The 72,089-nt window shown below is 42.8% G+C and overlaps 3 protein-coding genes across 7 annotated transcripts in view; 2 read left to right on the forward strand and 1 right to left on the reverse strand.

Annotated features, from left to right (window-relative positions):
* The first annotated feature begins 21,832 nt into the window (after positions 1-21,832).
* On the forward strand, positions 21,833-47,585 carry ATP6AP2 (ATPase H+ transporting accessory protein 2). Its single transcript, XM_054472074.2, has 9 exons — positions 21,833-22,064; positions 29,958-30,088; positions 32,208-32,339; positions 38,231-38,326; positions 38,509-38,646; positions 39,653-39,706; positions 40,565-40,714; positions 41,742-41,861; positions 46,513-47,585. Exons 1-9 carry the CDS (start codon positions 22,028-22,030, stop codon positions 46,705-46,707), a joined length of 1,053 nt encoding a protein of 350 aa, XP_054328049.1. The 5' UTR covers positions 21,833-22,027; the 3' UTR covers positions 46,708-47,585.
* A 15,931-nt stretch (positions 47,586-63,516) lies between these two features.
* MPC1L (mitochondrial pyruvate carrier 1 like) lies at positions 63,517-64,613 on the forward strand. Its single transcript, XM_054471984.2, has one exon. It carries the CDS (start codon positions 64,031-64,033, stop codon positions 64,451-64,453), a length of 423 nt encoding a protein of 140 aa, XP_054327959.1. The 5' UTR covers positions 63,517-64,030; the 3' UTR covers positions 64,454-64,613.
* Positions 64,614-67,387: 2,774 nt separating this feature from the next.
* CXHXorf38 (chromosome X CXorf38 homolog) overlaps positions 67,388-72,089 on the reverse strand; it is a 20,262-nt gene continuing 15,560 nt past the window's right edge. For all 5 annotated transcript variants that reach the window (XM_054472517.2, XM_063660799.1, XM_054472518.2 and 2 more), the window contains 2 exons: positions 71,060-71,219; positions 67,388-70,616 (listed from right to left, as the gene is read on the reverse strand). In XM_054472517.2, the coding sequence (XP_054328492.1) occupies positions 71,061-71,219 (159 nt within the window). In that variant the 3' untranslated portion in view covers positions 67,388-70,616; position 71,060. The remainder of the gene's footprint in view (positions 70,617-71,059; positions 71,220-72,089) is intronic.

Here is a 72,089-nt window from a genome sequence, read left to right on the forward strand (position 1 = left end):
GTTGGCCAGGCTGGTCTCGAACTCCTGACCTCAGGTGATATGCCCGCCTCGGCCTCCCAAAGTGCTGGGATTACAGGCATGAGTCACCGTGCCCAGCCTATGTACACACTTTTTAAGAGTCAAAGAAATGCAAAATCTGTTGAAGTGCTCAGCCTAGGTGGGGCTTATAGATTTAAGTGAGGAGACTAAAGAAGTAGTTAATGTGGGCTTTGAACATCCCTTGGAGTTATAGAGTCATTGATTTAGCAACTTTCAATGTCAATGTATTCTTTTTGCCACTTCAAGCATGCTGATAAACCATTAGTTTCCTCGTGGGCAGGAGAGGAATTCCCCCACCCAGCTCTCTCTAGGTCCAGAGCTTATATGTGGCCAAAATTTCTGGTCAAAAGTAACTTCATTTCCCTGGAGTGATAACCATGTTCCTTAGTGGGTAACATCTTTCAACCCAGGTAAGATGTCTAATTAAGTTTAGAGATGTTTTAGAGTGGCCTATATTTTCTTATAAAGAATCTGAGGTGGCTGGGCACTGTGGCTCATGCCTGTAGTCCCAGCACTTTGGGAGGCTGAGGCAGGAGGACTGCTTGAGTCAGGGAGATAGAGGGTGCAGTGAGCCATGATTGTGCCACTGCACTCCAGCCTGGGTGACAGAGTGAGACTTTGTCTTTAAAAGAAAAAAAAAGGCTAGGCATGGTGGCTCACGCCTGTAATCCCAGCACTCTGGGAGGCCGAGGTGGGTGGATCACCTGAGGTCAGGAGTTCGAGACCAGCCTGGCCAACATGGTGAAACCCCGCCTCTACTAAAAACACAAAAAATTAGCCGGGCATTGTGGTGGATGCCTGTAATTCCAGCTACTTGGGAAGCTGAGGCAGGAAAATGTCTTGAACCCAGGAGGTGAAGGTTGCAGTGAGCCAAGATCACGTCATTGCACTCCAGCCTGGGCAACAAGAGCGAAACTCCGTCTCAAAAAAAAGGAAAAAAGAAAAAAATACAAAAACAAAGAAGAAAATTATTCTGAGCAAATTGAGCATGATATGTACTTGTAATGTTTAACAAATTTAGCCAGTTGGAGAAACAGCCATGTGACTCTAAACTTCAAATATGTGACTGATTGTAGTTTTAGGATTTAAAGTTTAATTTGTACTATTGAATTGTACCAGAATATTCAGGAGAACTTTAAGTTCACTGGATTTAAAAGGTTAACTTGTTAGATCAATGTTATTTAATATTTGAGAAAGTTTTGTTCATTCAGACTGAAGTATTTTCTTTTCGTATTTTGGTTGGGTTTTTTTGTTTTGTTTTGTTTTTTTTTTAAACAGGGTCTCGCTCTGTTGCCCAGGCTGGAATGCAGTGGCGCAATCACCGCAGCCTCAACCTCCTGGGCTCAAGCGGCCCTCCCACATCAGCCTTCCAAGTAGCTGGGACTACAGGTGAGCACCACCATGCCTGGCTAATTTTTGTTTTTTGTAGTGATCCTTCTGGTCTCCCAAAGCGCTGGCATCACACACGTGAGCCACCACACCTGACCCAGGTGAAGAATTTTGTTTTTCTTTTCTTTCTTTCTTTCCTTCTTTCTTTTCTTTTTCTTTTTTTCTTTCTTTCTTTTTTTTTTTTTTTTTCAGAATCTTGCCCTGTCACCCAGACTGGAGTGCAGTGACACGATCTCGGCTCACTGCAACCTCCACCTCCTGGGTTCAAATGATTCTCCTGCCTCAGCCTCCCGAGTAGCTGGGATTACAGGTGTGCTCCCCCATGCCCAGCTAATTTTGTATTTTTAGTAGAGATGGTGTTTCACCATGCTAGCCAGGCTGGTCTCGAACTCCTGACCTCAAATGGCCCACCCACCTCAGCCTCCCAAAGTGCTGGGATTACAGGTGTGAGCCAGCACACTCGGCCTCTTTGGTTATCATTAATCTTTCATTCTCCCTTTCCTGGATAAAACATTGTTTATTCTTGTTGTGTTTTTTAAAATGTTTTATTTATATAATAGAGACAGGGTCTTGCTCCGTTGCCCTGGCTAGTCTCCAACTCCTGGGCTCAAGTGATCCACCTGCCTTGACCTCCTAAAGTACTGGGATTACAGCCACTGTGCCCAGCTTTATTCTTGTTGATTTATGTGAGGGAAAGGATATTTTCAAATTTCCAAAAGGATAGAGTTATTTGAGTTATTCATTCTTGTTACACTCTAATTTTGTTGTATTAAGGTCTGATAATTGGTTTATATGATACCTCTTTTGGAATATATTCAGAGTTTCTTTGAAGGCTAAGACTTGGTTAATTTTTATAAATTTTCCACAACTGAATAGAATATGTATTCTCTGTTAAGCACAGCGTTTTATATATTTCCACTGAATTCTGGGCCTGGAGTCATCTCGAAGGCTTGCTCCCTTTATGTGTAGTGCCTGGGCTGGGAAGACTCGGCACAGCTGGGAGCTGATATAGCTGGGGCTCCTCCAGTTTCTGCTATCCCTCTGTGGTTTCTCTGCATGGTGGCATCAGGGAAACCAGACTTCTTATATTGTGGCTCAAAGCTCTGAAGACATTCCAAAACGGATAGTGCCAGGTAGAAGTCATATTGTTTGTAATGCCTTTTGTGGCCTAGCCTTGAAAATCACACGGCCTCACTTCCACTGTGTTCTATTAGAGGCGAAACTTTTTTTTTTTTTTTTTTTAAATCTTGCTCTGTCACCCAGACTGGAGTGCAGTGGTGCGATCTCGGCTCACTGCAACCTCCGCCTCCTGGGTTCAAGTTATTCTCGTGCCTCGGCCTCCCAAGTGGCTAGGATTACAGGTGTGTGCCATCATGCCTGCCTGTTTTTTTGTATTTTTAGTAGAGATGGGGTTTTGCCATGTTGCCCAGGGTGGTCTCAAACTCCTGGCCTCAAGTGATCATCCACCTGCCTTGGCCTCCCAAAGTGCTGGGATTACAAGCGTGAGCCACCTCACCCAGTCGCTTTTTTTTTTTTTTTTTTTTGAGACAGAGTCTCACTCTGTTGCCCAGGTTGGAGTGCAGTGGCACCATCATAGCTCACTGCAAACTCAACCTTCTGGGCTCAAGGGATCCACCCACCTCAGCCTCCTGAATAGCTGGGACTACAGGTGCACACCACCATGCCTGGCTGATTTTTAAAAAATTTTTAGTAGACATGAAGTCTCGCTATGTTGCCCAGGCTGGTCTCAAGCTCTTGGCATCAAGCAATTCTCTCACTTAAGCCTCCCAAAGTGCCAGGATCACAGGCGTGAGCCACTGTGCCTGGCAATAAACATTTTTCAGTCTTTTCTATATTAGGCACTATGCTATAAGCTTTATATATTATCTCATCTGATCCTTACAACAGCCTTTGGGGTACATTATCTTCTTTATAATGAGGAAACTGAGGCATAGAGAAGCTAAGGAACCTGTCCCATTACTCAGTGGCCGTGCTCAGATTTGAGTGGTGGTAAGCGTCCCGAACTCTTAATCACTATCTTCTACTGCCTCAGTGTGCCCAGCAACAAACTTGGGCACTGAGAGAGCAAAATGTTCAAGACAAGTTCTTCACTTCAGGGAGCTGACCTAGAGCTAGAGAGATAAAAAGATCAAAAGAGCTCAGGAACAAATAATACAGAAGAGTACTTGGTAGGACAGATTTTACCAGTTTGGGATTAAACAGGTTCATATGACTTTTGTTTTTTCAATACCGCACCCGGCCTCAACATTTAACATTTTTAAGCTTACACAAAAGGAGAGAAAGTAGCATAGTGAATCCTCATGAACCCGTCACCCAGAGTAACTAGCATCAATTTATGGCCAATCTGGTTTCATCTGTACCTCATTTTCTACTGGATTTTTTTGTTGTTTTGTTTGAGACAGGGTCTCACTCTGTCGCCCAGGCTGAAGTGCAGTGGTGCAATCTCTCAGCTCACTGCAGCCTCAACCTCCCGGGCTCAAGTGATCTTCCTGCCTCAGCCTCCTGAATGGCTGGGACAACAGGCACATGCCACCACGCCTGGCTAGCCTACTGGGTGTTTTGAAGCAAATTCCAGACATCATATTTTTTAACCCACAAATACTTCAGCATATATCTTTTAAAGAGAAAGAATCCTTAGGCCAGGTACGGTGGCTCATGCCTGTAATCCCAGCACTTTGGGAGGCCGAGGCGGGCGGATCACCTGAGGTTGGAGTTGAAGACCAGCCTGGCCAACATGGTGAAACCCTGTCTCTACTAAAAATACAAACATTAGCTGGGCATGGTGGTGCGCAACTGTAATCCCAGCTACTCGGGAGGCTGAGGGACGAGAATTGCTTGAACCGGTGAGGCAGAGGTTGCAGTGAGCTGAGATCGTGCCACTGCACCCCAGCCTGGGCGACAGAGCGAGACTCCATCTCAAAAAAAAGAATCCTTGTAAACATAACTGTAATATCAATATTGCCCCCAAAATCATTAACAATAATACTTTAATGGTTATTGTCACTTTTTTTTTTTTGGACGAGGTCTCACTCTGTCACCCAGGCTGGAGTGCAGTGATGTGATCATGGCTCACTGTAACCTTGAACTCTTGGGCATAAGTGATCCTCCTGCGTCAACCTCCTGAGTAGCTGGGACTACAGGCACGCTATTATGCCCAGTTAATTTTTTTATTTTTTGTAGAGACAAGGTCTTGCTATGTTGCCCAGGCTGGTCTTGAACTCCTGACCTCAAGCAATCCTCCTGCCTTGGCCTCCCAAAGTGCTGGAATTACAGGCCTGAGCCACAGCACCTGGACTGCCCCTGAGTTTTGTTGATATTGATAAAAACCAGTAGCCTTTTTCTGTCCAACCATCCTAATTCACTGCAGCCCAGCACCTGTCCAGGCCCCAAAGGCTCTCCAAGGAAGGCTGACCCCTCCCTTGGGGGACCCCCGGATGAGGCACCAACAGCTGGGATCCCAAGTGTATGGCTCCTTGCTTTTCCCTGAAACACTCAGCTCTTGTTTCCACAATACGTCTGAGGTGTTGCAGCAGCAGCCCCAACCGCACCCTCGATAAGAATCTGCCTTTCCTGGCCGGGCGCAGTGGCTCACGCCTGTAATACCAACACTTTGGGAGGCCGAGGTGGGTGGATCATCTGAGGACAGAAGTTTGAGACCACCCTGGCCAACAACGTGAAACCACGTCTCCACTAAAAATACAAAATTAGCCAGGCATGGTGGCGTACGTCTGTAGTCCCAGCTACTGGGGAGGCTGAGGCAGGAGAATCACCTGAACCCGGGAGGTGGAGGTTGCAGTGAGCCAAGACCACACCATTGCATTCCACTCCAGCCTGGGTGACAAGAGCGAAACTCTGTCTCAAAAAAATCTGCCTTTCCCAACAACAATCCGTACCCCGATGTTGAGCTTCGTCCAGCTTCTTCCTGCTTGATGAGTTCCCCAAGGGTTCCCATGTCCCCCGTCTGGCAGCCAAGCCCACCAAGACCTCTCTCCACCCATCAGAGAGGGACAGACCCTGAATTCTCTAATCTCAGGAATCTCTTTGACCCCTCACAAAAACTTGCTCTGGGATAGTCTTTGTGTACCAAGGGTTACTGGGAGAAACAGGTTATATCGAGACACGAAGAAAGATCTTGCTCTACCCCTCCCCGGGGCCAATGGTTATCTGTTGCCAATAAGATTTATAGCAGTAAGAGGGGTGGACCAAGGTCAGCTCCAAGGTGATCTGTTACCTCCTCCTAGACAGCCTGTGTTGTTGTTTTGCCTTCCTTTTGTTTGCTACTTAGTCTCACTCTATTGCCCAGGCTAGAGTGCAGTGGCACAATCTCGGCTCACTATAACCTCTGCCTCCCGGGTTCAAGCGATCCTCCTGCCTCAGCCTCCAGAATAGCTGGGACTACAGGTACGTGCCACCACGCCCAACTAATTTTTGTATTTTTGGTAGAGACAGGATTTCACCATGTTGCCCAGGCTGGTCTCAAACTCCTGGCCTCAAGTGATCCACCCCCCTTGGCCTCCCAAAGTGCTGGGATTACAGGTGTGAGCCACTGCGCCCAGCCATGTTCCTTTATTTTTTGAACTGGTAGTACATTTGCATGGTTCAAAATTCACAAAGTAACAAAAGATATATAGTATCCCCACTCCTGCCCTCAGCCACCCATATCTTCTCCCCAAAAGCAACCAATTTGATCAGTTTTTTGTGTGTTTCCTTCAGAGTTATTTTATGTATATACTAGCAAATATACATATATCTCTATATATTCCACTCCTTTTTACATAAATGGTGGTATGCAATACAAAATGTTCTGCTACCTTTTTTTTCACTTAACAATATATCTACAATTGATCCATAGAGCTTTCTGTTCTTATTACAGCTTCAGAGTACAGTGTATTCCGAAGTATAAATGTATTCTAAGCTATTTAACTGAAAGTATTTTGTTGGTGGACTCTGGTTGGTTTACATGCCACTTACAAATACAGTCATGCCTCACACAACAACAGGGATACTTTCTGAGAAATGCATGGTTAGGAGATTTTATCATTGTGCGAAATCATGGAGTGTGCTTACACAAACCTAGATAGCTTACTACAGACCTAGACTGTGTGGTGTGGCCTATTGCTTCGAGACTACTAACCTATACAGCTTGTGACTGTACTGAATATTGTAGGCAATTGTAACACAACGGTGAGTATTTGTGTATTTAAACATAGAAAAGACACAGTACCTGGTATGATTTTATGGGATCAGCTTCATATATGCGGTCTGGACTGTTGATTAAAACATCAATATATGGTGCATAACTGTAACTGTACTGAATAAACTTATAAACAGGACCCAGACAGCTTTTAACAAGTACATTCTTTTGCTTAGAAATAAATTAAAGTTCCAACTAAAGGAGACATCCTGCTGTGTAAGATAAAGAATGATAAAATATCCCAGAGGATCAGAAAAGATACAACTTACTTTTGGCTGGCTTGGGACGAGGGAGACGATATGTGTGGAGTGAAAAAGACTGAGTCTGGCCGGGCTCGGTGGCTCACGCCTGTAATCCCAGCACTTTGGGAGGCCGAGGCAGGTGGATCACCTGAGGTCAAGAGTTCAAGACCAGCCTGGCCAACATGGTAAAACCTCTTCTCTACTTAAAATACAAAACATTAGCTGGGCTTGGTGGTGGATGCCTGTAATCCCAGCTACTCGGGAGGCTGAGGCAGGAGAATTGCTTGAACCCAGGAGGCAGAGGTTGCAGTGAGCCAAGATTGCGCCATGGCACTTCAGCCTGGGCAACAAGAGCGAAACTCTGTCTCAAAACAAAAAAGAAAAGAAAAGAAAAAGACTGAGTCTGCAAGAGGGGAAATCACAGATGGATTCATTTAGAAAAAAAAATTAAGTTACATTGAACTATGTATAGAATGCACGGTATTGGGGGGTGCATTTAATTGAGTTGTTAGCTCAATTAAAAAAAAAACTCTAACTTAAAAACTCCAATATTAAAATGGCATTATACATACTGCTTGCCTAGGAATGTAAGTATCAGGCTGTTCAAATAAATCACAGACCTACTGCAAAATCTGACCCAGTTCTTAGGAATGCAGGCTATAAAACACCGTAATGGAGGCAAAAATCCACATCAAAATCTCCATTGTCTCAGAAGATTGGATTTAAAGAAGCCCTTCTCTATTCAGTGACACTATAACTGGTAAATTAGAATAATACTATTCTTGCCTTTTGTCATTAATATACGCTTGCCACTTCTTGTCAAATGTCTCTGGTTTCTTTTTGGTTGGTGGGTAGAAGGTAAGTGTAATGCAGTTAAGGTAGCAAATTTTCCCACAAACAGGCACTGCAGACATGACATCTTCCCACAATGCACTTGACGCTCTGAATTATTAATTAGGGCATTATATGTATTGCTCATGCATGAGGTTATATTTAACTCCATGTACTGAACAATCTAAGCTTTCTACCTTCCTGGGTTTGAAAATTAATTTGTAACAAGATTTCTTGTGTGTTTGTTCAGAAAGACATTCTTGTAACAAGGGTGGGAAATCATTTTAAGCTAACCCAGAGAGGTGAAAAGTCAGTTGAGGTCTGGGATAGAATCCCCAAATAGGAACATCCACTATTAACCCCTGGCATCCCCAGGTTCAATCTTCCAGAAAATTCTGTCTAGAAGTATTGGGAAAGACATCAATCAGATCTGAGTTAAAATCTACATTCTGCCAAAATCTAAAATACGGCCAGGTGCAGTGGCTCATGCCTGTAATCCCAGCACTTTGGCAGAGGTGGGTGGATCATTTCAGGTCAGGAGTTTGAGACCAGTCTGGCCAATATGGGGAACTCCTGCCTCTACTAAAAATACAAAAATCAGCCAGGCGTGGTGGCAGGCACCTGTAGTCCCAGCTACTCGAGAGGCTGAGGCAGGAGAATTGCTTGAACCTGGGAGGCAGAGGTTGCAGTGAGCCGAGATCGCGCCACTGCACTCCAGCCTGGGCGACAGGGTGAGACTCCATCTCAAAAAAAAAAAAAAAAAAAAAATTAAAAAAATTAAAATATAAAAATATTTTTCAATTATTAAAAAGATTTTTGCAGACATTTTGTGAAATGGATGGTACTGCAGCATTTTATGTAAAGACAAAACACTGGAAGCAATTTAAATGTCTGTTGGAATGGGTTTGGAAAAATAAGTTATGATATGCTGATTATGTTGTGAAGTGACTTAGGCCAATTTGGTCAGGCACACATGGAAGCTCTCTGTAGCCACCATTAGTCCAAAGTAAGTGGAGCCTACTTATTCCCCGCCTTGCTACTGGGTTAGAACAAAAGCAGGTCTCAGGCCCAAATTGGCCAAATATATTAACAAGCAGGCACAACAATTGTATAACCTCTTTGATGGACTCAAACCCAGCTCTTGGTCCTTCGTGCAAGGTTCATTTGTGGCGAAGGCTACAGTGTCCTGAAAACAGGATTCCTTTAGCCTTATAGGTGGAATCAGGCAACCAGAACGTTCAAATTCATGGCTGGACAAAGGGCTTACTGGACATCTAGCCTTAGGTGCTACTGAGCATGGGCCACATGCCCATCTAGATTCAATCACCTTGGTTGTGCAAGGGTGAGGAGGATCTCTAGCATAGCTCACAGCCAATCCATATACCTTGAATACTTCTTAATTCAACAATAAGAGCCTATTTCTAATAGCCATTGTGCAGATTGACTTGAACACTCATTATGCTCATTAGCAACATATCTGGCAACACCTGTAAAGGGCAACTTACTGTTCCAAGAGGGTAGCTTAAGGTAACTACAGTAACACACATTGCTAACACACTATCTGTATATTACAGACACCATAACACAGACAATAGAATACTATGCACCTATATACTTCCTGAAATGGCATGGTAGCTGAGATATTTTATCTTTTTTTTTAGAGAGAGACAGGATCTCACTATGTTGTCCAGGGTGGTCTTGAACTCCTGGCCTCAAGCAATCTTCCTGCCCTAGCCTCCCGAAGTGCTGGGATTACAGGCATGAGCCACCTTACCCAGTTGCTGAGACATTTTAAAGTAAAATAAGCAAGAATGTGTAATGTGATATTTTTCTAAAAAAAAATTAAAAATTATATATATGATTGAATAGGTATAGCAGAAAGTCTAGACCCATATAGAACTTATTTTTACCTCTAGAGAGGGAAGAGATGACAGAATCCCTCCATGTTTTTCTTTTTTCTTTCTTTCTTTTTTTTTTTTTTTTTTTGAGATGGAGTCTTGCTCTGCCACCCAGGCTGGAGTGCAGTGGCATGATCTCGGCTCACTGCCACCTCTGCCCACCTCCCAGGTTCAAGCAATTCTCCTGCCTCAGCCTCCCGAGTAGGTGGGATTACAAGCGCTTACCACCATGCCTGAATAATTTTTGTATTCTTAGTAGAGACAGGGTTTCACCATGTTGGCCAAGTGGTTCTTGAATTCCTGACCTCAAGAGAGCCACCCACCTTGGGCTCCCAAAGTTCTGGGATTACAGGCATGAGCCACTGCACCTGGCCCATGTTTTTCTTTATGCATTTCTGTATTTTGAGGTTTTTTCACAAGTATGCATTACTTTGGTAAAATAAATTTTTAAAATTAAACTTTTTATAAAGTGATGTTGCAGAATAATTACGTGATGAGATGCTGATAATATATTGTTGGGTAAAATGGTATTCTATCAGCTATGACAGCCATTGTCTCCTTACCTATATGCAAACCCCTATGGCAGATTGTATTTTCCAAAGATGGCCACACCAATAAATAGCCGAATCCACAGGCTCTTCTTACAATGTGACTTTGACTTTGACAAGCCTCTACTGATGGGTGGAGGGTCCATGTTCCCTCCCCTTGAAACTGGGCAGCCCCTTCTATCTGCCTTGACCAGTAGAATACAGAGGAAGTGATGCTCAGTGACTTTCTAAAGCGAGGTCATAAAAGGTGCTATGGCTTCCACCTGGTTTTCTCCTTTTGGGGACACACACCTTAGCCTTTGGAATCCAGAGTTTCCATGGAATCCATCTGGTTACCCTGAAGCCACCTCCTAGAATGTCCATGTGTGGAGAGGTCATGTAGAAATAGAGAGAGAGTTGCCCGATATGCCCCAACACTTCCAGCCCCAGATGTTTGAGTCTTTCCAGCACAGGTGCCAGGCATGTGAGTGAAGAAACCTTAAAGATGACACCACCTCCAGCCACTATCTGACTGCAGTGGCACTGAGAGACCCCAAGCCAGGTGCCACCCAGTCAAGCTGCTCCCAAATTCCTGATCACAGAGACGTGATCCTGCCTCTACTAAAAATACAAAAATCAGCCGGGCGTGGTGACAGGCACTTGTAATCCCAGCTACTCAGGAGGCTGAGTTGGGAGGATCTCTGGAACCCGGGAGGTGGAGGTTGCAGTGAGCCAAGATCGGGCCACTGCACTCCAGCCTGGGAGACAGAGCGAGACTCCATCTCAACAAAATAAATAAATAAATAAATAAATAAAGTATGGACTTTATTATTAATACATTAATATTGGTTCTGACAAATATACCACGCTAATGTATCATGATAACAATAGGGGAAAGTTGGATGTAGAGTATATGAGAATTCTCTGCACTATCTTTGTAGCTTGTCTATAAATTGATACATATTCTAAAATAAAAAGCTCATTCAAACAAATTCTAACTGGAAAGTTGAACCAGGCACCAAGTGGAAAGCTGAACTGTGGATGCAGGAGAGAGCAAATTGCCGGAGGAGAAGTCTGAACACCACGAGAGTTAGGAACATGGGGCTGTAAGCTCCTCCAGGGTGAAGTCTCAGTCTGAGGCGCCCTTCTCTCCCCATCCCCAGTGCCACACCTAGTGCAAACAGAACTCAAGATCTGTACAGAAGAAATGGGTGAGGACAATGACAATGCAAAGCCAGGCTTCCATGCTCCTCTGTAGGCTCTCCCTAATACCCAAGAGCAGGTCAGTGCAAGGTGCTCCCGCAGGCCACTAAGTGCAGGGTTCCTGGAATGGCCTAGCTGGGGATGAAGAAGGGTATCCAGAGACTGGAGATTTTTCATTAATAAGTCATTGCATTCATGAAGAAGGGGAAGTAGCTACCAGAGGTGATGAGAGAAGAGGGAGCACAGTTGTTTTCCTGAGGCTGATAATGGATCCTTAATGAGCAATTCACACTCCCGAGTCTAGACTCTTTCCCCTATGGTCAGCAGGACGATGCTCAATAACTGGGGGAAGCTGGAGTGTGATCTCCCTAGAGGAGGGAGGGGCTTGAAGACTGCTGGAAGCTTTAAACAGCCGCAGGGATGGGGAGGAAGGGAGGAAGCAGTGAGTGGGGCAGGAAAAAGGGTGGTCAGGCAGGTTTGAGGGCCCACATGACAGCCACTTCCCAGGGGTAGGGGAATTTCCACAGCAGCAATCAGCAGCCCATTATAGAAAAAGAAGGTGGGCAGCCACATGCTGGGAGAAAAGGGAATCAGGCTGTGGTTTTTTGAATCATGGGTTAAAAGCGGAATGGGGAAGGCAGAAGAGACAGAAGGGGAGCTGGTGGGAGGAAATAGAGGACCTGCTCACGACATCAAGCACCCCAACCAGCTCCTGTCAGTTCCAGAGATTCTGTCTTAAAAAGAGTTGTAGCAGAGATGAAATCTTGCCCTGTCTTTGCTTTTGTAATTATCTGTGCTACCGGAAAGGGGTCCAGATCCAGACCCCAAGAGAGAGTTCTTAGATCTCGAGCAAGAAAGACTTTGGGGCGAGTCCATAAAGTGAAAGCAAGTTTGTTAAGAAAGTAAAGAAATAAAGAATGGCTACTCCATAGGCAGAGCAGCAGCTTAGGGTGCCCAACTGATAGTACTTATAGTTATTTCTTGATTATATGCTAAACAAGGGGTGGATTATTCATGAGTTTTCCGGGAAAGAGGTGGGCAATTCCTGGAACTGAGGGTTCCTCCCCCTTTTAGACCATATAGGGTAACTTCCTGACATTGCCATGGCATCTGTAAACTGTCATGGTGCTGGTGGGGGTGTCTTTTAGCATGCTAATACATTATAATTAACAGGTAATGAACAGTGAGGATGACCAGAGTTCACTTTCATGGCCATCTTGGTTTTGGCAGACTTCTTTACCGCATGCTTTATCAGCAAGGTCTTTATGACCTGTATCTTGTGCGGGCCTCCTATCTCATCCTGTAACTGAGAATGCCTAGTCCTCTGGGAAGGCAGCCCAGTAGGTCTCAGGCTCATTTTACCCAGCCCCATTCAAGATGGAGTCACTCTGGTTCAAATGCCTCTGACATCTGGAAATTGAACTTACTGTGATCCCTTTACTCCCAGAAAATTCCCTCCATTTCATACTTATGGATAATAGAAACCATCATTTGTTAATTTATTCATTCACTCATTCATTCATTCATTCCTTCATCCATTGCTGTGTGCTTACAATGTGCTCTGTGCACATTGGGCCCTGCTAACTTGGAGCTGACCCATGTGGAAATAAGCTTTTTCTTCTTTACCCCTTCAGATGGGACATAAATTCTCAGTTTATTTCCCTAAGATTTAGCTCTGAAGTTAGCAGGGCCCAGTGTTCACACAGCGCATTATAAACACACAATATTAAATAAAGGGATGAATGAATAGTGAATGAACAAATTCACAAATAATGTTTCCTATTCATGTGAGTTTAAATATACTCACCCACTAGGTGCAAACTGAGAATACCCTACTTTTGAAAGTTTTTAGATACAATTTGATATGGTAACATGCTTACATCTTTTTTCTCCCTTTCACACAGCTACGAACTCTAACTTGCATGAGTCTTAAGTGGACAACTTATTGCATTTTCACCTATGTATATCCCTCATGTAACCACCACCTAGATCAAGACACAGAACATTTCCGGAACCCCAGACAGTTCCCTTATGCCCTTCAAGTCGGCCTCCCTCACCTTCAGAGATAATTAATATTCTGACTTCTATAATCATAGAGTCAGAAGACACTCTGCATTTGATTAGGATTTTTCAGGGGACTTGGGAAGAACTATCCCAAAGTCACTGAAGTCAGTATCCAGTGGCTCAGTGAGATGAAGTGCCCACTAAAACTTGGAAATAGGTTTGTCCTCCGCCTCAGTCGGGGTTTAGTCAGGAAAACAAGATATATCAAGTAAGGCCAGGCTCAGTGGCTCATACCTGTAATACCAGCACTTTAGGAGGCCAAGGAGGGTGGATTGCTAGAGCCAGAGAGTTTGAGACCAGCCTGGGCAACAAAGTGAGACCCCTCATCTCTAATTTAAAAAAAAATCTCAGGCCAGGCGCGGTGGCTCACACCTGTAATCCCAGCACTTTGGGAGGCTGAGGCAGGTGGATCACCTGAGGTCAGAAGTTCAAGACCAGCCTGATCAACATGGTGAAACCCCACCTCTACTAAAAATACAAAAATTAGCCCGGCAGCTGAGGCAGGAGAATCGCTTGAACCTGGGAGGTAGAGGTTGTAGTGAGCCGAGATCACACCATTGCACTTCAGCCTGGGCAACAAGAGTGAAACTCTGTCTTAAGAAAAAAAAAATTCAAGTCAGGCGCAGTGGCTAACACCTGTAATCCCAACACTTTGGGAGGCCAAGGCAGGTAGACCACTTGAGGCCAAGAGTTTGAGAGCAGCCTGGCCAACATGGCAGAAACCCTGTCTCTACTAAAAAATACAAAAATTAGCTGGGCGTGGTGGCACACACCTGTAATCCCAGCTACTGGGGAGGCGGAGGCTGCAGTGAGCCGGGATCATGCCACTGCACACCAGCCTGGGTGACAGAGCGAGACTCTGTCACAAAAAAAAAAAAAAAAAATGCTGACAGATCTTAAGAAAAGAATGTACTCATCAGAAGGTGAGGTTTGTCAGTGGAAGTATATAAGGAGCCTGAGAAAAGAATAAGGATAAGAATAAGAATAAGCAAGCAGTGTCCAGATGACAACATGCTCATTTTAGCCAAAAATATTTTGGTTACAAGCCCCCAGACACCCAATCAAACCAGATGATGCAAAAGAGAAGGTTGACATCACATCCATTAGGATGGCTACTATCAAAAAAAAAAAAAAAAAAAAAAGGAAAGAAAAGAAAACAAAAAACCTCAGAAAATAACAAGTGTTGCTGAGGATGTGACGAAATGGAAACCCTTGTGCACTGCTGATGGGATTGTAAAATGGTGCAGCCTCTAAGGAAAATAATATGGCAGTTCCTCAAACAATTAAAAACAGACTTACCACATGCTATGGTTTAAATGTATCCCCTAAAGTTGATGCCTTGGAAACTCAATCCCCAATGCAACTGTGTTGAGAGCTGGGACCTTTAAGAGGTGATTAGGTCATGAGAACTCTGCCTTCATGAATGGATTAATGTTGTTATTGAGGGAGTGAGTTAATTATTTCAAGAGTGGGCTTGTTTTAAAAAGCGAGTTTGGACCTCATTTGCTCTCTTGCTCTCTGTCTCCCTCTTGCCTTCTGCCATGGGATAGCACAGCAAAAAGGCCCTCGCCAGATGCCAGCACCTTGATATTGGACTTCCCAGCCTCTAGCACTGTAAGAAAGAAATACTTTTCTTCATAAATTACCCAGTCAGTGGTATTCTATTATAGCAACACAAAATGGCAGCTCCAGACACCATATGACCCAGCAATTCCACTCCTGGGTATATACTCAAAATAATTGAAGCAGGAAATCAAAGAGATTTCTTTCTTTTTTTTTTTTTTTTTTTGGAGACAGGATCTTGCTCTGTCACCCAGGCTGGAGTGCAATGGTGCAATCTCGGCTCACTGCAACCTCCGCCTCCCAGGTTCAAATGATTCTCCCATCTCAGCCTCCCAACAGCTGAGACTACAGGTGCCCACCACCACGCTCAGCTAATTTTTTTTTTTTTGTATTTTTGGTAGAAACAGGGTTTTACCATGTTGCCCAGGCTGGTCTTGAGCTCCTGGGTCCAAGTGATCTGCCCACCTCGGCTTTTCAAAGTGCTGGGATTACAGGTGTAAGTCACCATACCCAGCCTCAAAGAGATATTTGCACACCCATGTTCATAGCAGCATGATTCACAATAGCAAAAAGGTGGAGGGTGTCCATCCACGGATGAATGGATAAACAAAATGTGTTGTATCCCTACAACAGAATACTATTCAGTCTGAAGAAGGAAGACGATTCTGACACATGCCACAACATGAATGAATCTTGAGGACATTATGCTAAGTGGAATAAGCCAGTCACACAAAGATAAATACTGTATGATTCCACTTACTTAAAGTGTCTAGAGTAGTCAAATTCATAGAGACAGAAAGTAGATCAGTGGTTGCCAGGGTCTGGGGTAATGGGGGAATGGGGAATTATTGTTTAATGGGTACAGAGTTTCAGATTTGCAAGATGAAAGAGTTCTGGGGATGGACTGTGGTGATGGCTGCACAACAATGTGAATGTACTTAATGCCACTGAACTGTACAGTTAAAATGGTGAAGATGGTCAATTTTATGTTACTTGTATTTTATTACAATTAAAAATAATTTTTATGGAGGTGGTGGATCACCTGAGGTCAGGAGTTCGAGACCAGCCTGGCCAACATGGCGAAACCCCGTCTCTACTAAAAATACAAAAATTAGTCAGGCATGGTGGCGCGTACCTATAATCCCAGCTACTCGGGAGGTTGAGGCAGGAGAATTGTTTGAACCCGGGAGGCAGATGTTGCAGTGAGCTGAGATTGCGCCACTGCACTCCAGCCTGGGCAACAGAGCGAAACTCCGTCTCAAAATATAATAATAATAATAATTTTTAAAGAAGAGGAGGTTGAGTTATAAGAATTCTGGGCCATCACACATAGTTCTAAGTCAGGGGATGCAGCTGAGTCTCCCCACGGATGAGAAAATAATTTTAGAGCTGGCAGGAATTGCAGGCACATTTGGTCTTTCCTGTCTACTTGTCTCTGGATGTTTGCTTTGCTCCTCTCTTTCTGCAGCCCAGCTTCTCCACCTCTGAGTATGTGGCAAAAGATGGTAATTTACAGGTCTCCCTGTTCAACTGTTATACAAGAATCACTAGCATCTTTTGGCCTCAATCCCAGAATTCTAGGATAGAGAAGCCCATTGGCCCAGTCTGGGTCATGTGACCACTCCTGCTTTAGTCTGCCAGGGATGTGGACTCATAAAGTACAGACAGGGCTGGGCACAGTGGCTCATGCCTTTAATCCCAGCAGTTTGGGAGGCCAAGGCGAGTGGATCATTTGAGGCCAGGAGTCCAAGACCATCCCGGCCAACATGGTGAAACCCCATCTCTACCAAAAGTACAAAAATTAGCTGGGTGTGGTGGCACGTGCCTGTAATCCTAGCTACTCAGGAGGCTGGGGCAGGAGAATCGCTTGAACCTGGGAGGCAGAGGTTGCAGTGAGCTGAGATTGCGCCACTGCACTCCAGCCTGGGCAACAGAGCAAGAGTCCGCCTCAAAAAAAAAAAAAAAAAAAAAAGGTACAGACAGGACTGTAGAGGTCATGGAAACGGTGGGAAGCTATCATAAATGGCAAGGTGTGGTCCTTGTAGTCGTTCCCAATATATGGTTTATTACAGTGCCCTGTCAGTCTGAAACAAATATTCAGTCTGCTTGGTGTGTACGTTCCAGATGTGGACATGGATACAACAGAGCTTAATGAATTAAATATTTGCTCTGATTGTATACTCACCAAGTCTATTCTGAGTAATTCAAAGAGTCCTATGTCACTTGCATTTTTGGAGAGAATACACTAGCCAGGTTGACATGAATATGCAGACTACTACATACTTATATATCTCACTGTAAATGAACAAACTGCTGTTTGCAACATTAAAAGCTTATGAGTTTATTATTTTGGGTTGATGTCACCCAGTTGGATTAACTCTGGCATGCTGATAGAACTGGGATTCTCAGGCTGGAAGGCCAAGGCCTGGCTTTTGCCTCATAGTGAATTCCCACAGGAGATAGCATCTCTACTGTCTCTTGGAAGACAGCCGTTAGCATGCCAACCACAACACTGGCCTTTCTTTGGAAACTTCCACACTCACTGAAGACATGTTTTGTAAACACAAGATTCTGCAAACATAATTTGAAACCACATACAAATAATTTCTACCAAGTCAAAAAGAAGTGCGCCTTCTCAAGACTCAAAAAAAAGCAAACTAGATTTTTAAAACCTTTCTACTGGAAAATACAGCACACAAGTGAACATACAATATCAATGCTCAGAATATGGATAATCACAAAATGAACACTAGTGTGACAACCACCACCACCATTCAGAAATGACCGGTACCCCCAAATACTTCTCCGTGTCTCTTTCAGACATATCTTCCTCCCCTCCACCCTGGAGGTAATCACTGTTCTAATTTTTTATGGTAACCATTTCCTTGCTTTTCTTTAAACTTTTGTCATCTATGCTGGATTCTTTAAAAATATAGTTTCTGGGTTTTTTTTGTTTGTTTGTTTGTTTTTTGAGATAGCGTTTCCCTCTGTCACCCAGGCTGGAGTGCAGTGATGAGATCTTGACTTACTGCAGTCTCAGCCTCCTGGGTTCAAGTGATCCTCCTGTCTCAGCCTCCCCAGTAGCTGGGACTACAGGTATGCGCTACCATGCCTGGCTAATTTTTTTTTTCTTTTGAAACAGGGTCTCACTTTGCCGCCCAGGCTAAATTGCAGTGGCACAAGCTTGGCTCACTGCAACCTCCGCCTCCCAGGTTCAAGCGATTCTCCCACCTTGGCCTCCCAAGTAGCTAGGACTACAGGCACATACCACCATACCTGGCTAATTTTTGTATTTTTTGGTAGTGATGGGGTTTCACCATGTTGACTAGGCTGGTCTTGAACTCCTGACCTCAAGTGATCCACTCGCCTAGGCCTCCCAAACTGCTGGGATTACAGGCGTGAGCCACCGCACCCAGCCCAGACTTTCCTTGTTTTTGATGACTTCTGAGGAGCAGCAGTCAGATATTTTGTAGAATGCCCCTCTATTGGCATTTATCTGATGTTTTTCTCATGATTACACTGGGGTTATGGGTTTGGGGGAGGAAGATCATAGAGGTGAAGTGCCTGCCATTATCATTGTATCACATCAAGGGCACACACTGTCAACATGACCGATCACTGTTGGTGTTGACCTTGATCACATCGCCTAGATAGTATTTGTTGGGTTTTTGCACTGTAAAGCTGCTCTCCCCTCCCCCACACCTTTCCATACTGTATATAGTACCTTTTGAAGAACAGAAATTCTTAATTTTAACTGCATGGTCTGGGAGAGGGGCATGATCTTCGCCTCCACAGGGCTCCTGGATGGGATGTCTCATTTGCAGGGATCAACTCATGCTATCGAGCTCACTCTGGGATCACTCAGAACTCACTGCTGGACTTAATTGGGGGACGAGGGCGGGACTTAGGGAAGCAAATGGAATTATGTATTCTTCAAATCTTGCATCTGGACCTCTAGTTTTGAAACTCAAGAGCCAAGAATTTGACATTTGTTTTCTGTTTCTCCTGAGAGTCCTCCCCTCAGGGCAATGGATGGCTGGAGTCTTGCCTATTTGCCCTGTGGGGAGTGGGGAGAAAGGCTTCTTTTAGGCTAACAAATGGGGTCATAACTTCAAATATTGTATTACCCTGCTACACACATATCCATCTCTAAACGCTTCAGTGGAAAAGTTAACCGCACATCACCAGTTGTTTACTGAGCGCTAAAGATTGAATCAGCAGGGCTGCATTCACGAAGCAGAACTGCTGACGATTCAGAATATGACCTTGAGTACATATGCCCTTCCCTAGGCTTCAATCTCTCAATCTATGAAACAAGGAGAGGGCTTCTGACAATGTTTATCTTGCTAAATTCCAAGGCTGTAGGGAACAACAATGCCCCTTTGCAACCTCAGGTGAAAAGGGCCCTTAGATGTAAAGAATAAGCTATTCGCCGTTAGCTCAAAAGGGGATGTTATTTCTCAAGACATAAATGGAGTGTGAAAGATTGTGAGGTTTTCTGGGGGAATGGGGGGGGGTGGGGATTTATTTTATATTCCAGTCTATTTACAAATTTTTTCATCTTCCTCAAATTCAAAGAAATAAGAATGTACTAGAACTCTTAAGAACAGAAACATTCACTCCTTTCCCTGTTTCCTTAGGCTGGATGAAACGGCAGGAGGTCTGCTCCACTTTTAGCTGATTATGTCCCTAAATAAGGTTTAGATAAGCTCTTGCAGGGCCTGTGATTCAAAACCTGTTCTAAGACATGCAGGAAGATGGACAAAGAATTTTAGTTGGTGTGAAAAGATTGTGAATTTATCATGCTTAAAAATGAATTTTTAAAAGTGATTAATTTTTTTCCGCTGGGAGCAGTGGCTCACGCCTGTAATCCCAGCACTTTGGGAGGCTGAAGTGGGCGGATCGCCTGAGGTCAGGAGTTCGAGACCAGCCTGGCCAACATGGTGAAACCCCATCTCTACTAAAAATACAAAAATTAGCCGGGCGTGGTGGTTGGCGCCTGTAATCCCAACTACTTGGGAAGCTGAGGCAGGAGAATTGCTTGAACTCGGGAGTTGGAGGTTGCAGTGAGCCGAGATCGCACCACTGCACTCCAGCCTGGGCAACAAGAGGGAAACTTCGTCTCAACAACAACAACAACAAAAATGATTAATTTTTTTCGAGTCAGTCACATTAGAGTGGATGTTTTGGAGGGGTACTTTAGACATTTTGGTTCTAATAATTTCACATGCCTAATGGAAAAATCTCTCTTCTCCCTTTCAGAGTTCTCTAAAGTCCCATTTGTACAAATTCTCCTCTAGAGGAAAAGCAAGTTTGAGAGTTTCCTGTTTCTTGACGTTAGGTGAGGAAATCGACTCTATTCCCTAAATTGAGAGTGGCTTTGGTAAGCATAGTGTGTTCTAGAAAGTTCAAACTATTTAGTGAGTGTTTTTCTTTTTTTGCTTTCTTTCTTTTCTAATAATAAAGAGACAGGGCCTCACTATGTTATCCAGGCTGGTTTTCAACTCCTGGGTGTCAAAGGATCTTCCCACCTCGGCCTCTCAAAGTGCTGGGATTACAGGTGTGAGCCACCACACCTGGCCTCGAGAGTGTCTTTCTGATTCAGTTTTCAGTTGGGCAAGGTTTTCCTAGGGTGGGTCTGCAACCTGGGGAACTCCTGGGGTCACTGTTTTTAACTCACTCTCATTTTTTCGCCCTCAGGAAACTCCAAGAAGAAAATGGGACTGGAAACTGAAGAAACAGTAAGGCATTCCCCACCTCCCTCCCCGCCAATGTCTGTCTTACATTTGTGCACTAAATCATGCTCAAACACCTTCAATGGCTTAGTGTAGGTCTCTTATGTACAATTTAAAATCCTCAATAAATGTCCCTAACTGAAAGTTTTAGCTCTGTGCCTCCTCTCTCATATAATCTCTTATTTGATTACTGATGCTTAACCTGACGGGGCTGTCTCCCCACCTTAACTACAGTTTTCACTGGAACAATTTCCCTATCTCCTATCCTTGGATATGAAATCATTTCCACCTTTCAAGGTCATCAGCTGGGGTGTCATTTTCTACCTACAGACGCTATAGTGTGTCCCTTCTTGCCTCACATCATAGGCAAAAGACTATGAACTGCGGGAAGGGAGGAGCCTGGTTTAATTACTATGTCTAGCCTTCATACATCCTCATAGAACACCTTGCCCAGATTGGAAACTGAGTGAATGGACAAATTAAGTAATTAATTAACTTTCTGTCCCATGACTCCTTATAGATTGGAAAGTCTTTGGAGGTAGAGTTGCCAGACTTAGCGAATCAAAATATAGGATAACCAGTTTACATTTGAATTTCAGATAACCAGTAACACTTCTTTCAATACAAGTATGTCCCATAAATTAATTGCGACATAACAAATAATCGTTGTTTACATGAAATTCAAATTTAACTGGGCGCCCTGTATTTTATATGGCACCACTATGTGGAGGGCAGGGGTTCCCCGTTGCGCCTGGCTTCTTCCCAGCAGGTGCTCGGCGTCTGTATACTTGTTAGAGCGAAACCCCAACCAGCCCCGCCTTTCACAGCTGGCGTCCGTAGCCGGGCGGAGGCACACGACCAGGAAAGACAGACACCCTGGTTGGAGACCGTCGCTCGAGACTGGCAGAAAGGTCTGCACTCGGGAGGCACCCTCACCCGGTGGGCTCCGGGACCCCTCGACTGGCTCCATCACCCATTCCAACGACCCGCCCTATGCTCCACCTCTTGACCCGTCATCACCGACCGGGGGACGGGACTGCCCGACTTTTCAATCGCTGCCTACCATTGGCAGAACTCTCCATCCGTTACTTTAAGTCCCGCCTATCAGGCTGACGCTTCCCACGTTACGACCCTTCCGTAGGCCGCGGCGTAGCTGGTGATTGGTGGAGAAAGCGGCAGCTGTCCCAGCGGAAGCGACGAAGGGACGGGCCCCGGGAGCCTGGAGGAGTCCGAGCGCGTCACCTCCTCACTCTGCGGTTGTCGCCCGTGTCCCTCCGGCCCGTTCCGTGTCGCCCCGCACTGCTGCGGCCGCCGCGGCACCATGGCTGTGTTTGTCGTGCTCCTGGCGTTGGTGGCGGGTGAGGAGCCGGGGGCCCGCAGGACGTGCCTGGGGAGGTCCTGCGCCGCGGGGCTTGGGGGTCGGGGGCGGCCGCGGGCGAGTAGCTGCGAGGCAGGTGCCGCAGTGCGGTCGGTCAGCGGCGGACTCACCTCAGCCACATCGCCGTCAGCATCTTCTCCGGATCGGCCGTGGCGGCGCGGCCTCAGGGGCCGCCGGGGCTGGGGCTGGGCTGCGTAGGGGGCCCCTGAGCCTGCCTCCACCCTCCACTTTGAGGAAGGCGCGTCTGGCCGGCTTCTTCCGCCTGGAGAGGCCCTTCAGAGTACGGAGATGCATTTCTCGGTGAACTGGGATTGAGTCGCAGCCCGCCGCGAAGAAGACAAGGCAGACTTTTTAGCTGCCACTGGCTGCCACGATGTTTTTGCATTTGTATGGTGCTTTCATTTCTAGTGGTTGTCATCAGTAATTGCTGAAATCCCTTCCTCTCCCTTCCCTTATGTATATTTCAGGATGCAAAAGTTGAGGTGGAGTCATTATTTTTATATGACTATATTTCTTAAGGCGAATACAAAGCACCTCTCAATAGTTTGTCACAGTTCCAAATTTTAAGGATTTGGAAACTAGGATGTGAGTCACATTTTTAGGGTCACATGTCAGTAAATGGTAGCTTTCTGAGTAGAACCTAGCTTCCTAAGCATTCAGCAAGAGGAGAAGAAATCAGCTAATACGTGGCCTCTTACTGCATATTATGTAGTAATGTATTTCATTTGACAGCAGTCATTAGAAGAGGGCATCATCTTCGTTTTGCGGGGTGATCAACCTAAATAAATTACCCAACACTAAACAGGTAGTAGCAAAGCTGGATTTGATTTCAGATGAGGTAGTGCCAGCGCATTGGCCTTTTCCATTATATATTTTGTGTTGCACAGGTAACGCTATTACTGTGTAAGAATGTGGGAGTGATGGGGACTGACACTGGAGGCACAGACAGTAGTGAACAAGAGGCCAAGTTCAGAACGGCTTGGAGAACGGGTGCTCTGATCCTCAGTGTGTCAGTTTAAAACCTATGGGAGGCCCGGCGCGGTGGTTCATGCCTGTAATCCCAGCACTTTGGGAGGCCGAAGCAGGCAGATCACCTGAGGTCAGGAGTTTGAGACCAGCCTGGCCAACATGGCAAAACGCCATCTCTACTGCAAATATAAAAATTAGCCGGGCGTGATGGGGCACACCTGCAATCCCAGCTACTCAGGAGGCTGAGGTACGAGAATCGCCTGAGCCCGGGAGGCGGAGGTTGCAGTGAGCCGAGATCGCGCCATTGCACTCCAGCCTGAGCGATAGAGCCAGACCTTGTCTCAAAAGCAAAAACAAACAGACAAACAAACCAAAAACCTATGTGAGGTGTTGGGAGGTCCTGCTTTTGGAATGGCGATTTAATTCTGCACCAGTATGCTCTTGAAATCTGCAGATCTCTGTCCCTAGAGGTGCGGGGATTTTGTGTGTTAATGATAGTTACGTTGTATCCATGCCCCAAACGTTTTCGAGTTCTTTGTCTCTTTCTTCTGTTTCTGGCTCTGGAAAGGTCTTTGATCTACTGAGATACTTTGAGGGAATTAATTTTAATTCAGTTTTTGAAATTTTAAAAATATTCCCTTTGATCCTGTGGTTTAACTGAACATCTATTGAGATTCCATGTTTTAATATTTTGACTGATATTATTTTGATTTAGTGAGGTGTAGGCTTTTTTGTTTTGGGTCTGAGATAAAATAATTGCTTCTGCACATGGTTTGAACATGTTTTCCTTACTAGCATAGCCGAGTTCATACAGAACAAGAACCCGATCCTGTCAGCTTCTGAATTGCTCAGTCTTGTCAGATGAGGTTCAGTTATTATTTTCCACAATGACTAAATGTGATGTAATGGAAAACATCTTTAAGAGCTCTGACTTCTCTATTCCAGGCAGAAACAAAAATAGAAATCCTTTAAAACAATGTTGCCAAACTAGAGAGAGAACTAGGGACCTAGAGAGAGAGGAAGGGAACTAGGGTTTTGAATACCATATCATGAGGAGTATTTGATAAAATTCAGATATTTAGCCTGGAGAAGAAAGGCCAAGGGTGAACACATGGAATTTGAAGTGATGTCATGTAGAAGAAGAGAGAGATAGGATCCATTTTATTATTATTATTAATTGATTCCATCCACCATTCGTAGACGATAATAGCACAGTATAGTGGAGTTCCTAGAGGGAAGGACACTTAGCCCCGACTGGGGAGGCTGAGGAAAATTTCCCATGGGAGGTGCCTCCCAGGGCTAACGTGTTGAAAAGTTGGGGTGGGAAGAAAAGGTATTTGAAACAGAACAGCATGTGTAAAAGCACAGCGATGTGAGAGCAAAGGGGCAAGTAGTTTGATGGGGCTGAAATGTACAGGGATTAAGTTGGGGAGATACCAGAAATAAGGTTGATGAGGTTTCTTGGGTGTTAATGCTTTGGGTTTTGCCTCAGAGTCTCTGGGCAGTGAGAGAAGGCATTTAAGCAGAAGGGTGAATGATCAGATCTGTATTTTGAAGCAGTTATGGGAAAGGCTGGATTGGAGAGTGGCATGACAAGGGTGATAAGGCACCCAATTCTAGCAAACCTGGTGAGGGCCTGAAGAGTGTGCCCTGGACATAGATGGGAAAGGATTTGTGAGATAAGAAAAAAAGATGAAATTCAGTGGCTAATTAGCTGTGTTGCTGAGGAAGATTTAAAGACGACTGATTCCAGCCACTGGGTGGAAGGTGGTATCATCCTTCAAGATAGAGAATACAGGAGAAGCGTGTGGAAAGATCATGAATTGGGTGTGTTTTTGGTGTTTGCAGCCTTAGGAGTAGTTGGGCTCAGCCTGGGAAAGATGTAGAATAGGAAAGCAGTAAGAGTCAAGAATGGAGCTCTCAGATCTCCAAAGTGGAATATGCTAGGTGATCCATTTGGATGCCAGATGAATGTACTAGAACTTCCATTTATATCCTTTTTGTTTTTGTTTTTGAGACAGGGTCTCACTCTGTCACCCAGGCTGGAGTGCACTGGTGTGATGATCACAGCTCACTGCAGTCTCGACCACCCAGGCTCAAGCGATTCTCCCACCTCAGCCTCCCTAGTAGCTGGGACCACAGGCGCATGCCACCATACCCAGCTAATTTTTTGTTTGTTTTTGTAGAGATGAGGTCTCGAATTCTTGGGCTCAAGTGATCCTCCTCCTCAGCCTCCCAAAGTGCTGGGATTACACGCAGGTGTGAGCCATCGCACCCGGCCTCTATCTATCTTTTTTTTTTTTTTTCCTTTTTTGAGACAGAGTCTTGCTCTGTCACACAGGCTGAAGTGCAGTGGCACGATCTTGGCTAACTACAACCTCCGCCTCTGGGGTTCAAGCGATTCTTGTCCCTCAGCCTCCCAAGTAGCTGGGACTACTCTTGTTGCCCAGGCTGGAGTGCAATGGCACGATCTTGGCTCACCGCAAGCTCCACCTCCCGGGTTCAAGTGATTCTCCTGCCTCAGTCTCCCGAGTAGCTAGGATTACAGGCATGTGCCACCATGCCTGGCTAATTTTGTATTTTTTTAGTGAAGACGGGGTTTCTCCATGTTGGTCAGGCTGGTCTTGAACTCCCAACCTCAGGTGATCTGCCTCCTGAGTAGCTGGGACTACAGGCATGTACCACCACATCTGGCTAACTTGTGTATTTTTTTGGTAGAGACGGGGTTTCACTATGTTCACCAGACTGGTCTCAAACTCCTGACCTCAAATGATCTGCCTGCCTCAGCCTCCGAAAGTGCTGGGATTACAGGCGTGAGCCACCACACCTGGCCTCATTTTTGTATTTTTAGTAGAGATGGGGTTTCGCCATTATGGCCAGGCTGGTCTTGAACTCTTGGCCTCAAGTGATCCGCCTGTCTTGGCCTCCCAAAGTGCTGGGATTACAGGTGTGAGCCATCATGCCTGGCCTATTTTTATCTTACCTCTTTTTGAATAATAATGGTCAGGTATTTTGTAGACTGTCCCTCAATTTAGGTTTATCTGATGTTTTCTCATTATTAGATTGGGAAAAATACTACACAGGTATCTCATCCTTTTAAAAATTTTTATTTTTGTATGCTTTGTAATATAGCACAAATCAAATCCATAATCTATTACTATAGTAGAAGTATATACATGGAGAGGATGAGAGGGACAGAGAGAAGAGAGAAGGGCTGCTTTCCAATTTTGGGCTGACAGGGTTGAAATCTAAAAAGTTTGGCTACCACTGCTTTAAAGGACAGGAAGGGAAAGAAACAGAGGAGAAGCAGCCAAAGGGATTGCAAGGAAAACCAGGAGCCGTGGCTGCATGAAGACCAAAGCAGGGGCTTTTCAAGGAGGGAGTTGCCAGTATCAAATGCTTTGGAAAGTTAGATAAAATTAAGGGATGGAAATTGCCTTTTGAGTTTGGAGAGTCGTTTCAGTGGCATGGTGGGCTTGGAAGGTGTGGGCGGCCAGGTGGGGTGGCTCACACCTGTAATCCCAGCACTTTGGGAGGCCGAGGCAGGCGGATTGTTTGAGGTCAGGAGTTCGAGACCAGTCTGGCCAACCTAGTGAAACCCCGTCTCTACCAAAAAAATACACAAGTTAGCCAGACGTGGTGGTGCGTGCCTGTAGTCCCAGCCACTCAGGTGTCTGAGGCAGGAGAATCCCTTGAGCCTGGGAGGTGGAGGTTGCGGTGAGCTGAGATCCTTACCACTGCACTCCAACCTGGGTGACAGCAAGACCCTGTCTCAAAAAATAAAAATAAAAATAATTTAAAAAATGTTGTGGGTTAAGTAGTAGAGGTAAAATGAAGTATAGAAGCAAATGGTAGTTGACTGCTCTTCCTGGATTCTTCCTCTGAAGGGGAGCAAGGCTGGTAGCTGGTGGAGACTGGTAGGACCAAAGGAGGTTTTTTATGGTTTTAGTTATAGAATGGGAGTGCCTTGAGCGTATTTTTATGCTGAAGTGAAAGGGCCAGTGGAGAGGGAGAAAATTGGTGGTTTGAGGTGTGATTTCATTCATTCATTAACTCAACAAGTACTTATTGAGCACCAATGTGTCGGGCTCTGTTCTCAGCCCTGGGGATAGTGTGTGAACAAGACGCACTGAAATCCCCGCCTTCATGGAGCTTGTATTCTATAGGGCCATCTTTTGATGGCTATTACCATGTAGCCACCTCACTCCTGATATGTTGTCTGTCCTAGAAGAGTGGCTTACTTAATAAACAGTGAAGGAACAAAGGTCCCTAAAAAGGCTGAACACAGGATTGTCTTAGACTGGAGGAGGGACATCCCTGCCCTCATGTCTGGAGGGAGAGGAGTTACAGATAGGGGCTTATGCAGATAGATTTGTGGTGGGGAGAGGAAGCAGGTAGCTCAAGAAATTCCTCTGTTTTCTCTGTGAAGCTGGAGATGAGGTTATCCGGTGAGACTGAGTCGGGGAGTGATAGCATAGGAAGTTGAAAGTTAGGAAGCCCATTTCAGTTCAGTACAAGGAAAAACTTTTCAAAGGACTAGAATGTTAGGAAAATGGAGCCAGTTGCCGGCAAATGTAGTTCGTATATTGAGGTGGTGTCCCCATCACTGGTAGTATTGAAATAGAGGAGGGGTGACTTTCTGCCAGGTATCCCTGAGACATGCTTATACTTATAATAAGCAGAAGTTTGGACAAATGACCTTCCTCTCTATAGGAGTCCCTGACTCTAAGGTTTTCTAAAGCTCTGGGCTTCTGAAGGACTGTTGTACAGGCATGGAAGTTGAAACTACGAAGTTGGGGCAAAGTTATTTGGTATAGGTTTGCCAGAATTGAATGAGTAGGGCCATGTCTCAAAACAAGGGTATCTCCAAATCAAAATATGGTTTTTAAAATGTATATGGTACCTGGGGCTGGGTGCGGTGGCGCACACCTGTAAACCCAGCACATAGGGAGGCTGAGGCAGGCCAATCACTTGAGGTCAGGAGTTTGAGACCAGCTTGGCTAACATGGTGAAACCCTGTCTCTACTGAAAATACAAAATTTAGCCAGGCATGGTGGCACACACCTGTAATCCCAGCTACTTGGGAGGCTGAGGCAGGAGAATCGCTTGAACCTGGCAGGCAGAGGTTGCAGTGAGCCAATATTGTGCCACTGCACTCCAGCCTAGGCAACAGTGTGAGACTCTGTCTCAAAACAAACAAACAAAATATGTGTATGGTTCTTGGGAAGCATAGGTCTCTTGGTTCCCCATTTTTCTTAGTGTTTGCAGTACTACTACTTTAGTGAACCAAGATATCTATCAGTTACAAAAGACCATTCCATTCTGCTAATTTTTTTGGTCTGTCTTCAGCTAGAGCAGTTTGGAAATTCCTGTTCTGACAGCTGTGCCGGATTGAAATTTGTAACTCTGTGTATCAGCACCAACCTGAAGCCTTTTATTTACTGTCAATACTGCAACACCAAAACATTTACTGTTGCTTCTAACTTTATTTCCATCCCCTGTTAGTGGTACTTTCCTTAGGTCAAGAGAATAACACTGATTCTTTACTGAAGTCTAATTTTCCCATACTAGGTGTGGCTAACATTTGTTCTAGACTTGGAGCTCATTTTTTTTTAACGGGAACCCCAAATTAAAAAATCAGCCAGGCGTGATGGCATGCACCTGTAGTCCTAGCTACTCAGAAGGCTGAGGCAGGAGGCTGAGGCAGGAAGATCACTTGGGCCCTGGAGTTTGAGGCTGCAGTGAGTCATGCAGATTCAAACTCAGCTTGGGTGATACAGCCAGACCCTGTCTCTAAAAAAATAACTAGGTACGAATTTCATCCTTAAATGTAAACAACCAATCATGTTCACTTTGGTTGCCCAAAGACTACAAAAAGCTCAGGGGCTCTGCCCTTAGGCCTGGCAGTGAAGCAGTTCCCAGGCACAGTTTCTGTTTTCAAGGGTGCTCAGGATTTGGAGAAAAGTTCCTTTCAGTGACTGAAATTAGCTACTTGTCCCTGTGTAAGCTAGACATCACTAGGTTAATAGATAATGGATGAAGAGGCCAAATACCTCATCCTTAGCTGTGGAGAGTTTATAAAATAGTCCCTTTATTCTCATCTTTATCTTTTAATCCCGAATCCTTAGACTAGTTGACTTTATCATTACAGAATACCTTTTCTTACCCTCTTGACATGTCAACTACAAATACTGTTTCCTGGACTTTGTTTCTAAAGTCTGAAGTATTTTTATGTTTCTACTTGTGACATGTATGCCCCACTCCCCCCAACATTTGACAGTCCTTATTTCACTAGGATTGCCTATGGGACATAAGGAAAGTTGTTACCTATCCTAAGACATAGTAACCTGGTAAAATCTTATAGTGAAATAATAGGAACTTTATGAATTTGCATTGTGTAGAAAGGATTGATGGTAGAAATAATTTAGAGATTTCAAGCTTCTTCCTTTTTAGTCTGTGCCTGGGCTTTGTTTTTTGTTTTTTAAATTTTGGAGATATGCCACTGATTTCTAATTCCTGCCAAATTGCTACGTGCCTCTTTAAGAGCCATCAGTAGGAAGGTGTCTATATCATTAGGAAACCCTGTTTTGTAGTTGTACCTCTGTTGATCTCTTTTTGAGATTTTTGTTTGTTTCTTGTTCTTATCAAGCAGCCCCTGAACCAGAATAGGTTCAGAGAGGCTCTGATAGTTGTACTTTTGTTCCAGCAGAATGTGTGGACTTAAATTCTTAGAGTGATACTTTGAAAAAGAATTTGTTATTGTTTAGGACTCAGCATTTTGACCAGTCATAATTTAATATGCTAAGTCACTGGTGAATGGGGAAACATGTATTATATTTAATAATTGTCAAGGTAAATGATTTATGATGTTGATAATTCATTTACTGATCTGTTTTCTTTTCAGGTGTTTTGGGGAACGAGTTTAGTATATTAAAATCACCAGGGTCTGTTGTTTTCCGAAATGGAAATTGGCCTATACCAGGAGAGCGGATCCCAGACGTGGCTGCATTGTCCATGGGCTTCTCTGTGAAAGAAGTATGTATATATTTTTTAAATGTTTGGAGCTGCTTTTAAGAACATTTTTACTGATTTCTGCTAACAGCCCAAGAAAGCATCAAACGAACGTAGGTACGTTTGGTACAGATTACAAAAGTTAAAAAGCTCATCTGGACCAGGCACAGTGGCTCACGCCTGTAATCCCGGCACTCTGGGAGGCCAAGGTGGGAGGATCAGTTGAACCCAGGAATTTGAGACCAGCCTGGGCAACATAGTGAGACTCCCATCTCAATTAAAAATAAACGAATTAATTTTTTAAAAGCCCATTTGTAGTTGGGAAGATTTTGGATAAGCGCTTCAAGCTTGGCTTCTGAAACAAATCATTAGAAATCATTAACTATATAATTATTTATTCATAGTAGTGAAATTCTTTGTATATTAGAGAATGCATCTGTCCTACTGTTAATAGGATATCTGCTTCTTGGTTTTTTTTTTTTTTTTAGTATAGGTGATAGATTCACTATGAATGATAAAATATATATGCATTATGCCTGAGGTTAGGAAAATAATGTGGTCAGTAACCATGGGGCAGCCAAGGACCTTGGTTTCCTAGAATGAAGCTATGACCTGTTGTAGTCATTGGCTGCTTATGTGATTGTAGGGGGTGGGAGGGTCTAGATCCAGTCAATGTGAGAGATCGAAAGGTAAGGGCTCAGAAGAAAGGAAATGCAGCTTGCTCGGTGCTATCATCTCCTTCTCTTTGTAAGTCTGGTGCTTTTGATGTGGTCTCTAGATATATATCATCAGTCACTGAAAGGAACTTTTCTCCAAATCCTGAGCACCCTTGAAAACAGAAACTCTGCCTGGCAACTGCTTCACTGCCAGGCCTAAGGGCAGAGCACCTGAGCTTTTTGTAGTCTTTGGGCAGCCAAAGTGAACATGATTGGTTGTTTACATTTAAGGATGAAATTCGTACCTAGTTATTTTTTTAGAGACAGGGTCTGGCTGTGTCACCCAAGCTATTTGAGTCTGCATGACTCACTGCAGCCTCAAACTCCAGGGCCCAAGTGATCTTCCTGCCTCAGCCTCCTGCCTCAGCCTTCTGAGTAGCTAGGACTACAGGTGCATGCCATCACGCCTGGCTGATTTTTTAATTTTTTGTAGAGACAGGGTCTCGCTATGTTGTCCAGGCTCGTAGGTCTTTAACTCCTGGCCTCAAGCAATCCTTTCTGCGTCAGCCTCCCAAAGTGCTAGGATTACAGGCATGAGCCACCACACCCAGCCTGTACCTAATTCTTTTTTTGTTTTTTTTTTTTTGCTACAGGGTCCCGCTCTGTCACCCAAGCTAGAGTGCAGTGGCCTGATCTCGGCTCACTGCAACCTCCACCTCCCAGGTTCAAGAGATTCTCCCACCTCAGCCTCCCCCGTAGCTGGGACCACAGGCGCACAACACCATGCCCAGATCATTTTTATATTTTTTGTAGAGACAGGATTTTGCCATGTTGCCCAGGCTGGTCTTGAACTCCTGGACACAAGGAATCTACCTGCTTCAGCCTCCCAAAGTGCTGAGATTACAGGCGTGAACACCACACCTGACCATCTAGTTCTTTACAACCTTAAACTTGACTACAGATGGCTATTGAAATAACTGAGAAATAATTATTAGTAAACTAATGATAGTTACTTTTAGTAGGAATTGTTTTATTTATAAAGAGCTTAGTCTAAAGAGGATGTTTTAATGACCATCTTGCTATGTCGCTGTGAAAGATAAAAGTGATGCTGTATATGAGGGCAAAAAATGATGTAGGGGAAGAAAATTTACATGGCTACATGAAGAAAATAATTATTTTGTGATCTGAAATTTGAAAGGTACCTATGTTTTGTTTACTTGCTTGCTTTTTTCCACAAAAGGTGTGAGATGACTTACTATTAGACTTTGTTTCAAATCTGTAGAATTTTAAGAAAATGAAGAGGGTAGAAATCAGCATTCTTGATTAGGGGATTGCAACGACTGCCACAAATAAAATGTTTACTTTCCCTGTGAATTTTCCTTGTCAGTGTCATCTCAGAACCCCTTAACTCTGCTTATTAGATGTTATTGGGGAGGTGGGTTCCTGAGTTGATAATTAAGTACCGCTTTGTGCTTTTCAATGTTTAGGACCTTTCTTGGCCAGGACTCGCAGTGGGTAACCTGTTTCATCGTCCTCGGGCTACTGTCATGGTGATGGTGAAGGGAGTGAACAAACTGGCTCTACCCCCAGGCAGTGTCATTTCGTACCCTTTGGAGAATGTGAGTATTTATTATAAAAAATTAAAGGGATGCGTTTTACATTTTCCCTTGTCAGCTGTCATTATGAATTGCATTCTAAACATACTTCTCTTATCTGTTTTTGATGCACAGTTTCTTTTGAAATTCTTTGACAAACACAATTTCTTTTTAAGAAAATTACATGATGATTGTAATTGACTGAGGCTTGGCTGTTCTCTGTGGATGAGAGTACTGTTTAAGATAAGAGATAGAGAAATTACCCCACTCAGAATAGCCAGAGGCTTGAAAAAGAGAGCCACCAAAGGAGAAACCAGTTGGGGTTGTATCCTGCTGCCGTGTTTTTGGCCATTGTCTTGTCATCTTCCCTGCAGGATTTTACCTCTTTTCGTGTGTAAGGACACTGGAGGCTGCTTGCTGGCTCACTTACTCCTTCACTGGCCATTCAGGCAATGTGGGTGACTGTGCTGATCTAAGAGGCCCTCCTTCCATTATAAGCATATAGAAGTGCTTGAAAGAATGTCACAAAAACATTTTTACTAGCATAACTAAATTTGAATGCAAGAGGGGGTGGTATACACAGGTGTTACATATGGATGGAAAACGCAGAAGCCATAGTGGTGAGCAGGAGCTGATGCTGAAACTGTGTTTCCTGCAGAAAGCCAGGGACTAGAAAATGCTGTCAACTTGTTCTTGAAAAGCGGACTAGTAAAACTAGTAAAGCTGGCTTGCTGCCCTTGGCTGTTGGACCCAAAGAGTCCCCCGAGAGAAATTAGAATTAGAATTATAGGCTTATGCTGTGCAGAGTGGTTCTTTCCAAATTCACATGACCTGCCCCATAGGGACATCTCCATAGCCAAGGGCTCCTTTGGTCGAATACGGAAGATGAGTGGAATTTACAAAGCACCTGAAGGAAAAAAAAATGCCATGAGAAACTAGGTGCAACAAACAGAATTCATCTCCTTAGAACTACGGAGAATAGGCCAATTTCCAAGAGATCTAAATATACATACATTAAAATTGTGAAAAAAAAAGGGCCAGGCATGGTGGCTCACGCCTGTAATCCCAGCTTTGGGAGGCCAAGATGGGAGGATTGCTTGAGGCCAGGAGTTCGAGACCAGCTTGGTCAACATAGCAAGACCCTATCTCTAGAGGGAAAAAAAAGGAAGAAAGAGAAAAAATTTGTGAAAAAAAGGAAAGAACAGAAACTATGAGGGAGTTATAAGATATTTTTGATATATGGTGCTTTAGCTGATACTTCAAAATATTTCATAATTTATATTGTGATTCTTTAACCCATGAGTTATGTAGAAGTATTTTTTCCAAATGCATGGGTTTTAAAAAAGTAATTTCTAATTTTTAAATTTCTAAGTTCACTGCATTGTAATACTGTGGTCTATGTGATGCTGAAGTTTTGGGATTTTTTTTTTTTTCGGACTTTCCTGTGGTCTAGTATAGATTATTTCCAAGCACACATGGCATACTTAGAAAAAATTACTATGCACTAGTCCACAAGGCAAATCTCAACAAACAGTAAAGAATCAGTGTCATATAAACTAACTTCTCTGACCACAATGCAGTTAAATCTGAAAATAATAATAAAATGATATCTTAAAAGGGTATTTGGAGCCCGGCACCATGGCTCACGCCTGTAATCCCAACACTTTGAGAGGCCAAGGCGGGTGAATCACTTGAGGCGAGGAGTCCGAGACCAGCCTGGCCAACATGGCTAAATCCTGTCTCTACCGAAAATAAAAGAATTAGCCAGGCGTGGTGGCACACATCTGTAGTCCCAGCTACTCGGTGGCTGAGGCACGAGAATTACTTGAAACCGGGAGGTGGAGGTTGCAGTGAGCTGGGATTGCGCCACTGCACTCCAGCCTGGGTGACAGAGCGAGACTCCATCTGAAAAAAAAAAAAAAAAAATGGTATTTGGATCAACATTTTTCCTTTCCCCATCCACCCGTCTCCCCTAGCCTCTTCTAACCATCATTCTACTCTCTACTTCTATGAGTTCAACTTACAAGTGAGGTCATGTAGTATTTGTCCTTCTATGCCTGGCTTACTTCACTTAACATAATGTCCTCCAGGTTTATCCATGTTGCAAATGACAGTTTCCCCCGCTTTAAAGGCTATATAGTATTCCATTATGTTTATATACCACATTTTCTTTCTGCTTTTTTCTTTTTTTTTGAGACAGAATCTTGCTCTGTCGCCCAGGTTGGAGTGCAGTGGCGTGATGTCATCTCACTGCAACTTCTGCCTCCTGGGTTCAAGGGATTCTGGTGTCTCAGCCTCCTGAGTAGCTGGGATTACAGGTGCGTGCCACCACGCCCAGCTAATTTTTTGTATTTTTAGTAGAGACGAGGTTTCATCATGTTGGCCAGGCTGGTCTCCAACTCCTGAGCTCAGGTGATCCACCCACCTCAGCCTCCCAGTGGATCTCAGTGCTGGGATTTCAGACGTGAGCCACTGCACCCAGCTGCACGTTATCTTTATCCATTCGTTTGATTATGGACACCGAGGTTGCTTCCATCCATATCTTAGAAATTGTAAATAGTGCTGCAGTGAACATGGGGTGTAGATATCTCTTCAGCATACTGACTTCAATTGCTTTGGATATATATACCCAGAAGTGGGCTTGCTGGATCATGCTTTAGTGATCTATTGCACAAAATGGTGACTATATTAAATAATAATGCATTGTATATTTCAAAATTGCTAAAGGAGTAGATTTTAGATACTTTTACCACACAAAAAAAATAAGTATGTGAGGTGATGGATTTGTTCATTAGCCTGATTTAATCAGTCCACTTTGTAAACTTATAACAAAACATAACATTGTACCCCATAAATATATACAGTTACTATTTGTCAGTTAAAAATAAAATAAAAAGTATTTGGAAATAGTAACAAAAGATACAACTCCTCAGATTTAAAGCATATGGAACACCCAGTAGGCAAAAGCCAGATCCACACCTACACACAGTGAAATTGAAGAGTCATCAAGGAAATGGAAAATCGTAAAAGCTATCAGAGAGAAAAGACACTGTCATTACAAAAGAATGAGAGTAGAAGGAAAGCAAGGAAAATGTAGTGATTGTGTAGTATGAGCTAGGCTGAGTATTATTTGCATTGTCATAATAATGAAATGATGCTGATCAAGTGAAAATTTTGATATAACTATTGGGAGAGTGGGGAGATAGAAACAGAAGCGGAGCGCATGGATGGCTCAGGGGATAGGGCAGTGGTTGGTGATGTGAGAGAGCTAAAGCCTCATTTTCTATAATGGATAGTAAATAGACAAGGCCTAAAATTGAAAAATCAGTAATTTAAGTGTCTTATTTAGAAATGGTAAAAACAAAAAAAGTCAACAAGAAAAGATAGTGGGAATAGATGCACTCCTAAATAATTCATGGGTGGAGGAGGAAATCACTGTGGAACTTTTTAAATTATTTGGAACTGAGTAACAATGAGTGTACCATTTATTTACAAAATTGGGAGGTGCAGCTAACGTGGTAAGAAAAGGGAAATTTATAGCCTTAAATGCATGTTTTAGACAATTTAGGTTGTCTAAGAATGGAAATTAATGAGCTAAAGAAAGCAGAAGAACTTCAGAGTAAATACACATAAAGTAGAAGGAAGGGAACAATACAGATCAAAAGGCAGATTATTTCACAGGGAGCATTTAAGTCGTTTATTATGTGATTTCTGTGAAAATCATTGCAGAAGATTTTCTTTAAAATAAATATATAAAAATCCAAAATGCCATTTTGAGATTTTTATTAGCATGTAATCCAAAAATAAAGATTTAAAAACAGACTAGCCTCATTTTACATGAGAAGCTGTGCTGTGCGAGGAGCTCATTTTATTGCTTGGCCCTGGTTGGCTGCTCAATGCTTTTCCTAGTAGAAGATGGTAAATGAGATAAAAGATTCAGGGGCAAACCCCACAAAACATAAAAATAGAGTATCTTAGAATTCCATTTAACGAAGCTTCCATTTGATTAGCTAGCTGTTTTAGTTAGAATTTCAAGTCATACAGGTACAGAAATTTGAGGACAGATATGCATCTCCCTTACAATACAGTGAGAGAAAAACCATCATTCGATATTAAGCAGCCAAGCTTTTTACTTTTTGAGCTTAGCTGCCTATATAATTATTTCTTTTCCTTCATTGGTGTTCATCTGATTCATGAGCTTCTTCAATTTGATCGCTATGGACATGGTACCTAATCTTCAACTTTCCTGAACCGAGCGCCATTTTACTAAGTGAAGTGAGGCTGGAAAGTTTGCATCATTTGCTCATGTATTCCCCTCACAGCCTCAGGAGGTAAACTCTATGATCACTAAAGGAACACCTATAGCTGATTCAGGGCGGCTGCTAACAGTATGCTTTTGCAACTTTGAACTCTCTTCCGCCTCTTCACTTACTCATTAACTCATTTTGAGAGAATTTGAGGAAGAGTTAATAAGCATCTTGAGTAAGAGAAAAAAATTATTTCATTTCACAGAATCATAAAATTGGTCACTTAATATTGATGCTGGGCCCGGGCGTGGTGGCTCACACCTGTAATCCCAGCACTTTGAGAGGCCAGGGCAGGCAGATTACATGAGGCCAGGAGTTTGAGACTAGCCTGGCCAGCTTGATGAAACCCCATCTCTACTAAAAATACAAAAATTAGCCAGGTGTGGTGGTGCGTGCCTGTAATCCCAGCTCTTCAGGAGGCTGAGGCAGGAGAATCACTTGTACCTGGGAGGTGGAGGCTGCAGTGAGCCAAGATCGCGCCACTGTACTCCAGCCTGGGCAACAGAGTGAGGCTCTGTCTCAAAAAAAAAAAAATGTGATGCTGGGATTTTATCAGGAAGACATAATCACATTGATTTCTGCCTGTATCACATTAGTGTTACTTTGCTACCTGTAAACATGAATCTTTAAGTAGTAAGGGAACTACTGAATGAAAGATCAATGTAAGAAATCTCCATTAAAACAAAAACATGACTGTACTGCTTGTTTTAATACAGTAATACTGGGAATGAAATAATTTTTTTAGGGGAAAAATAACTGTAATTTATTTTTTAAAATCATGTACTGCAAAACTATGTACTGCAAAAAAATCTATGGGGTTAGAAGTCAGAATTTTCGTTACCCTTGAGGGTGGAGGTAGTACTTCGAGGGCGCTGATAGTGTTCTATGTCGATCTGGCTGGGCTACCTGAGTGCATGCATGTGTAAACATTTGTTGAGCTGTTACCCCAAGATTTGTTTACTATATTATATGTATTTTGCACTTTAATAAAAAAATTGAAGGAAAAAAGTAGGTCTTATCACAATTGGTTATTTCAGTCTAATAATATCAACATATCCTAAGATAAAGGCTTCAAAAACCTTGTGACATACTTAACACCTTATCTAAGAGTCTTTAGGCTATCTGAAGACAAATGTTAAATCTCCTTAAACGTTTTTAAAATTTTGAAATGGAAGATGAATTCCATTTTTATTTCAATTAAATTCAATACTCAGATTCCTCTAACCTTCTCTTAAATGCAAGTTAAATACTTTATTGTGGAATATGCATTCATCGTGGCACATTTAGTCAATGTTGAAACCAAATGTACTGCTGCTTCAAATACATGAATGACCACCAGAAAATGGCTTGTGCTAGATATAGTGTTGTGTCCATCAGGTTTAAGTTATTTTCCACTGAGGCACATTGGGAGATACAGACTCGGCTTACCAGGGGGCTGTTTAATCTTCTGTGTCCTCAAAAGGGCTTGTTTGGAAATGATTTAGGGCTTCTAAATTTCCATAGAAAGTGCTGGAAAAAAGTTTAAGGCTTCTTTTTAAATACCATCTGAATGATTTTTCTTCCCACTTTGGTTCACATAATAATTGCGTTCTTACTCTTAAATTTCAGGCAGTTCCTTTTAGTCTTGACAGTGTTGCAAATTCCATTCACTCCTTATTTTCTGAGGAAACTCCAGTTGTTTTGCAGTTGGCTCCCAGTGAGGAAGTAAGTGATAAGGGTTTTATTTAAGACATTTTAAAAAATAAGCTTTTATTATTTGAAAATTATGAAATGTAATTTTATTATGAAAATGTAAAACTAATTTATGAACAATGTTGTCATACCTCTGCGTATTGGAACTAATCTGTAGAATGTGAGCAACTTAAAATTTTCTATTCTTCTTACAGAGAGTGTATATGGTAGGGAAGGCAAACTCAGTGTTTGAAGACCTTTCAGTCACCTTGCGCCAGCTCCGTAATCGCCTGTTTCAAGAAAACTCTGTTCTCAGTTCACTCCCCCTCAATTCTCTGAGTAGGAACAATGAAGTAAGTGCAGTTATTCAATGAATACATGAATATCATTAATTTCCCTCTTTTTAAAAAATAGAGACAGGGTCTCACTCTGTTGTCCAGGCTGATCTTGAACTCCTGGCCTCAAGCAATCCTGTCTCGGCCTCCCAAAGTGCTGGGATCACAGGCTTGAGCCACTGCATCCGGCCTCCCATTCCTTATACTACTTGAAATTTTGGTATTTTAGAAAATGAAAAATTGTGCACATTTACTGCTGGGGTAGATTCTTCTTTAGTGTAATTTTCTTATGACTCTCATGAATAAACTGATCCTTTTTGTGAGTTGAGCTGTGGTAAATAACATCACATTTTAGCATGAGGGTTGCCACCTATTAATTCAAACAAGCCAGAGGTCATAGATCTACTTGGTGACTGGTGGAGCTGTGTGGATCTGGTAACTTGGGAGCCATTGTTCACTGCCTCTGCTGATTTGTTGCCACATTTTTCTCATTCATTCTGGACATTGCAGTGGAGGGAGTCACCTCTACTTTTGACTCCTGTCCTTCAGCTTCTCCATCTGCTCATGCGCCCTCTTAACCATGTGGCATGCCACTTTCGTGGTGGCCTCCCCTTTTTATTTGCTGTTGGATGACCAGGGCCATAATCCTTTATTCTCTGATGCGGAAACTATTCAAGGGAAGTGAGCAAACTGGGCCAATGGTAGGATGTCATTGCCGAGTGCCAGGATATCCTGATGCTTTGAAGGAAAACCACTGGAGAACTTGGATGCTTTATCATGGTTTTGTCAAAAATATAGCTATTGAGTGGCAGTCACTGTGCTAGGGAATGGCCATCACCTTTTTGTTAGGAAATAATGTTTTATATGCATTTTCAATTGAAGCAAACATACCAAATGGAAGATAATTATATAAATTCACTTATATGATCAACATTTGTAATATCCTGTGCCTTACTTGGTAAATGGCAAATAAAGATCTCTGGTGCACATTTAAAAGAATGCTCTTTTTTTTGGGCTCCTGAAGGTTGACCTGCTCTTTCTTTCTGAACTGCAAGTGCTACATGATATTTCAAGTTTGGTAAGTAGGCTGCTCTAATTTTTCAGTTCCATTTATTTTGGTTTCTAGAGAATCCTTGAATAATAGTAAAGGCAGTTGAAAAGTTTGATTAAGTATGCCCTAGATTTATGATCCCATGAAAACTGAAAAATTAGTGGCAATATTGGGAATTTTGAACACATCCATATTATAGTCAAATTATTTTGCATTTCTGCTTTTTAGGGAGAGACAGCATATCTTGCAAGAACACAAGCCTGGGCGTAAGAACACCCTGGCCATAGTCCTAACTTGGCTGTTGATTTCTTGTGAGACTTAATTCCTATCTATATCTTTGGGCCTAAAATAGAAATAATAGTTTGGACTAATAATGCTGTCAGTCAAGTCAAGAAGGGACGAAATCCATCTGAAGGGTATTTTTTTTGGTGAATGATTTTTAAAAAATCGTCCTTGTTACTGAAATAGAAATTCTTATCTGTTTGCTGTCTTCTGAAGTTGTTTTCCAGACTTTTTCAACAGGTGTTGGTTTGGGGAGTCTGGAAGTGTAGTGCATTCCTGGGATCAAACTGGTCCAGCCATCTGTTCTTTCACACCTTGGCCCATACCTGAGTTTTTAAAACTGAGGAATTTTGTTGAAAGCTTTTATTAAATATCCAAGGAGTCTTGTACTGCTCCTAAACATGAGATTTGTGTTGGATTTATCAGAAACGCTTATTCAAACCAGTTTCTTTTGCCACCATTTTAGACTATTTGCATGTTGTGGTACACTGGCATGGTTTAGTTTAGCCTAGTTTAGTTAGGCATAAAACTTTAACTGGCTGTGTTTGACATCTTTCGTCTTACTTTATCCACTACCTTTTTTTGTTTGTTTGTTCTCCTAAGCTGTCTCGTCATAAGCATCTAGCCAAGGATCATTCTCCTGATTTATATTCACTGGAGCTGGCAGGTTTGGATGAAATTGGGAAGCGTTACGGGGAAGACTCTGAACAATTCAGAGATGCTTCTAAGATCCTTGTTGACGCTCTGCAAAAGGTAAATATCAATGCGACATGAGAGGTTGGAGTATGACCATTTCACTTTTAGCCTCTTAATAGAAAAATCTGCTGTTTCAAACACTGTTGATTGAACTCTTATTTGCCTTCTTTGGGGCTCCTCTAATTATATTGGCTAAGGATGGAGTAGGGTCAAAAATGTATATTGATATATTTCTTCCTAATGCTAGAAAGAACAGCATTAGGAAAAGTTATCTCACACAAAGCTTTACAAAATTATTGTGGTAAAATATATATAACATAAAATTACCACTTTAACCATTTTTAATTGTACAGTTCAGTGGTATTAAGTGCAAATACATTCACATGTTGTACAACCATCACCATCTTCTATTTCTAGAACTTTTTCATCTTCCCCAGCTGAAACTCTGTACCCCTTAAACACTATGAGATAACTGAAGTAGAACACCCAGCACAGTACCAGACACTTAGTAGATGCATAATAAATGCTAGTTCCCCTCTGCCCTTGAAGTTCTTCACCTGCATCCTTTCAGTGAGGCTTCATATTTTAATCTTTATAGATGTTTGTGATTAACCAGAGACCACTTAGGAAGATTTCTTCATTTCTCTTTCCAACTTCCTTTCCTCCAATTTATATGCTGACAAATTCAGTCTCTTCTTAAAGTAATTTTATTCTGAACATTTGAATATATGTTAAAGCTTAACACTTTTCCGTATAGTTGAGCAAAATCAAAACCTTTAAGACTTGCTTATTTTAAGATGTAGTATATTTCATGAGCCAGGAGGTAAGTGTACATTGTTCTTGTAGCTGCACAAAAGCTTTAAAAATAATTTTAATAAGTATGTATTTGACTCACTGCATAAAATGATAAGTAGTGAGGTAATGCATATGTTAATTAGCCAATGTGGACTTAAGCCATTCCACAGTGTGTGCATATTTCAAAACAATATGTTGATTGATAAATATATATGATTTTAATTTGTTAATTAAAAATGAAAAAAGTACATATTTGAGATTCCCAATAATGTTAATAACTAACTTTCAGTTTGCAGATGACATGTACAGTCTTTATGGTGGGAATGCAGTGGTAGAGTTAGTCACTGTCAAGTCATTTGACACCTCCCTCATTAGGAAGACAAGGACTATCCTTGAGGCAAAACAAGCGGTGAGTATATTTTGAGATCCTGCTTTAAAACTGTAAAATTAACTTCTTATAAAAAAAAATACCAAGTCTTATATCACCTATGGGTGACATGAATGAGCAGTCAGTAAATCTGAAAAACAATTTCAGTTAAAACATAAGCTTCTTGTTCACATAGATATGTGTGCTTTGCCAGTGATAATCAGTTCTTTAGGGTTATAATCAGATGATGCAAGAATTTGAGTTAGGGATAAAAGTAAATCCGTCCAAGATTATAATTCAAATATCAGTACACACAAGGAGACATCAGAAGTTAATGTGGCGCCAGGTGCAGTGGCGTGCACCTGTAATTGCAGCTTCTCAGGAGGCCAAGGCAGGAGGATTGCTTTAGCTGAGGAGGAGTTTGAGGCCAGTCTGAGGAAACATAGCAAGACCCTGTTTTGAAAAAAAAAAAGAAGTGAATGTGTGCGGGAGTGGTGTGGTGCCCACATCCTATGGGCTCTGCTTTTCTAGCAGGCACATTGTCTTTGTGGCATAGTCCCTCACTTACTGAGATCCTCTATGTGCACCTCTTTATGATTTTGATTTACTTAACAGTTTTTTGGGTATGGATCTTGCTTTGATTTTAAGCATTTAGAGGGTCAGGATTAAGCATTACCGTGGTTGCTGGCCATGGTAAAACACATATCTGTTTATGTGTATGTACATGCACATTTACATACATACATATATACTTACAGCTGCAGCAGAACCTAGGGAGGGTGATGGGAAAGAGTAGTGTAGATGCTCCCTAACATCCTGTGGCCGAGAACATTGCTTAGGGCTGGCTGTATCACTTGCAGCAGATAGATATCCAGTCAATTACATACACCTCCACTTCAGACCCATTTGCAGCCCCCACCCTGCTCAGTTTTACTGACGTCAGTGTGGGAGTTGGAGTCAGAAGGTCGACTCCTGTTTGAGATAGTCTAGCGATTACTGGTTTGAGATTGTTTCTTTCTAAATTAAATTGGAGATGGAAGGACCTCTGTTTCAGACAGCATGTCAGTCTAGACAACCACCCAAGATTTCCCACCATAAAACATCTAGAAATGCTGGATAAAAATAAAGACCTTTTAAAAAGTACATAGTTTGGGCTGGGTGTGGTGGCTCACGCCTGTAATCCCAGCACTTTGGGAGGCTGAGGCGGGCGGAACACCTGAGACCAGGAGTTCTAGACCAATCTGGGCAACATGGTGAAACCCCGTCTCTACTAAAAATACAAAAATTAGCCGGGTGTGGTGGCAGGCACCTGTAATCCCAGCTACTTGGAAGGCTGAGGCAGGAGAATCGCTTGTACCTGGGAGGCAGAGGTTGCAGTGAGCCGAGATTGCGCCACTGCACTCTAGCCTGGGAGCCACAGCGAGACTCCGTCTCAAATAAAAAGAAAAAAATTACAAAAATAAAAAGTACATAGTTCAGCTCGCAAGAAAGGGAAATTCTCTTACAGAGTAAATGAAGAGGAAGCCGGGTGCGGTGTCTCACACCTGTAATCCCAGCACTTTGGGAGGCCGAGGTGGGTGGATCACAAGGTTAGGAATTCGAGACCAGCCTGGCCAACATGGTGAAACCCTGTCTCTATTAAAAATACAAAAAATCAGCCGGGCGTGGTGGCACACGCCTGTAGTCCCAGCTACTTAGGAGTCTGAGGCAGACAAATTGCTTGAACCTGGGAGGCGGAGGTTGCAGTGAGCTGAGATTGTGCCACTGTACTCCAGCCTGGGTGACATAGTGAGACTCCATCTCAAAAAAAAAAAAAAAAGGAACCCGAATGTGGTAAGCAGGCCGCCCTAAGGATATTTGCCAGCTGGGTCACCAAGAGTCCTTTGGTGCCTTGCGTGTGGGGGATGGGAACGGACAACTCCAGATAAAGCTGGGGACCCCGAAAGAGCTGTGCCCTCAGTGAGAGGGTAGACTGGAAATTTTTGCCCACCAGCAAAGGGAAACAGAAAGGCACCTGGGCTCTGGGTGGTCAGCACATGTGTTGAGAGTGGGGATGCCTCCCAGAGAATTCTTTTTTTTTTTTTTTTTTTTGGAGATAGGATCTTACTCTGTCACCCAGACTGGAGTGCAGTGGCACAATCTCAGCTCACTGCAGCCTCCACCTCCCAGATTCAAGTGATTCTCCTGCCTCAGCATCCTGAGTAGCTGGAATCACAGGCATGCACCACCACACCCGGCTAATTTTTGTACTTTTAGTAGAGATGGGGTTTTACCATGTTGGCCAGGCTGGTCTTGAACTCCTGGCCTCAAGTGATCTGCTCACCTCAGCCTCCCAAAGTGCTGGGATTACAGGTGTGAGCTACCATGCCCGGCCTATGAGATTTCTTTTTAGGGTGATAGAAATGTTCTAGAATTAGATTGTGGCGATAACTATGAAACCACTAAAATTCCTTGACTTGTACACTTAAAATGGATAGGAAAAAGAACATGTTTAACAAAAAAAAAAAGGAAAGAAACAAAGAGGTCTTCGTGGGCGTGAAATCCTTTAACGTTTGCCTCAGCTCTGAGCTCCCCGCAGGTAAATATGCATGCCTGTGTACCCATTCTCTCCTACATTTGAAATCACTCTCTTCCATTAGTTTAAGGAGACAGGAGTTTAAGGAACATTTACTGAGTACTCACAACATTCCAGGTGCTGGGGCTGTAAGGACAAATAGATCTCGGTTACATTTTCTTTTTCATTCTCACTGCCAGGCACCCTGCCCCCATTTCTCCCACCTCATTTGGCTGCCGCCTCCTAACTTGTCTGAACTCGTCTGTCTCTCTGCTTCCCAGCTGGCTCCTCCCAAATCCATCCTACACATTGTCATCAAAGTTATCTTTTTTCTTTTCTTCTTTTGAGACAGGGTCTCGCCCTGTCCCAGGCCAGAGTGCAGTGGCGCAATCATAGCTCACTGTAGCCTCAAACTCCTGGGCTCAGGTGATCCACCTGTCTCAGCCTCCTGAGTAGCCAGTTCTATAGGCTTGAGCCACCACACTCAGCTAATTTTTAATTTTAATGTTATCTTTTTAAGACAAACCTGATCATGTCACTCAGTTTCTGCCTAAAGCTTGTCAATGGCTCTTTATTGCCCAGAGGCTCATGTCAGATTTTCTGTAGCTTCCCTGCTTCTAGCTTCATCTCCTGCTGTGTTCCTACTTTTAAAATTCTCTAGCCAGAATGAATGATATTTCCCAAACAGTGCCTTTGTCAGAATGAATTCAGTTTCCCAAACAATGTTTTTACACAGCTCTGTATTTTTAAAAAAGTGTTAAGTGGATCATACATACATAAGTATATAACATATTTAATACTAGTTATTTAAATAATAAAAATAATAACACTGTATAGCTCTGTTTTCACATGGCTATGAAGAACTACCTGACACTGGGTAATTTATAAAGGAAAGAGGTTTAATTGACTCACAGTTCCACATGGCTGGGGAGGCCTTAGGAAACTTACAATCATGGTGGAAGGGGAAGGGGAGGCAGGCACCTTCTTCACAAGGTGGCAAAAGAGAGAGAAAGTAGCACACTTTTAAACCATCAGATCTCATGAGAACTCACTATCATGAGAACAGTATGGGGGAAACTGCCCCCATGATCCAATCACCTCCCACCAGGTCCCTCTCTCGACACGTGGGGATTACAAATCGAGATGAGATTTGGGTGGGGAAACAGAGCCAAACCATATCAATAGCTTAAGAGAATGCTTGCTCCTTTGAAGCTCCCTATTTTCTCGCTCTACCCTCCCTCATCCAGAGGTAACTGCTGTCCTGGATATCATGTTAATCCCTTGCTTTTCTTTACAGATTGACTGCATATGTATTTGTTCTTAAACAGTGTTGTTTGGTTTTGCCTGTATTTGAATTTTATATAAATGGAATCATACTACATGTATTTTTCTGTGTTCTTTGTTCAGTATTCTTTTTAAGATTCACTCAGGCTGACAAATGTAGCTGTAGTTTAGTCATTTTACTGTTACATATTCTGCTTTAGGGATATACCACAATTCCATTCTGTTGATGATTTTTTTTTTTTTTTTTTTTTTTGAGATGGAGTTTTGCTCTTGTTGCCCAGGCTGGAGTGCAATGGCACAGTCTTGGCTTACTGCAACCTCCACCTGCCGGGTTCAAGCAGTTCTCCTGCCTCAGCCTCCCGAGTAGCTGGGATTACAGGCACCTGCCACGCCTAGCTAATTTCGTATTTTTAGTAGAGACGGGGTTTCACCATGTTGGCCAGGCTGCTCTGGAACTCCTGACCTCTGCCCACCTTGGCCTCCCGAAGTGCTGAGATTACAGGCGTGAGCCACTGTGCCCGGCCTTTCTGATGATATTCTTATACATGTCTCTTGGTACACATATAGAAATTTTCCCTAGCGTATGGACTTACTGGATCACAGGATATGCACACCTTCAACTTTATTAGGTATTGTCCAGTTTTCCCAAGCATTTGGACTGGTTTATACTTCCACCATCAGTGCAAGTGTCTTCTCCACAAAGGGGCTCCTTCTTGCTTCCTCCTAGTATAAGTAGCTGTTATGCCACTTATGAAGAAATGTTTGTTAGACAAATGAATCACAGTCACTAGACTGGGATAATTTCCTGTCTTAAAATTCTTCTCTCTTGGTTTTTCTTTCTTTTCTATATTGTAGAAGAACCCAGCAAGTCCCTATAACCTTGCATATAAGTATAATTTTGAATATTCCGTGGTTTTCAACATGGTACTTTGGATAATGATCGCCTTGGCCTTGGCTGTGATTATCACCTCTTACAATATTTGGAACATGGATCCTGGATATGATAGCATCATTTATAGGATGACAAACCAGAAGATTCGAATGGATTGAATGTTCTCTGTGCCAGAATTAGAAAAGGGGGTTGGAAATTGGCTGTTTTGTTAAAATATATCTTTTAGTGTGCTTTAAAGTAGATAGTATACTTTACATTTATAAAAAAAATCAAATTTTGTTCTTTATTTTGTGTGTGCCTGTGATGTTTTTCTAGAGTGAATTATAGTATTGATGTGAATCCCACTGTGGTATAGATTCCATAATATGCTTGAATATTATGATATAGCCATTTAATAACATGATTTCATTCTGTTTAATGAATTTGGAAATATGCACTGAAAGAAATGTAAAACATTTAGAATAGTTCGTGTTATTATGGAAAAAAGTGCACTGAATTTATTAGACAAACTTATGAATGCTTCTTTACACAGCATAGGTGAAAATCATATTTGGGCTATTGTATACTATGAACAATTTGTAAATGTCTTAATTTGATGTAAATAACTCTGAAACAAGAGAAAAGGTTTTTAACTTAGAGTAGCCCTAAAATATGGATGTGCTTATATAATCGCTTAGTTTTGGAACTGTATTTGAGTAACAGAGGACAGCTGTTTTTTAACCCTCTTCTGCAAGTTTGTTGACCTACATGGCCTAGTATGGATACTAAAAATACTACATTGATCTAAGAAGAAACTAGCCTTGTGGAGTATATAGATGCTTTTCATTATACACACAAAAATCCCCGAGGGACATTTTGAGGCATGAATATAAAACATTTTTATTTCAGTAACTTTTCCCCCTGTGTAAGTTACTATGGTTTGTGGTACAACTTCATTCTATAGAATATTAAGTGGAAGTGGGTGAATTCTACTTTTTATGTTGGAGTGGACCAATGTCTGTCAAGAGTGACAAATAAAGTTAATGATGATTCCAAATTTGTGTCATTGCAGTACTCAATCTATTTTATATTGTAAAAACCTAACAAAACAGGCTTTTCTTTCATCAGGATTGGCTGTTTTGTTGTACAGATAATTTCATGCTGTTTCTTTTACACTTGTTTATTCTCACTGCCTCCTGAGATTTAGTACTAATGTAAGGAAGGCATTTTAATTACCATTCTTGTTACTGAATTTATATAGAATATATGAGAAATTCATACTTTATGTAGGAAAGGGGTACATTTTTCTATAGCTTTTTTTTTTTTTTAATTAAAAACATTTTAGAGACCAGTCTTGCTATGTTGCCAGGCCGAACTCCTGGCCTCCAGTGATCCTCCTACCTCAGCCTCCCCAGTAGCTGGGATTACAGGTGTGCACCACTGCACCCGGTCCTGTAGCATTTTTAAAGATGAATAAGCAACTAATTGGTTAGAATATGAAGGACTGTCTCAGGTAAAGGTTTAAGGTAACAATTTGTTTTCTTTTTCAAAAAACAGAATCTTTAACTTCATTATTATACAGCAAGATTATTTTAGTATGAGCATTGTAGTCCTGACCCTGGGATCCTTCCTTGTATTTAGTATTAGCTGTTTCTGCATCTTCTTTGCAAAGATCATCAAATTATTTATAAATAGCATTGAGTTTGGCAGGTTTGAGAAAGTAGGGTTTATTTAGTTGTCAATTACTGCAAGATGCCCTTGGCAATTACAGTTTCAAACCCATAGAGTGAAGGAAATGTTGGTTTTCTTTTTGCCTCTCATTGAAGTATAAATAATAGGGAAACTGATACTCAGCTTCACAGGGAAGAAAAACTACAATGTTCTAAAATCACTCTTCCATCCCTACTTCCTGCCAGAGTGATGGGGGTGAGGGTTTTCAGCTGTTTATCACCAAAACAGTTCCCACTCTGACCCCATGGAACGCAACACTGCCTAAGTGTAGGGAGCAGGAACCTATCATGCGGCAGGGTGGTTAGAATCCATTTGTCTTTCACAACTTTCTTATATAAACATTGCCAGAGAAGTTAGATTGTTATGATTAAATATGAAATAAACCAATGCCTTTTTAATTTAAAACTGATGAGACTTTAAGTTCTAGGGGAAGAAAAAAAATTAATTACATGACAGCACTAATCCGTATAGGGTAAATGGCATCAGCATCCTTCTATCTATGTTAGGCAGAGAGCAATTCATTAAAATAAATGTTCTGCCAAGATTATTATACCTGTTGCTGATGATTTGCTCTTAAATTAAGTCTAATTTGTTCAGGAACATAAATCACAGTGTCGATTTGTGTGAGAGGCAGAAAAGGCAGACTCATGGCAGACGATTCCACTGACAAAAGAGAAAACCCAATCACTTCACATCTCATTGGTGGACTATTCCAGGTTTATAAAATATCTGAGATTCTGCATATGTAGATATTGCTTATGGCCTAATTCTATTAGGAATAATATAGAATTGATTTTTGTTTTCTTTGGTTATGTGTTTTTTTGAAGGAATAATCTGAATCCATTTTCATTGATACCAAGTAATACGGAAACTGTAAACTTACTTTTTTTTTTTTTTTTTTTTTTGAGACTGTATCTCACTCTGTTGCCCTGGCTGGAGTGCAGTGGTGCAATCACAGCTCTACAGCATCAACCTCCTGGGCTCAAACTATCCACCCACCTCAGCCTCCCAAGGAGATGGGACCACAGGCGTGTACCACCACGCCTGGCTTATTTCTTGTAGAGATGGGGTCTCTCTATGTTGCCCAGGCTAGTCTTGAACTCCTGGGCTCAAGCAATCCTCCAGCGTCAGCCTCCCAAAGTGTTGGGATTACAGGCACGAGCCACTGCACGCCCAGCCTAAACTTAACTTTGTTAGGGGGACAGTCTTGCTCTGTCAGCCAGGCTGGAGTGCAGTGGCACGATCTCGGCTCACTGCAACCTCTGCCTCCCGGGTTCAAGTGATTCTCCTGCCTCAGCCTCCCAAGTAGCTGAGATTACAGGAACCTGCCACGATGCCTGGCTAATTTTTGTATTTTTAGTAGAGACAGGGTTTCACCATGTTGGCCAGGCTGGTCGCGAACTCCTGGTCTCAAGTGATCTGCCCGCCTCAGCCTCCCAAAGTGCTGGGATTACAGGTGTGAGCCACTGTGTCCCACTCTAAACTTAACTTTTTATTTTATTTTATTTTATTATTTTTGAGACACAGTCTTGCTCTGTCACTCAGGCTGGAGTGCAGTGGCACGATCCTGGCTCACTGCAGCCTCCGCCTCCCGGGCTCAAGTGATTCTCTTGCCTCAGCCTCCCGAGTAGCTGGGACTACAGGTGTGCGTCACCACACCTGGCTAGTTTTTGTATTTTTTGATAGAGACAGGGTTTTGCCCTGTTGGCTAGGCTGGTCTTGAACTCCTGACCTCGAGTGATCTGCCCGCTTCAGCTTCCCAAAGTGCTGGGATTACAGGCATGAGCCACCGCGCCCGGCCTAAATTTAACTTTTTAATGGACGATCAAACCAACAACTTTCCATGTAGGAACCAGGGTCGATGATCATGCCGACTGAGTCGTACAGTGGCATTAAGCCTTCTAACTTTGGGCACAGGTGGTTTTTTTCTAGCCTTTTCATGACAGAATGACTGACTATTCTGTGTTTTCTTCGGAAAATACAGTCGTTGGGGAAGGCCATCAGTAAAAAGCATTGTGAGTAAAATGCATCAAGAGTCATACAGGTGAATTCAGTTCACTGCTTTACCACTTACAAGTTGAACAATCTTGGGCAAACCCCTTAATCTCTCTGAATCAGCATTTTTAATCTATATAATGGGGGTAGTAATACCCCAGGTCTATAAAAGTTAGCATTCAGTAGGAGAACACAAAGTTTGTGAATGCTTAATAAATATAAGCTACAATCTTAGTACTAAACTCAAGGAACTCTGCTTGGACCCAGCATTGTGCCATTGATAGTGTTAGCCAGTTTGTTGCAAGCAACAGGAACAAACCTTGTTTAAATGTTGCTAGTTGTCCTGCTAATGCCCTTTTACTAGACCAGGGTCCAGTCCAGGAGCACGCATTGTGATACCATGTTTTCTTAGTCTCCTTTCATATGACACAGTCCACCTTTGAAGAGTACTGGCCGGTTATTTTATAGGACGTCCCTCAGTTTTGGTTTGTTTGATGTTTGCTAATGATTAAACTCAGGTTATACATTTTTAGAAAGAATACCACTGGCTGGGCGTGGTGGCTCACGCCTGTAATCTCAACACTTTGGGAGGCTGAGGCAGGAGGACCACTTGAGTCCAGGAGTTCAAGACTAGCCTGAACAACATTGGGAGACCCTGTCTCTACAAAAAATACAAAAATTAGCCGGGCATGGTGGCGCATGCCTGTGGTCCCAGCTACCTGGGAGACTGAGGTGGGAGGATCACTTGATCCCGGGAGGTTGAGGCTGCAGTGAGCCAAGATCACGCCACTGCACTCCAGCCTGGGCAACCCTGTCTGGAGTGAGACTATGTCTCAAAAAAAAAGTGAGACTCTGTCTCAAAAAAAAAGAAAAAAAAGAAAAAGAAAAAAGTAGTATTATTCTGTTGTTACTGTTTGTGTAAGACAGGGGAAATAAGGAAACATGCATATACAGGTTGACTGCCCCTTATCTGAAATGCTCGGGACCAGATGTGTTCCAGATTTCAGATTTTCTTGGACTTTGGAATCTGGTTGAGCATCCCCAATCTAAAATTCCACAATTGGAAATGCTTCAGTAAGCATTTCCTTCATGTGTCATGTCTCAAAAAGTTTTGGATTTTGGAGCATTTTGGATTTCAGCCTTTAGATTTGGGATGCTCAACCTGTATCTTCTTACTTTTGTAAAGAGAAACATAGGAAATATAAACCAGAAAACAATAAAGTTAATTATAAGATGTAGGAGTAGACAGAATGGAATAAATAAGGGAGGAAACAGCACTACTACAAAGAGTAGACCATTTTGTGTAGTTTTAATGCTAGAAGGTCAAAGGAGACAGCTTCAAGTGGCTCCCACTGTCCAAAGTTGGGCCAATTTCAACATCAAAATTAAGAGGACAGTAATAGATTATAACCCACTGAATAAAATGAAATGAATAGATTACAATCCAGTGAATAAAATGACCATATTGATAATAAGTAGATAAGCAACTTAATGGGGAGAGAAGGGTATTCCTTATATTAGAATGCTGACTGACATATGTATAAATGTATATGTGTATACATATGTATACACAAATACATTTGTTTATATATACATATATGTATATGTGCACATATACATATACATATATGTGTGTGTATATGTGCACATATACATATACATATATGTGTATGTATATGTGCACATATACACATATACATCTATGTACATGCGCATATACATATATACATCTATGTACATGTGCATATACATATATACATATGTATATATGTATGTGTACGTATATGTACACGTATATGTATATGTATATATGTATATATGTACATATGTTTATATACGTATGTATGTATATGTATATATAATAGGTGTATTTATCTATATGTATATATAATATGTACATGTATGTATATGTAAATATTGATTGGACAGTAAATATTGATTTGGACAAGAATCACTGATGAATGCTAAATCTATGGGGGAGGGAGTCTGATAAAGAGCAGGCTATTTAAACAGTTTTTTTTTTTTTTTTTGAGACAGGGTCTTGCTCTGTTACCCAGGCTGGAGTGTAGTGACACAATCATGGCTCACTGCAGCCTCCACCTCCCAGGCTCAAGTGATCCTCCCACCTCAACCCCCCAGGTACCTGGGACTATAGGTGTGTGCCACCATGCCCAGCTAATTTTTGTTGTTTTTTAAAAAAAATCTTTTTATTTATTTTATTATTTTATTTATTTTTTTTGAAACAGGTTCTTGCTCTGTCACCCAGGCTGGAGTGCAGTAGCATGATCTCAGCTTACTGCAACCTCCACCTCCCAGGCTCAAGCGATCCTCCAACCTCAGCCTCCTAGTAGCTGGGACCACAGGCCCATGCCACCATGCCCAGCTAATTTTTTTGTATTTTTGGTAGAGAGAGGGTTTTTGCCATGTTGCCCACGCTGGTCTCAAACTCCTGAGCTCAAGTAATCCACTTGCCTCAGCCTCCCAAAGTACTGAGATTACAGGAGTGAGCTACCACGACTGGCCCTAATTTTTATATTTTTTGTAGAGATGGGGTCACGCTTTGTTACCCAGGCTGGTCTTGAACCCCCTGGGCTCAACCAATCCTCCCCGCTCAGCCTCCCAAAATGCTGGGATTACAGGCCTGGGCCACAGCACCCAGCCGGTAGTCCCCTTTAATCTGGAATAAGACAGAGAAACAAAACAAAAGATTGGAGGAAACCATGGTTCAATGGGGGCTGAACACAACCCATTCCCTCCTGCCAGTTCATTGTACTGGGGGACGGAGACCAGACTACAATGACAAGGGGCATTTTATAGCTAGAGAAACTGAGATACACAATACACTTAACTAACGTTCTTGTAGCTACTGGAAGATGCTGGATAACCATACAGCCTTCAGCCATTGTATTCACATGAGAAAAACAATGAAAAAGGCAAAAGATTAGAATCAGGGCCACAGATGGCTCTAAAATTACTATCAGCAGTAACTGAAAATAGCAAGCCAATGTATCTGCCTATTGTTTTATTCATTCAGCGTCTCTTGAGCCACAGTGCTATTTATTCCCTTTGGTAGAATTTAACAGCAAAATATTCCAGGAAGTCAGTACAGGATATGGGAAAAAAAAAAAAAAAGTTTCATAAACTACTCAATTCCTAAGTGTTTTGTTTCACAGCCATAATTCAAAAGCAGGTATGTTTTTGTAAATGTTGGCCAGCGTTCCATGGCAAATTTAATGAAATACATTTCTGATTCTTATTGTTTTAAACCACAAGACAGAAAATCACTTAAAAAATATAATGTTGCAATCATTAGAGTGATACTGACTCAGACAAGAATCATCGATGTACGCTAAAACTAGAAGGTTAAATATTTAATGAGGAAATAGATATTTACATAGTCTCAAAGTATCTCTGCACAAATTACTTATTAATTATAAAGGGAAAAATACTAACTTAGCAGTAGAGAAACCTGGTGAACACTGTCTTAACATCACTAATAACCAGATATCACATGCCTCCCAGTGTGAGGCACTGGGGACATGTCGTTGCTGTAATGTTTGTGCCAAAAATGAACACCCTGAAGGTAGCGGTCTTAGTCCATTTGGGCTGCAATTACAAAATACCTTAGACTGGGTAATTTATAAACAACAGAAAGGTACTATTCACAGTTCCAGAGACCAGGAAGTCCAAGATCAAGATGCCGGCAGATTTAGTGTCTGGTGAGGGCTCACTGTCTGCTTCATAGATGTCTCCTTCGCTCTGTGTCGTCACATGGCAGAAGGGATGAACAAGCTCCTTCCGGCTCTTTTATAAGGGCACTAATTCCATCCATGAGGGTGGTGCCCTCCTGACTTAATCACTTCCCCAAAGGCCCCACCTCTGAATATCACCTTGGCGGTTGGTTAAGTTCCAACCTACGAATTTTGGGGAAAGGCATACACACTCAGATCATAGAAGTAGTCATGAGGAAACATTGAATGAACCCAATTGAGGGGCATTCTACCAAATTGCAGGCTTGAACTCTTCTAAAATGTCAAGGTTGGCCGGGCGCAGTGGATCACGCCTGTAATCCCAGCACTTTGGGAGGCCAAGGCGGGCAGATCACCTGAAGTCAGGAGTTCGAGACCAGCCTGGCCAACATGGTGAAACCCCGTCTCAACTAAAAATACAAAAATTAGCTGGGCCTGGTGGCACATGCCTGTAATCCCAGCTACTCAGGAGAATCACTTGAATCTGGGAGGTGGAGGTTGCAGTGAGCTGAGATTGCATCACTGCATTCGCATCACTGCATTCCAGCCTTGGCAACAAAGCGAGACTCCGTCTCAAAAAAATAAAACAAATGTCAAGGTCATGAATGCCAAAGTAAGGTAGAGGACCTGGTCTAGATTAAAGGAGACTAAAGTGACATTACAGTTAAGTGCCATGTGTAATCCTAGTCTGGATCCTAGACTAGAAAAACAAAATTGTTACATTGGACATTATTGAGACAATTGGTCATATAAGAATACTGATTGTAGATTATAGTATTATATCAATGTTAAATGTCTTGATTTTGATGGGTGTATTGTGATAATGTAAAAGAAAGTTTACAAAAGTCTATATGCTTAGAAAATACACACTGAGGCCAGGCACGGTGGCTCACGCCTGTAATCCCAGCACTTTGGGAGGCTGAGGAGGGCGGACCACCTGAAGTCAGGAGTTCGAGACCAGCCTGGCCAACATGGCGAAACCCCATCTCTACTAAAAATACAAAAATTAGTCGGGCATGGTGGCAGGCACCTGTAATCCCAGCTGGAGATTTGGGAGGCTGAGGCAGGAGAATCGCCTTGAACCTAGGAGGTGGAGGTTGCAGTGAGCTGAGATCGCACCACTGCACTCCAGCCTGGGTGACAGAGACAGACTCCCTCTCAAAAAAAAAAAAAAAAAGAAAGAAAAAAGAAAATACACACTGATGCTCTTAAGAAATACTGTTAAGGGCCAGGGGTGCTGGTTCACACCTGTAATCCCAGCACTTTGCTGAAGCAGGCAGATGGCTTGAGCCCAGGAGTTCAAGACCAGCCTGAGCAACATGGCAAAACCCGTCTCTACAAAAAATACAAAAATTAGCCGGGCATGGTGGCGCACATGTAGTCCCAGCTACTTGGGAGGCTGAGATGGGAGGATCACTTGTGCCTAGGACGTTGAATCTGCTGTAAGCCATGATTGCATCACTGGACTCCAGCTTGGATGACACAGAGAGACCCTGTCTCAAAGAAAAAAACAAAAACAAAAACACCAATACCCTTTGGCTAGAGAGAAGAGTAAAGCGAATACGGCAAAATGTTAACAGTTGGTAAATCTAGGTGAACGGTATATGGGAGCTCTTTTGAGCATTTCTTTCTCTGTTATACCTGTTTTAGACTTTTCTAAGTTTTCTCAGCTTGAAATTATTTCAAAATGAAAAGTTACAAAGAACAATTAAAATTAAATAATGCCACCTCTATGGTCTGCTGCACTGGACTTCACTGAAGATTTGTGTAGGTCCAGGGTCGTTCCCATCAAGCAGGATTTCGTAGGAACTGTGACCGAGAATCTTGGTTAGAAGAAAGAGTGCAATGCACATTTTTCACAACTGGGAAAAGGCATGAAGCCATCGTTGTATTTACTTGTCTTCTCCCGGCATTTTCCTTTGAAAGATAACAGTAAACTTGCCAGCCATGTCTCGTGATTGAGTCACATAGAACCTGACAGCTTCACGTTTGTGAGGCAGCACTGAGAGCAGAAATGCCAAAAGCATTAATGGCAAATAAATATTATTTGAAATAATGATAAATCTTTAGCTGTTCAGTCTCATCTATTAAGCACAGTGAACTGTACAGCAGAACTAATTTACCTGTGAGGAGAGGTAATCGCTGGACAACATTACGGATGTTCTCTAATCCTAAAGCTGTTTCGTCACTACCTTTGCTTCAGACACGTAAAATCCTCTACAGTTTTGCTGAATCCTAGCCCTGTATCTTCTCAATCCACCTTGGAGACCCTTTTACCTCTAAGTATCCCTTCAACTGCTGGCCAAGTTCCAAGATAATATCTTACCCTCTATTTCTAGTGTAGGTCTGGCACATTTGTCATGATTATAACAATCAACAAATGTCTACTAGACACATATGTTATACAAAGGCACAGCCAAGCGTCTACCAGGAAAGTTACATACACATCGTCTGTACCTCCATTTCTCTAAATTTTCTGTAAAATGCCCCTCTGGGTGGGCAGGCCTTGTCTTGTTCAATTTGGGTCACATCCAGTCAACATGTTAGAAAGGTTTGGAGAGAGAAGGAATATTTCATTTGGTGATTTCTTCCCTGGCCTAAAGGAATTTAACTACATAGTTGGAAAGACATAAACACATCAGAAGTTACAGTAATTTGTGTAGAGGAGTGAGGTGAGAAATAAGAAACCTTAATCCTGGTTTCCCATGAATTCGCTGTGTCACCATGACAGATGACATGATCTCAAGGCCTCATGCCTCCTTTGTAAAATGAGATGGATGGATTGGATGATAATAATGACAACAGCTAATATACACTGAGCACTTACTATATATCAAGCCCTATAGTAAGCACTTACTGTGGATTAACATGCTGAAACCTTGCAACACTGCCATGAGGTAGGTACCACTATCATCCTCATTTTACAGATAATCCATGAGATCCTTTCAACTCCAAATTTCTATAATTATGTGACTTCAAGTTAAGTAATATGGTAGATTGCATTTTTCAAAGGTGGACACAACAATATTTCCTATCTTATATGCTCTCTCTATATATATACATATGCACACCCACATATATGTATACATGTATGCACACCCACATATCTGTATACATGTATGCAACCCACATATCTGTATACATGTATGCACACCCACATATCTGTATACATGTATGCACACCCACATATCTGTATACATGTATGTACACATATATGCACACACGTGTATGCATATATGTACACACACGTGTATGCATATATGTACACACGTGTATGCATATATGTACATACACATATGTATGCTTATACACACATATGTATATACATATACACATGTTTATATATGTATACATATATACATGTGTATATGTATATATACGTGTGTATATGTATATATACGTGTGTATATATATTATATATATAGTATGTGTGTGTGGCTGGGTACAGGGGCTCACACCTGTAATCCCAATGCTTTGGGAGGCTGAGGTGGGAGGATCACTTGAGCCTGGGAAGTTGAGGCTGCAGTGAGCTGTGATTGTGCCACTCCACTCCAGCTTGGGCGACAGAGTGAGACCAGATCTCAAACAATCAATAAAGTATTTTTAAAGATGGGATCTCGCTCTGTTGCCCAGGCTGGTCTCAAACTCCTGGGCTCAGGCACTCCTCTTACCTCAGCCTCCCGAGTAGCTGGAACTATAGGTGTGTGCCACTGCACCCAGCTCCTATGCTCTTCTTGAAGTATAACTTTGAGAAGTGGGTCTATCTACCCTCCATTGAATTTGGGTGGCCTTGTGGCTACGGAAAAAGTGATGTCATGTTGACTTCTGAGACTAAGTCCATAAAAACCAATATAGCTTACATTAGTTTTCTATTGCTATGTGACAAATTACCCCAAACTTAGAGGCTTAAAACAATACCTATTTATTAGCTCATGGTGTTGTAGGTCTGAATTCTGGGCACAGCATGACTTGGTTCTCTGCTCAGGGTGTCACACAGCTGAAATGAAGGCGTTAGCTGGACTGAGTTCTTGAAGGATCAGAGTTGAGGTGAGGACCCGCTTTCAAGCTCATTACATTGTTGGTTGAATTCAGTTCTTTATGGTCATAAGACTGAGATCTCTGTTTCTTTGGTCAGCTGGGGGCTGCTTGCATTTTTTGCCATCCATCTTCAAAGCCGGCTATGGAGAATATCCTTCACGTCAAATCCCTCTCATGTTTTGAATCTCTGAATTCTGGTCTCTGACCTCTAGACCCAGATTTAAATGGTTCCTGTGGTTAGGGGAGGCTCACTTGGGGAATCTCTCTATTGTAAGATCTACTGACTCAAAACCTCAATTACATCTACAAAATCTTTTGTCATGTAATCATGGGAATAATGTCTAATGATATTCATAGGTTCCACTCACACTCAAGGGAAGATTATACAAGGGTGAGGGTCATTGGGGCCATCTTAGAATTCTGCCTACCCGATAGCTTCTGCTTGATTCTCTTGTTACGTTTACTCCTGGAACTCAGCCACCATACTGTGAGGAAGCCTAAGCACCCTGTGGAATGATCCACATGGAGAGAAACTGGCCCCAGTTAACAGCCCCAGCTGAGCTCCCAGCCAATAACCAGCATCAACGTGCTATGTGAGTGAGCCATTTTCAAAGTGGATCCTCCAAGCCCTAGGCTGAAATATCCCCACTGGTGATGCATGGGACAGATGAGCTGTCCCTATTAAGTCCTGCCCAAATGGTGAATTTGGGAGTAAAAGAAAAGATTGTTGTTCTAAGCTACTAAGTTTGGGGGTGATTTGTTATACAGCAATAGGTGATCAAAACCAAGTAACTTACGTGAGACAGTCTGTAAGTACTGAAAGCTTCTGTGGAAAAGGAGCGGTAGCTTCTATTTCTTTTAGGACATTGGAGCATCTGGCAGTGTAGGCCTAAAATGTCATTCAATACATGCTTGCTGATTTATTAGTTCAAACTTATACTGACCTGATTTACAACAGTATACCAGTCATCCATATTTGGAAGCTCCGCATTTTAAAAGGGTTATCTAAAAATTATGCCACTTTCCTTTGGAGGAATGGCTATACTATATATTTTTAAACCATATTTGTAAAATGTTTGGGGTGTAAATGAACACAGATAATGAATATTCATTTTAAAGGTACAATAGGCTTGTGTATAAATCACTACATAAACCATTAGTATTTCAATGCATATTCAATCACTTTTCAACAGTTGCTGTTTTTGTTTGATTTATTTATTTATTTATTTTTGAGACGGATTCTTGCTATGTCTCCCAGGCTGGAGTGCAGTGGCACGATCTCAGCTCATTGCAACCTCTGCCTCTGGGGTTCAAGCGATTCTTCTGCTTCAGCCTCCCAAGTAGCAGGGACTACAGGCACGCACCACCACACCTGGCTAATTTTTATATTTTTAGTAGAGACGGGGTTTTACCATATTGGCCAGACTGGTCTCGAACTCCTGACCTCAAGTGATCCTCCCACCTCAGCATCTCAAACTGCTGGGGTTACAGGCATGAGCCACTGCACCTGGCCAACAGTTGCTGTTTTTACTGGAAAAAACAGAAAGCACTGGAAAAATAATCACCAGTTTTGTCATTAAAGAATTTGCATCCACAGATATCAAAACTATTAGGTGAAGGAGAGGCCAGGAGCAGTGGCTCATGCCTATAATCCCAGCACTTTGGGAGGCCGAGGCAGGCAGATCACCTGAGGTCAGGAGTTCGAGACCAGCCTGGCCAACGTGGCAAAATGCCCTCTCTACGAAAAATACAAAAATTAGCCAGGAATAGTGGCACACACCTGTAATCCCAGCTACTAGCAAGGCTGAGGCAGGAGAATTGCTTGAACCCGGGAGATGGAGGTTGCAGTGAGCCAAGATCGTGCCACTGCACTCCAGCCTGGGCAACAGAGCGAGACTCTGTGTCAAAAAAAAAAAAAAAAAAAAAACTGTTGGAGAATAGAATATCCATACACTCTCAAGGCGGCTCCCCCTGGATTATTTGAAGGAAAAAGGTAGCTTTACAATGGAGAAACCAGGCGGATAACTTTTTTTTTTTTAATATATTCATTTTGTTAACTGCATCTGGTCTGAACCATGGAAGATACAGAAACAATTTCAAAGAACATTAAACACTGGTTCTTTCAACTGTGGACTGAAAAAATATAAAGCATATGGAGACACTGAGTCTGATAGCTATTCAAACAAGTGGGCCAGAGCTGGTTTCAATGGTGCCAAAAGTACAGGTACTCTACCCCCTGCCAAATGATCCTACCAAAAAAGATGCCAGAAGTACACAGAGAAGATGGGTAACAGACACCTGGAAGGTACAAATTCTCCATGATATGACATTTTCAACATACTAGTGGAACCCATATAAGTAGGCTCCATTCTGTCTTGAACAATTCCAAAATATTAAAGAAAAACATCAGGAGGTAGGTAGATTACTTAGAGAAAAATTTGAGTTACTTTTAACCAAAGTTATTTCTACTATGCTTTATCACTCACTCAGTAGCTGCCCTCAAAAAAAGAAATATTTTATATATAATATGTATTTTACTGAAAGTATTTTTTACCCATTTCCAATGGGTTGATTGACCAATCTCACTAATCAGTAAGAGTGCTCAACATTTCCCATTTTGGGCCATTTCTATCACTCTCAAATTTTGGTGAATCCGCCCTAAGTTCCCAGCATCACAGCATTCATGGATCTGAGTAAACATTCCGGAAAACACAGAGATGTTCCAATACTCGCTGTTCTTAATTTCGTCTAATTAGTTTTAAAATTTATTCTCTACTCACAAAGAAGCATAAATAAAGGTTTCACTCTTATATAAAGACCTGACAAAACATACAATGGTCCTCTGCCGATGTGGAAGCAAGGACAGTTTTCTACGATAGTCTGTTCTTTATAACCTATAACTGTTGTGGGAAAAAAAGAAAATCCATTTCTTATTGTAATTTTTTTCTTGTTTGAGGTTTCTTTTCCACACCCTGAATCTACAATGACCCAACCACAAGTTTGGGAACATTGCTTCTGAGGCCCATTCTCTGATGAGAACGTTCAGTCCCACCTGGGGAAAATACCTGAGTCCCAGCCTTTTCAGCCTAACATTACGCCTAATATCTAGAGTAAGAAATCAGGCTAGGTGTGGTGGTACGCACCTGTAATCCCAGCCACTTAGGAGGCTGAGGCAGGAGAATCGCCTGAACCCGGGTGGCAGAGAGTGCAGTGAGCAGAGATCACACCAGTCACTCCAGCCTGGGCAACACACTGAGACTCTGCCACAAAAATAAATAAATAAAATAAAATAAAACATCCAAGTATCCACCTTGGGTTGCAGGAAAATAGTTAATATTATGCATTTACAAAAAATGTAACTATATAATGTGAAACACCATAAAGTCAGATGGCACTGCACGAGGCATTTTTGCTTCTTTTTCTTAGGGAAAAGGAGTTCTATGGAAAATTCTCTCATCCTCCTCTCTCCGCCGCCGACTCCTCTATGTCCAAAGTTTTTTTTTTTTCTCCTCCTGAGAGGGAGTCTCACTCTGTCGCCCAGGCTGGAGTGCAGTGGTGCAATCTTGGTTCGCTGCAACCTCCGCCCCCTTGGCATTCAAGCGATTCTCCTGCCTCAGCCTCCCAAGTAGCTGGGATTACAGGCACGTGCCACCACACCCGGCTAATTTTGTATTTTTAATAGAGACGGGGTTTCTCCATGTTGGTCAGGCTGGTCTCAAACTCCCAACCTCAGGTGATCCGCCCACTTCGGCCTCCCAAAGTGCTGGGATTATAGACGTGAGCCACCGCACCCGACCTAGGTTTTTGTTTAAAATTGGGCCTTTGTTCTTATTCAGTAAATCTATGTCACAGGATGAGCCGGGATTTAAATATATAATTTTTTAGTATCTTTCACGTCAAATTAGAAACACATATTTGGAATTTACTGCTGTAGTCTCTACTGTGCTTATCATGGTAGTGGCTGAAACTGGAAGACATTTTTTTTTAAACCCTGAAGTCATCCATACTTGCTACTTGTTTAGTCTTCTTGCTTGGAATGAAAAGTATTCACGAATACCACCACCTAAGCACCTGTTTAAAATGAAACTCGGCCTTCAGCTTGCAAAATGATGTCTTTATAATTAAGCAAACAGCAGAAGACCTATGCAAGTTGTTTCTTTCTTCCTGGAGAAGTTGGCAGGATAACTGGAATCCTAGGAGCTCCTCTGTATTGAATTTGCCAAGTCCTGAGTTCAGAATTTTGCTTTTGAGATGAATATAAAAGCCCCTAATAGTCAAGGAAAATTTTCTTCCTGTGATAAGGAATCTTTGCTTTAGTGTAGATGACCACTCCCCTCTGCAAGATAGGGAGGAAGAATGTTCGGTTAGTTCCTTTCCTCTGGCCGATCTCTTTTTTACTTCTCTTCGCACAGTCCAACAGATGCACTCGGCCTCCCGGGGGCTAGCTCGCCCCCGGCCCAGAGGCCAATTTACAGCCGCACGCCTCACTCCGCCATCTTCGCAGCTTCTCCGCGGATAACTTCTTAACCAAGTGGCCGAACTTAGTACCACCAATGCTGGAACAAAGTGACATCATGTACCTCGCATTGTGATGCACTAAGAATACAACATCTCTTGTGAAGTTGTTTTATCAAAAAATGTTTAACCTAAATCTAATGAGAAAACAGACAAATCCAACTTAAAGACATTCTGAAAAGCGACGAGCTTGGACTCTTCAAAAATGTCCATGTCATGAAAGACAAAAAGCTAGGGAACTCTTCTAGATTAAATATTAATCAAAGGAGTTAACTAAACTTGAATTTTGATTGAGTCCTGACTTCCCCCTCCAACAAGAAGGAAAAAAAAAAACAGCCGTAAAGCTATAAAATTTAAATATGCTCTGCATATTATAGTGTGGATTACTGCATTGTGGTTAAGTAGGGGTCCATCCTTGTTTTTAAGAGACAGATGCTAAAATGTTAAAGTGAAATGTCACTATATCTGCAAGTAACACTCGGGCAAATTGTGTTAAGGGCTAAAATTCTGAACCTGGTTGAGGAATTTTTTATCAACATCTAGTCAACACTGTCCAGGGACTAGGCAGAACAAGCAGTTTTCCTTTGCATGGCTGAGAAGCAGGTAGCCTGACCCTCTCCTCTCCGGGTGGCACGAGTAACCCTCGGCACTTAAAAGCAGCTGCAGCCCTGTGGGGAACGAAGGCTGAGGCTGTGGTTCCACTTCTGCCAGAGGACACACACATGCACGCATGCTGTATGCACTTTGTGGCAGTCCATGGAAAGCGCAAAAGTGCAAGGGTGAGGCTGCGCCCCTCCCCTAAACCCCACAGGAACATACGACAGCAGCACGTGCTGTCTGGAGCACTTTACAGCAGTCACGTCTGAACAAGGGCAAAGCCACGCCCTTTCACCCCCACAGAACAGCGGCCGGTGCTGTCTGGAGCACTTTACGGCAGTCAGGCAAAAGTTCAAGGAGGAGGCCAGGCCTCTTCACCCTCTCAGAGCCGCTGCATGTGCTTGTGGAGCACGTTACAGTAGTCATGCTGAGGCGCAAGGGCGAAGCTTCGCCCTTTCATCCCCGCAGAACATTGGCATGTAGTCTGGAGCACTTTACAGCGGTTACATGAAGGCGCGAGGGCAAAGCCACGGCCTTGCACCCCCGCAGAACAGGAGCACGTGCTGTCTGCAGCACTTTAACGGCATTCAGGCAAAGGCCCGCGGGTGAGGCCATTCCCTTTCGCCCCAACAGCACAGCGGCATGTGCCGTCTGGCGCACTTTACGGCAGTCAACGCGAAGGCGCCAGGGTGAAACCACGCCCTTTCATTCCGACAGAACACCGGCACGTGCTGTCGGCGCACTTTGTGGCAGCCACGCGAAGGCTCGAGGTCGCAAGCGTGTGCCCAGTCAGGGTCGGCTGCGGGTACTGGGCTTTGCGCTCTATTTCGCTGTGGTCTGGCTGTTGGTCCGTAGGCACGCCTACGGCTATTCCATCATGGCGAGGATGGCGGTACTGTGGCGGAAGATGAGAGATAACTTCCAGAGCAAGGAGTTCCGGGAATACGTGAGCAGCACTCACTTCTGGGGTCCCGCGTTCAACTGGGGCCTTCCGCTGGCTGCCTTTAAAGATATGAAGGCGTCGCCAGAGATCATCAGTGGCCGCATGACAACAGCGCTCATCTTGTACTCGGCGATCTTCATGCGCTTCGCCTACCTCGTACAGCCTCGAAACCTGCTGCTGATGGCGTGCCACTGTACCAACGTGATGGCGCAGAGTGTGCAGGCCAGTCGCTACCTACTCTACTACTACGGCGGCGGCGCCGAGGCTAAAGCCCGCGACCCTCAAGCCCGCGACCCTCTGGCTACCGCCGCCGCTGCCACCAGCCCGGGTTCCCAGCCCCCGAAACAAGCTTCTTAAGAACTGAGAGGGCCTGATTTCATCTCTGCAGGTCACAAGCACTGAACTGCCATTCCTCCTGAAAAAAGACCGATGAAGACTTCGGTTTTGACTCTAAAACAGTGCGAGTCTGACTTAAACCTGCAGTTTGATTAATAAAGAAATACAAAGTAACATTGAACTGGAGTGTTGCCTCTTTTGTAAACTGGAAATGATTTTTAGAAGGGGAGGGTGGATTAGCTGGTCTTTCTCTTCACAGGACCTGCAACTCAAGATAGTTTATATGGGGGAGGAAGACTGAATGAAAAGCACTTCACAGTATTCACTAACTCGTAGCTTTTTTGGTTTTTTTTAAAGCTCTCTTGGGAACATATTTTTGTTACTTGTTTCGGATGTCCAGAGCAAACAGGGTTGCTTAGTATCACACATGACTCACAACTTGGTGCAGTCACAAATCTGTGCATCAGAAAAAGTCTGGGGGCTCTTTCTACTGAGGGAAATGTTTCGAAGTGGGTTTTAAATGAATGTCGTGAGGTACAGTGTGGCCTCAAGGGAACCTAGGGTCTCTTGGTGACGGAGAGCAATTATAGAATCTGCCATGGAGACAGGATAAACAATTCTGAGGACAATTGCCATCAACCCTGGATTCTAGGTAAATAGGTAAAACGACAAAATCATTCTTTCCTCCTTTTGTTATCCTTAAAAACGGGGGAAATGGCAGTTTGCAAAACTGGTTACCTATCACTCTATTGAATGCTAGCTAGAGCTGGGGGTGAGGGGTCAGTGGTCAACAGCGGCAGCTCGGAGTATTCCCCTAGGAATCTTGGGGGTTCCTACGGATTCTTAAACCACAGAGCCGAGAAAAGGGAAACGAGAAGGGTGGGGTGGTGGGGCAGTAGGCTAAGGCCATCATCTACATAGCAGAGGTTGCCCTCTACGATTTGACCGAAAAATTTCCCCTGTCCCTGCGTCTGAAGGATGCGGAAAGTTCCAGAGTGTTTACTGGTGAACCCCAAAGTAGGTGTTTAGAAGTGTTTGAATCCTGCTTTAGATAGAGGTTTCAAATGCAAAGAAATTTAAAAGCACTATCAAAGATTCTGAAGACGTCAGTTCTTGGACAAAACAGGCACATTAGTGGAATTCTAGAAGATTCCCCTTTATCTTCTCTGGCATTAAAGCAGAAGTCCTCTTTATGGGCAGTCTCTGTGTTTCACGAAATTCTGCATGTGGGGACAGGGTTGGGGGGGAGTGGGGAGTAATGGGGTGGGAAACGAACTATGGGGGTAGTGTATTATCTATGGCCGTGTAATCACCCCAACACTTAGTTTAAAACAGTTACCTGACATAATTTCTGAAGGTCAGGAATCTGGGAGTGATTTAGTGGGGGACTTCTGGCTCAAGGACTCTCAGCTGCCAGCTGGGGCTGCAGTCTCTGAAGATTTGACTGGAGCTGGAAGATCTGCTTCCAAGCTCATAGTTGTTTGTAGAAGGCTTCAGTTCCTTGTCATCTGGGCCTCTCCATACGGCTGCTTGTGACGTGGCTTCCCCCAGAGTGGTGTTCCAAGAGATAGCCCAAGATGGAAGTTCTAGCCTTTTACAGCTTCATCCTGGAAGTCACATACCATCACTTCTGCTGTGTTCACACAAAACAACTCTGGTACACTGTGGGAGGACAATATGAGGATGGGAAGCAGGCATTGTTAGGGGCCATCCTGGATGCTGGCTACCACACGTGGTGCTAAAATAAGAATTCTCATGCCTTTCTGGTAGTCAGTAGGAAAGTAAAGCATGTAAATTTGTTGCCTACCTTCCCAAAGAGAGGTCACAAAATGCTCAGTTTACAGTTTTGTGGTCATTACTAACACGCATATATCATAGAGCATGGGTTTGAGAAGCAGAAATCTCTGGAAGATAACAGTGGGTCTTAATGTTTTAGATAATTCAGTCTACAATGCAGTATTAAAAACCAGTGCTTAAAGTTATGAAATGAGTAACTTTATATCCACTTCACTAATGATTTCATGAGTAGAAATTAATATATTTTTAGGTTGTCTTACAATATGCATTTTGTAATTTGAGTCTGTTTCAATAAAAGGCCATTGTCTGTTGAAGACATTTCAGAGCAGGTAGGTTTCTAATTAACCTGGTGAGGGAAAAGGAGGTAACCTCTGCTGCTAATTTCCTATTACTCTATACTTACAATTTAGAGGTCAAAACGATTCGAGGAAATATCCAAAAGATTGCAACACCTCCACAATAATGCAATGCTCCACTTACGGCATCTAATTCATAATATGCCCACCCAACTAAGTTAGCTGGGTTCACTTAGACCCTTTGTTGTCTAGGATATTAGTGTTTAAAGCCAAGTAAGTAATTCATACTTTAATAAAAATGAACTTTTTAAATCATTAGGGTAACAATCATTTCATAATCTTCCCAAACTCTCAAACGTAATCCTTTCTAACCTTGGCAATTTAAACTGTCTACAGATCTCCACAACTTTATAAAACCAGTAACATTTCCTGAATTGGCAGAGCTAGTTTTCCAGTTTTTGTCGCCAACACGCTTTAGTCATTTCCCAGAATCAGGTGTTTTACTCTGAGTTGAATATGTAATGTCTTCCTCCTTAGGTACTCTGAGCTCCCTGGTGAAGAACAGGCTAAATCCAAAGAACTGCTTTATCTTTGCAACTATAATGCTAATATCATTTTTTTCCTCTAATTCTTTCAAAACTATGAGCCACATATTTTGTCCCAGGGAGAGGCTGAGAACAAATCATATTGCTGGACGAAGACAAGGCGCTTCACGATGAAACAGACAGCCCTATGTAGAAAGTGATCCATTTGCTGGGCTTCTTCCCACGACCCTGACAATTTGCAGGTGACCCTGGAGGTGGAGCTACAAAATAGGGGAATGGAGGCTACAACATAGTCCAGGAAATGCGACACAGCCAGCTTGCAGTTTGAATTTATATTTTATTATTTTGAAATACAAAAATTTAAAAACATTTCAAAATACACCAGTACATGTTTGTTGTAAAAATTTCACCCAGGAGGATATAAAATAGAAAAGCCGAATATTCCTTCTAACTCTCCCCTCTACCTCAATTCCCTTCAGAGGTAACACAGCAAAAAAAACTGGGGAAAAGCAAACAACTTTCCACACCTCTACTATTCTAAAACACAAAGAGCATTACAGCTTGCTATGCATTTTTTTTCTTTTTTGGGTTGTTTTTTAGAGACGGAGTCTCCCTCTGTCACCCAGGCTGGAATGCAGTGGTGTGATCTCGACTCACTGCAACCTCCACCTCCCCAGTTCAAGTGATTCTCCTGCCTCAGCCTGCCGAGTAGCTGGGATTACAGGCACGCGCCACCAGGCCCAGCTAATTTTTGTAGTTTTAGTAGAGACAGGGTTTCGCCACATTGGCCAGGTTGGTCTCAAACTCCTGACCTCAGGTGATCCGCCCTACTCAGCCTCCCAAAGTGCTGGGATTACAGGCGTGAGTCACCGCACCCAGCTGCTATGCATTGTTAAACCTTTTGCTTTCTAGTTAATAAGTCTTAGAGATCACTGCATGACCACAGTGCAGCATCGCTTCATTCTTTCCAACAGTTGCATAAGATCCTGTAGTATGGATGTGCTACACTTTAACAGTGCTGCTGTACACATCCTGTTGTGCACACCCTTGTGCCCAGGTGCACAGTTCTGTTAAATAGAAAGATATGAACAGGTTGATGTCTCTATGTATGATGCTACACTGCCTTAAAGCCCTCTCTAGGGCTTTAAAAAGTTTTCGGAACCGTATCTTTATCAGAGCGGACAAATCCAGTAAGATGACAGCTCGTATACCATCATCCATACCTTACACATCCTTGTATTTATATCTACTTCAGTGGCTGGCACATGGTGGACCCTTGATAAAAGCTTCTTGGATAGGCAGAAACTAACTAGACACAGGTATAAAATGGAAGCGTTCATAACCCAAAGTTCCTAAAATTAGAAGTCAGATCTTAAATTGGTTAGTGAATCAAGATTCCATTTGATCCCAAGTTTTGTACCTCATATCTAGAAGCTTGGAAATATTTCACTAAGTTTCTTCATTTGGAAGAGTTGTGAGATGAACGAAATTTCTTTCTTTACTGTTGAAGTTTTCGCAAGGAATTTCATGAAATAAAGGGAGAAAGAAAATGTAAGACTAAAGACTAAATACTACTTGGACAGATTAAAGGAGGAAGTCACAGGCACACTTGCACTCATCTGGGCTTTACAGAGTGATATTAAGTGCATTTAAATGTAATAATATATACCAAATAAACCCCTGCCCTCCACCCATTCTACAGATGACATCCTTGGTGGGCGGCTGGATAGGCACACATCTTCACTGGGCTTGGAATGGAGCCTTTCCTGCAGGCAGCGAGGAACATGGCAATTCTGTTCCTGAAGGTCCACAGGCAACTTGACCCAGTTAAGTACCACTGGCCTTGGAAACAAGTAGATGCAGGGAAAGGTGAAAGTGAGGCCGACTCCACGGACCACTGCCTATGATGGGGCAGTCATTGCGCAGTTTGGGAAACCAGCAGGAGGAAGTCAGGAGTGGATGACTTTAGGGGTAAAAGGTATAGAAGAAGCATGAACGAATGTGTGAATTTGTTGAAAGAAAATGATGTCTTTGAATTTCCACAAGAATGTTGCAATTTCATTTTTAAATTTCGTAACGAAGGACGAGGCTTAGTTAACAGTATAACTAACATTTAGGCCTGTGAATACTCCCAAGCTATGAGGGGACCCTTCAGACAAATATTCACTGAGCATGTGAGGGCCAGGCCCCGGGAGCTTACTTTTCAAAAGTGTACCATAAACCAGCTGCCAAGCGAGAAGCTCCCCTGCTCCTGCCTGACATCCCCGCTTGTAATGCTGGCCTGAGTCCTGCCTGTCCACTGGTCACTTGAGTCACCATTCTCCAGCTCCCCACAGACCAGCCTGGGCTCACCTCCTTGCCCTACTGCCTTAGGCTACTGCAACCTAGTAGTAACAGTTTTTGGGGTTTTTTTTTGAGACAGGGTCTTGTTCTGTTACCCAGGCTGGAGTGCAGTGGCATGATCACAGCTCACCACAGTCTTGACCACCTGGGCTCAAGGGATCCTCCCACCTCAGCCACCTGAGTAGCTGAGACTAAAGGTGTGTGCCACCATGCCCAGGTAATTTTTAAATTTTTTTGTAGAGATGGGGTCTCGCCATCTTGCCCAGGTTGGTCTCAAACTCCTAGGCTCATGTGATCCGCCCACAGTGCTGGGATTACAGGCGTGAACCACTGCACCCAGAGGCAGTAACATTTCTGTACTAATTGGAAATGACTAGAAAATCACCTTTCAGGCAATGTTTCTTCTTGCTTTCCTCTAAAAAGGAAATATTTCTTTCCTATCCCAACATTTATATCCCAGTCCAGCCTTGGGGATCCTGGGTGAATAGGAATAGGACTTGCCTGCCAGTGGGTGGAGCACTCCAGGTGAGCCTCTGGCACAGGCCTGGCCAAACACAGCCTTTACTAAGTTAAGCAGCTACAGTTTAGGACCAGAAAAGAAATTCACCTTTTAAGTAGCAAAAAATCCCTGGATGGTAGCAAGTTTTGTTGTTGTTTTTTGTTTTTTTGGGAGACAGAATCTCGCTCTATTGCCCAGGCTGGAGTACAGTGGCATGGTCTCAGCTCACTGCAACCTCTGCCTCCCAGGTTCAAGCGATTCTCCTGCCTCAGCCTCCCAAGTAGCTGGGATTACAGGCACATGCCACCACACCTGGCTAATATTTGTATTTTTTTTTTTAGTAGAGACGGGGTTTCGCCATGTTGGCCAGGCTGGTCTCGAACTCCTGACCTCAGGTGATCCGCCCGCCTTGGCCTCCCAAAGTGCTGGGGATTACAGGTGTGAGCCATCACACCTGGCCTGGTAGCAAGTTTTGGCATAGAGTATCTAATATTTTTTATTGCAATAGATTATACAACCCCAAGTTTATAAATATTAAAATAATTCCAAAGAGTTAGAGGAAAGTCCAGGACAAAACAACAAAAATTCTTTTTTGTTTGGGTACATTACTCGGGTAACTTTTTCCTTTTGCACAGAAAAGGATGTCTGAGATGGAAGCCATGCTGACTTTCACAGAACATGCCTGATTTTTGTTGACGGGCAACCTAAAATGAAAGAGAATGTTTTATTTTTTTTTTTATTTGAGGGGGGAAAAAGTAAAATGCAGAAGACAGTTACTCATTTTAAGAAGTTCTTATGGAAATTAGTCAATTGCTATTAATGCCATGGTAAGAGCTAGGCATCAATGGTGTCATTTTAAGGCAGAAATGCTTTTTGATTATGTTATAAAGCTGATTCATTTAATTCTAGACCAATGACTTCAGGTATATTTGGCTAAACAGGGAGTTGATGCTGAATTACTTCACAGACGTAAGAATCATTAAGTAAAGAACACAAACCTCAGTGTCCTTTCTTTGAAACAATAAGGACAAAGGCAAACTTCAGATTAGATTGTTGTGTGTTCATGATGGCCTCACATGAGAGAATAGACAGGAAAGAGATGAGGCGATTCTGTCCTTCTTTAACACCATCATCTGCCTGAACTCACCTCAGGCCTTCCTGTCAGGTGTTTGTCTCCCAGGTTCCCGTGAATCCAGTTTTTGATGTAGACAGAGGCTGTCTAGCTTCTGCATATCTTCTGTAAGGCCATTTCTAAGATCCTCATTGTTTCTCAGAAATTCCTTCACCACTTCTAGTCGATTTGAGAGCTGCAAGAGGAAACCATGCAATGTATAGCTTAGACGATTTTATAGCAGATTTGTAATTCAAATGAAAAACCTACTAGCTTCCAGACTGGCTCCTACTCACGTGCCCAAGAGACAGAAATCTTGGCTACAGGCATCTGTCCACAGACAGGTTAAAGTTTGAAAAACAAAACAAATCCTTTAAAACAAAGCATCCTCCACTCAAAAAAAAAAAAGTGACCCAGGATAACTGGTTCTGGGGGTATACAAGGGAGTATTCGCTTGTCTCCTTCCATTTTTTTGCTTTAAAACTTCCTGCCTTTACATGAAAGGGCTTCATTTTATACATACACACCTGTGTATGTGTACAAATAAATAAAATCCCTTTTGAGTTCTGTACCTGTATGGATATATACATATGTTTATATATACGTGTGTGTGTATATATATATGTGTGTGTATATATATGTGTGTATGTATATATATATATGTGTGTGTATGTGTGTGTGTGTATATTTTTTGTTTTTTTGAGACACTGTCTTGCTCTGTCGCCCAGGCTGGAGTGCAATGGTGTGATCTCGGCTCACTGTAATCTCCGCCTCCCGGGTTCAAGCGATTCTCATGCCTCAGCCTCCTGAGTAACTGGGATTACATGCACGTGCCACCACGCCTGGCTAATTTTTGTTTTTAGTAGAGACGGGGTTTTGCCATGTTGGCCAGGCTGGTCTCAAACCTCTGACCTCAGGTGATTCGCCCGCCTCGGCCTCCCAAAGTGCTGGGATTACAGGTGTGAGCCACCGTGCCCAGCGATGAATGCTTTTAAATGGGGAACCTTCAACTGCAAGTTAAGTCAGGGTTATATAAATCTAATGAAGAAAAATAACGGAGCACCCT

The sequence above is a fragment of the Pongo pygmaeus genome, chromosome X (assembly GCF_028885625.2).
Source record: "Pongo pygmaeus isolate AG05252 chromosome X, NHGRI_mPonPyg2-v2.0_pri, whole genome shotgun sequence".
Classification (NCBI taxonomy): Eukaryota; Metazoa; Chordata; class Mammalia; order Primates; family Hominidae; genus Pongo; species Pongo pygmaeus.

What these genes read in the sequence shown, in the direction of transcription:
- ATP6AP2 (XM_054472074.2), top strand. Translation starts at nt 22,028, where the DNA reads ATGGCTGTGTTTGTCGTGCTCCTGGCGTTGGTGGCGG. An exon ending in TTTCGTACCCTTTGGAGAAT is followed by an intron (nt 32,340 to 38,230) that starts GTGAGTATTTAT and finishes CTTAAATTTCAG; the next exon opens with GCAGTTCCTTTTAGTCTTGA. An exon ending in TCCTTGAGGCAAAACAAGCG is followed by an intron (nt 41,862 to 46,512) that starts GTGAGTATATTT and finishes TCTATATTGTAG; the next exon opens with AAGAACCCAGCAAGTCCCTA.
- MPC1L (XM_054471984.2), top strand. Translation starts at nt 64,031, where the DNA reads ATGGCGAGGATGGCGGTACTGTGGCGGAAGATGAGAGATAACTTCCAG.